The sequence below is a fragment of the Rattus norvegicus genome, chromosome 2 (genome assembly GCF_021556685.1).
Source record: "Rattus norvegicus strain SHRSP/BbbUtx chromosome 2, alternate assembly SHRSP_T2T, whole genome shotgun sequence".
Taxonomy (NCBI): Eukaryota; Metazoa; Chordata; class Mammalia; order Rodentia; family Muridae; genus Rattus; species Rattus norvegicus.
This window is the reverse complement of record NC_141535.1, coordinates 183,060,097-183,114,492: the sequence shown is the minus strand read 5'-3', so window position 1 is coordinate 183,114,492 and position 54,396 is coordinate 183,060,097. Positions and strand designations below refer to the sequence as shown.

The 54,396-nt window shown below is 40.1% G+C and overlaps 2 protein-coding genes and 1 pseudogene across 2 annotated transcripts; all 3 read left to right on the top strand.

Moving 5' to 3' along the window:
• The first annotated feature begins 19,445 nt into the window (after positions 1-19,445).
• Positions 19,446-20,540, top strand: Tdpoz1-ps14 (TD and POZ domain containing 1, pseudogene 14). Its single transcript, XM_087641339.1, has one exon. The coding sequence runs from the start codon at positions 19,446-19,448 to the stop codon at positions 20,538-20,540; it is 1,095 nt and encodes a 364-aa protein (XP_087497465.1).
• Positions 20,541-24,501: 3,961 nt separating this feature from the next.
• On the top strand, positions 24,502-25,678 carry Tdpoz1-ps15 (TD and POZ domain containing 1, pseudogene 15; annotated as a pseudogene).
• Positions 25,679-49,969: 24,291 nt separating this feature from the next.
• Positions 49,970-51,064, top strand: Tdpoz1-ps13 (TD and POZ domain containing 1, pseudogene 13). Its single transcript, XM_087643894.1, has one exon. The coding sequence runs from the start codon at positions 49,970-49,972 to the stop codon at positions 51,062-51,064; it is 1,095 nt and encodes a 364-aa protein (XP_087500020.1).
• Positions 51,065-54,396: the final 3,332 nt, after the last annotated feature.

Genomic DNA, 54,396 nt, shown 5'->3' with positions numbered 1-54,396 from the left:
TCATTTAACCTTTTTTCTGATAGCCATTATGTAGTCAGAGCTCTCCGAGTCTTGGAGACTGTCTCTACTATACAACCCTCAACACCTACCTTTAAACTATTTTCAGAAATACAAAAACACAAAAGGGACCGGCCAAACCCATTCTTTGTGGGCCATATCAGAGCTCACTTGAATCTGCCCGGTCCTTTAACCAAAGGTAATGATTTATCTGACAAAGCCACTAGGCTGACAATGATTGCTTCTCTTAGTGATTCCTTACAAGAAGCACAGATGGCACATTCACTCCATCACCTTAATGCTCAAACATTGCAGCTTAAGTACAAAATCACTAGAGAACAAGCCAGACAGATTGTCAAAAATTGTAAAAACTGCCTGACCCTACTTCCTGAGCCACACATTGGGGTTAATCCCAGGGGCCTTATTCCGGGAGAAATATGGCAAATGGATGTCACCCATGTCCCATCTTTTGGAAAACTAAAATTTGTACATGTTACCATTGATACCTTTAGTGGGTTCATATGTGCCTCTGCACACACAGGAGAGGCCACAAAAGATGTTATTGTTCATATGCTCTACACATTTTCTGTTATGGGACAACCTAAAATGCTAAAAACAGATAATGGGCCTGGCTATGTTAGTCACAAATTTAAACAATTTTGCTGCCAATTTCAAATAAAACATATTACAGGCATACCTTATAACCCTCAGGGACAAGGAATTGTGGAACGAGCACATCAAACCCTTAGGAATACACTGTTAAAGCTTACTGCCCAAGAAACTTTATTCTCTTAAAGGCAGTGCAAAATTTTTATTATCCCATGCCCTTTTTGTTTTGAATTTCTTAACTTTGGATAATCAAGGGCGTTCAGCCGCCGATAGCTTATGGCACCCCTCAACCAAGATGGATCACTCTCACATTCTTTGGAAGGACCCCCTAACTGGACAGTGGCAGGGTCCTGACCCTGTGACAGTCTTGGGAAAAGGGTCTGCCTGTATTTATAATTCTAAAGAGGGGGGAGACAGATGGCTCCCTGAAAGATTAATAAAGCTTTACAATAAATTTCAAACAAATTCCAAAATTGATAAAGCCTTATAACAAATTCCAGGGTGGCGCCTGAGAAAAATGCATGTTTTCTTTTTCAGAACAATGAAGCTCTACTGGATTCTACTGAAACTTCTCTTTCTAACTGTGCTGACATCCAGAACGTCAAGCCCCTATCAGATTTGGAATTACACCTGGGTAATTATAAATGAGGCCGGAGATACCGCCTTTACCACCTCCCACACTGGCCCTAACCCCACCTGGCCACAATTAACTCCAGATTTATGTAAACTAGCTGCGGGAGGAAATTCTTACTGGGGCCTCGAAGACAAATACTTACCCCTAATTGAAGCCCCTCATGGGTCTAGTTTTAATGAAAGATATGTCAGTTGTGACACTGTCCATCGATGCACCAACATTAGGGAAACTGACTTTTATGTCTGTCCCGGATCCCACAGAGATCGCTCCCTAAACTATAAGTGTGGATACAGGGATCAATTCTATTGTGCCTCCTGGGGGTGTGAAACCACAGGAGATGCATACTGGAAACCCACCTCCTCTTGGGATTATATCACAGTAAAAAAGGGGTGGCACAATTCTAACAGAAACAGTACTCTAACCCAGGAATGCCAGAACACTGAGCCTTCCAAGGGCTGGTGCAACCCTCTTACAATAACTTTTACTGATGCTGGGAAAAAATCACCCCAGAAAACTGGCATAGGGGGTTTGAGTGGGGTCTCCGGATGTATGTTGACAATAGAGACCCCGGAGTAACCTTCAAAATTAGATTATTTAAAACCACCCTCAACTTACATAAGGCCTCCATTGGGCCTAACCCTCAATTGCATAGCCAGGGTTCCTTGCCACCCAGGGTGGTGACTCAGCCCCCCTTTAACACCTCTAGTCCTCCAACTACCCTTTTTCAGCCCACCATACCTGTTGGGCCTATGTCCCCCACGAGCCTGATTTTATCTGTTCTTAACGCCTCAGCTCTTGCCTTGGTATATCATGAACAGGAGACAAATACCTCTATTTATGAGGAATGCTGGATGTGTTTTTCCGCTAACCCTCCTTTCTATGAGGGTATAGCCACTTTTGGCAACATCACATATACTAATAACACTGGTGGTCTCTCTTGGAACACCATAGAACTCACTACCACAGAAGTCTCAGGGATACGAAGCTGCCTCCTCGGGAAGAACATGCTCCTCCCTAAACAATTATTAGAAATATGTAATCATACCATAATCGTTGACAATCAAAGTACATATTTACAAGCCCCCAAGTATACTTATCTAGCATGTTCCACTGGTCTAACCACATATGTTATAACATCTCAATTTTTACAGACTAAAGATTACTGTGTGCTGGTTCAATTATTTCCCAGACTCAGCATACATGAGCCAGAGACTTTTCTTAAATCCTGGGAAAAGGGCTCAGATATGCCTCACAAGGTAAAAAGAGAACCAGTAACTGCCATCACTCTGGCGGTTCTTCTAGGACTAGGGGCCGCGGGTGCAAGCACTGGCATCGCTTCCCTCGATACTTCCCATTAATACTATAACCAGCTTAGTGAAGCCATAGATAAGGATATTGCTGAATTAAGAGATGGATTAGCTAACTTAAAAGACTCAGTTGCCTCATTGTCTGAAGTAGTCTTACAAAATAGAAGAGGCCTAGACTTAATCTTCCTACAACAAGGAGGACTTTGTGCAGCCTTAAAAGAGGAATGCTATGTTTATGTAGATAAGACTGGACTTGTAGAAGACAGTCTAAAAAAGGTGAGAGATAGCCTAGAAAAACGAAGGAGAGAGAGAGCAACAAGAGTCGTGGTACCAAAACTGGTTTTCTACATCCCCATGGCTCTCTGCTCTGTTGCCCTCAATTTTGGGACCCCTTGTGGGCCTACTTTTGTTGATTTCCTTTGGTCCTTGGGCCTTTCAGCGACTTACATGCTTCATTAAATCACAAATATATTCTGCTTTGTCTAGAAATTCTGTTTCAGTACATTATCATCGCTTGGAGACCGGAACAGCTGAGGAGAACCAGAGAGACAACGAACAAGATGAGGTGCCTATAACATATTGGGAGAGGCTCAACTTCCACAATCTCCTAAATTAATGCCATCTGGCCCCTGCTCTTTTGCCCCTGGGCTCAAGTGAGAGGAATGAGAAGATGGCCTGATGTAGCTTCTTCAGTGACGGGCAACTTCCTCTGACCCTTGACCAATCTAAGACATGGTGCCTTGCGGGCGACAAGGTGATCCTATGACGGATAAGGCTGGGGTTCGAGAGATCGATCCTAAGACAGAGGTGGCTACACCCCATTTAAAAGTGCGGGCTGGTCAAATGCTCCTCTGCCAAGTTTCTCCCCCAATAACACACACGTATAGCCCAGAACGGTGTGTTACAGCATAAGTTCATTCCTAGCCATTGGGGTGCAGTCCTAACTGCAAGAGTGGATCGCCATGGCCGAGCTGGGCACTCTGTGAGCCACGTCTGATCTCTCTCAGACCACTACTTCCACCTAATGGTCTTTTATAAAAGAAAAATGTGGGAGATGCATGGAGTCATATAGGATTTGGGCCTAGCCACTTTTTGAACTGCATGGTTCAAAGTGACTAGGTGACTCTGGGCTGTTTGGCCACAGAGACTCACCCCTAAGATGACTGCCATAAGCCTTAAGATTGTTGAATGAAAGCCTCTCCCATGAATTTATGGCACAGGAAGATAACATTCAAGGGATGCCTCAGCTCGAGCAGATACCAGTTATCTCCTCAGTCTACAGCCGGGTGTCTCCACCACCTGACCTCATCGCCTGCCTTCTTTGCCTCCAGCTATCACTGCCTATACCCTTATCTCCCCCTCCTTCATGTTTCACAAAGGACACTCCCCCTACCTGAAAGCCTTAAAAGCTGTAACGTTCATCCCAATAAATGAGACCTTGACAACAGAACTTTTGCTTGGTCTCCTTCTTCTCTTGCCTCCCCCATTTAGGCGCAAGGGTAGCACTCCTTCGGGACCCTGAATAACTGGGTCCCCACTGGCGGGGACATTGAACATAGTACTTTCCCCCAATATAACAAAGATATATGCGCCTCTATATTCCCAGCAGCCTTACTTATAAAAGCCAGAAGCTAGAAAGCACCCAAGTGTTCTTCAACAGATGAGTGGATTCAGAAACGGTGGTACATTTCCATAACTGAGTACTATTGCAGAGGCCAAGAAGTGCTTGCTGACAGGAGCCTGATATTGATGTCTCCTGAAGATGCTATTCCAGAGCTTTACAGATACAATGGGAATGCTTGCAGCTAATCATGGGGCCCCCTAGAGTTAGAGAAAGGACTGAAGGAGCTGAAGGGGTTTGGAACACCACAAGTAGAAAACAATATCATCTAATCAGAGAACTCAGAGCTGCTAGGGAGGAAACCTCCAACCAAAGAGTACACGGAGGGACCAAATGGCTCCAGCAGCATATGTAGCAGAGTATGGCCTTATCTGCCAACAATGGGACGAGAAGCCCTTGGTCCTGTGGAGGCTGGATTCCCTAGTGTAGAAGAATGCCAGGGCATGAAGGCAATAGAGAAATGTTGGTGTTAGGGGGCACATTCTTATATAAGCAGGAGGATGGGGATGGCAGTGGGGGTAACCAAAAAGGAGATGAAATTCGAAAAGTAAATACATAAAATATCCAATAATAAAATCAAAATTCTTAACCAGTTTTTCTAAAGAAAACTTGGTTCAAGAAGTACACAGAGCAAATAATAATGTGTTTCTGAGACTGGTGTTACTCATAATGTGTTGTATCAGTGCATGGGGGAGCTCAGGTCTCTATTTCCAGCACTGAAGAGTATAAGGCAGAGCAATCTTTATTAGTTAGATGTCGAAATCATCTATATCAAGAATTATAATGTAACAAAAAATATAGGTTTCTGTAAATCCAATAGAGGGGATTCAAAAAGTTCATTTATTGGGTTTTCTACTCTCATGGTCATTGGTTTCTCCTAAGACCAGTCCAGGCTCTGCTGCAAAGTGAGCATAGTACAAGGGTCCTTTAGCATTTCCGGAAACCCGTAAGTTTGTAATCAATATTCCAAGAAATGTGAAGCCCCACATGGGTTGTTATGTCTTCACAAAGATGGGTTAAAAAAACCTTCTATTTGAAAAGATAGGAGAATTCAGCCTGGATCAGCTGATTCAGTGTCCAGAACATGTATGAGAGGCTACCAGATTTTTAGTGTAAGTCATTCTGTCTGCAACCTACACACACACACACAATGCACTACCTGTCAAATCAAAAACCAAGGAGAACTTGATCATAGTCCATAGTGTTGGAGTGTAGTGCCAGGGAAATGTTCGCAATCTCCTAAAACACAGACAGAAGCTAATCTGAAACAAGTTAAATCAGGGTCTTTATTCTATTCTAGCTATCTCAGGCCCCTCCAACAAACCATGTTTACTGGCACAGAATGATTAAATCAAATTTGATATCAGGGCCTACAGGAGGACTCCTTTTCTGATGTTAAAGGGTAACCTTGCCAATCCCTGGTTGATCTGCATTCATCAGGCCAGTGTCAGACTTTGACACACTTTTTGCATTTTCCAGAAGGCTGAAGTTTTCTCTTTTTATTATTTCTAGGTTAAAAAAATTGTTTCTAGTCATGTCTTGCCTATAATTCGTTTTCAAATGTCCTTCCTTACCACAATTAGAATATCTCCCATTAGGCATGAAGATCCCGGGAGCCAAGCTAGGGGAAAAAGAGGCCTTTCACTGAAAAACAGGCCTTTGAGTGAAAAAGAGGCCCGGGTTCTGCTTGAGAAGATTGCAAAATACATTGGAGAGAATCTACAACTCCTCCTGGACAGACTGGATGGCACCTACTGTTTCCAGCTCCACAAAGACCAAGTGCATTATGTGAGTGAGATGAGCCCTAAACTGGATGCCAACATATCCAGAATAAGCTAGTGTCCCTGGGGACGTGTTTTGGAGAGTTTACTAAGACCCACACATTCCGGTTGTATGTTACAACATTGAATTACCTTGCACCCTATGCCAAGTATGGATAAAGCCTGGAGCAGAGAACTCCATCTTTTATGGAAACCCGGTGTGAAATCCTGTCTGAGTCGAATCACTGAGTACACGTCTCTGTACCAGGGAGTAGTATTTATATTGAATAAGTAGGGAGAGAGTGGGCAACCTTGTCTAGTCTCTGATTTTAGTGGGATTTCTTCAAGATTCTCTCCAGTTAGGCTAATGTTAGCTATTGTTTTACTGTATATGGTTTTACCAAGTTTAGGTATGGACCCTGAATTCCTGTTTATTTTTCTGGGACTCTTAGCATGAAGGGGTGTTGAATTTTATCAGATTCTTTCACAGCATGTAATGAAATGATTGTGTGGTTTTTTTCTTGGGGTTTGTTTTTATAGGGGATTATGTAGATGCTTTTCTGGATATTGAACCATCCCTGCATACCTGTAATGAAGACCATGATGGAGGATCGTTTTGATGTGTTCTTGGATTCTGTTTGCAATAATTTTATTGAGTATATTTGTGTACATATTCCTAAGGGAAATTGGTCTGAAGTCCTGTTTCTTTGTTGAGTCTTTGTGTGGTTAGGTATAAGAGTTATTGTGGTTTCATAGAAGGAATTTGGTACTGCTCCATCCATTTCATCTTTATGGAATAGATTGGACAGTATTGGACTGAGGTCTTCTATGAAGTTCTGATAGAATTCTGCACTAAATCCATCTGATCTGGGGCATTTTTTTTGTTGGGAGATGTTTAATGGCTGCTCTGATTTCCTTAGGAGCTATGGGGTTATTTAAATTGTTTGTCTGTTCCTCATTTAACTTTGGTACCTGGTATTTGTCTACAAAATTGACCATTTCCTTCAGATTTTCAAGTTTTGTTGAATACAGGCATTTGTAGTAGGATCTGATGTTTTTTTGAATTTCCTCTGATTCTTTTGTTATGTCTCCCTTTTCATTTCTGATTTTGTTAATTTGGACATCCTCTCTGTTCCCTCTGGTTAGTCTGGCTAAGGGTTTATCTATCTTGTTGATTTTCTCAATGAACCAGCTTTTGGTTCTGTTGATTCTTTTTATAGTTCTTATATTTCTACTTGGTTGATTTCAGCACTGAGTTTGTTTATTTCCTGCCTTCTACTGCTCCTGTGTGTATTTGCTTCTTTTTGTTCTAGAGCTTTTAGGTGTGCAATCAAGCTGCTGATATATGCCCTCTCCTATTTCTTTCTGCAGGCACTCAGAGCTATGAGTTTTCCTCTTAGCACAGCTTTCATTGTGTCCTATAAGTTTGGGTATGTTGTACCTCATTTTCATTAAATTCTAAGGAGCCTTTAATTTCTTTATTTCTTCCTTGACCAAGTTATCATTGAGTAGAGCATTGTTCAACCCCCATGTATAAGTGGGCCTTCTTTCCTTATTTTTGTTATTGAAGAACATTCTTAGTCCCTGGTGGTCTGATAGTATGCATGTGACTATTTCCATCTTTCTGTATCTGTTCCGTCCTGTTTTGTGAATGATTTTATGGTCAGTTTTGGAGAAGGCACCATGAGGTGGTGAGAAGAAGGTATATCCTTTTGTTTTAGGATGGAATGTTCTATAAACATCAGTTAAGTACATTTGGTTCATAACTTCTGTTAGTCTATGTCTCTGCTAAATATGTTTCCATGATCTGTCCATTGATGAGAGTGGGGTGTTGAAATCTCCTACTATTATTGTGTAGTGCAATGTGTGTTTTGAGCTTTAGTAAGCTTTTCTTTATGTATGTAGGTGTCCTTGTGTTTGGAGCATAGATATTTAGGATTGAGAGTTCATCTTGGTGGAATTCCCTTTGATGAATATGAAGTGCCCTTCCTTATCTTTTTCGATGACTTTTGTTTGAAAGTCGATTTTATTCTCTATTAGAGTGGCATCTCCAGCTTGCTTCTTCAGACAATTGGATCAGAAAGTGGTTTTCCAGGCTTTTACTCTGAGGTAGTGTCCTCTTTGTCTCTGAGGTGTGTTTCCTGTATGTAGCAAAATGCTGGGTCCTCTCCACATATCCAGTCTGTTAATCTTTGTCTTCAGTTCTTTTCGTGTTTGGAGGTGGGGTTATGGTTGTGTGCTCCTCTTATTTTGGTTTTGTTGCTAAAACATTACTTTTTGCTTTTTGTAGGGCGTAGCTTGCCTCTTTCTGTTGGGTTTCACCATTTATTATCCTTTGTAGGGTTGGATTTGTAGAAAGATATTGCATGAATTTGGTTTTGTCATGGAATGTCTTGGTTTCTCCCTCAATGCTAATTGATAGTTTTGCATGGATACTTCCACGCCTGGGCTGGCATGTATGTTCTCTTAGGCTTTGTATGACATCTGCTTGCATCTTCTGGCTTTCATAGTCTCTAGTGAGAAGTCTGGTGTAATTCTGATAGGTCTGCCTTTACATGTTCTTGACCTTTTCCCCTTACTGCTTTTAATATTCTTTCTTTGTTTTGTGCGTTTTGTGTTTTGATTATTATGTGACAGGTGGAGTTCCTTTTCTAGTCCAATCTATTTGGAATTCTGTAGGCATCTTGTATGTGTATGGCCATCCCTTTCTTTAGGTTAGCGAAGTTTTCTTCTATGATTTTGTTGAAGAAATTTACTGGTCCTTTAAGTTGGGAGTCTTCACTCGCTTTAATACTTATTATCCTTAGGTTTGATCTTCTCATTGTGTCCTGGATTTTCTGTATGTTTCAGGCTAGGAGCTTTTTCCATTTAAGATTATCTTTGACAGTTGTGTCGATGTTTTCTATGCTATCTTTTTCTTCTGAGTTTCTCTCTTCTATCTCTTGTATTCTGTTGGTGATGGTCGCAAATATGACTCCTGATCTCTTCCCCAGGTTTTCTATCTCCATGCTTATGTCCCTTTGTGCTTTATTTATTGCTTCTATTTACATTTTTAAATCCTGGATCATTTTGTTCATTTCCTTGTCCTGTTTTGTTGTTTTTTCAAGTGTTCTTTCAGAGATATTTCTGTTTCCATTTTAGGGACTTCTAGTTGTTTACCTGTGTTGTCCTGTATTTCCTTAGGGGAGTTATTTATGACCTTCTTAAAGTCCTTCATCATCATGATAAAATGTGATTTTAAGTCTAGAACTTGCTTTTCTGGTGTGTTTGGATATCCAGTGTTTACTTTGGTGGGGGAATTGGGCTCTCATGTTGCCAAGTAGTCTTGGTTTCTGCTGCTTTCTGTTGCACCTTTACCCATGTTTTTTATTTGAAATTAACCATAGTATTTGTTTCAAGACAGAATTTTGTGCCCCGTGTCCACCAAAATGTGTCTGGCTATCCATGGGAAACAAGGGGACAGAAAAGACAACTGTTGTTGGCAGCAGGATATAGCATGGACCATTTTTTATAATCACCAGGTATGTGTCTCTCACTGTTTTGCCTGCTTTTGGGACCCCTTTCATCCTACTGGTTTGCAGTGTCCCACCTCAGTATGATGGCATGTGCCAGGCTTAATGTAACCTGTCCTGCTTAGTTGACATCTTTGGGAGGCCTGCTCTCCTTTGGAAGGAACCAAAGTAGTTGATGTGTAAGAGGATGTATTGGGGTTGCAGGGCCTACATGGAGGAAGTGAGGGAGGAGAAACTCTTGCTAAGGTGTAATATATAAGAGAAAAATCAATAAATATGAAAATGCCATGGAATATGAATTCATGTTCAAGACTTCTCAGGAGACTCCAAAACAAGAATCCTGGAGGCTCCACAGTAATTCTAGAAACTATAGTTTGAGATGCTAGGGTCTAACCCCTTCAGAGCAAGGAAGAGAGGGCAGTGGTCAAGGGATTCCAAACTGTGCTCAACCTGAGATCCAGATTGGGACAATTTTGTTTGATCAATTTTTTTCCTAAAACACTTACAAGGAGCCTGACACTTCAACAAAAAAGGAAACTGTTTCAGCATACTTGATCATAATTGTGTTACCTCCTGAAAAAAAAAAACAAGCAAACAAACAAACAAAAGCTTTGACTAGTCGCCAAAAAGCTGGCTACCAGTCTGAACAAAATCAAATCTGCATAAAATCAAATCCTCACCAGCTTTTAATTTATTCGCCAGATTTATAACAGTAAATCCTAAACCCCAAAATGCCTACACAAAGAACTCAAAACTCAATTGATATAAATAAAATTTTTAGTTGTGAAGTGGCTCAGCTTTGGGAGATACCTTTAATCCCTCTGGTTGGAATACAGACAAACCGTTAGTATCCACAATAAATTCCACACACTGAAAGTAAAATAAATTTGTAGAAAGAAGCAACAGTGTGAAAGGAAAGTGAAAAATCAGAGAAGTATTAGACAGAAAAGGATGTGCCCAACTTTGACAAGAAGGTATAGGAATGGAAGCTATTCCATAGGTCAGTGAAGAGAGTAAAGGATAGAGAGGCCAGTTTTAATGGGACAATGGAACAGAGAGAGGTTGAAGAGACTACAAGAGAGAGACAGACAGAACAAGTCAGAGAGTGAGGTGGAGACAGAAGATTAGGACTGATTTCCAAAGTTAGTATGAGACCAAGTGAGCAATTCACAGGCAGCTGAGAAAAGCCAAAATAAAGCAGTTACAGTGGAGAGAAGTTTAGAGCCAGAACAAATGAAATCAGGCAGCCAGAGATCAGAAAGCACTACAAAGTGGTGAGCTTATTCAGCCATAAATATCAGAAGCTGAGAACATTCTAAACCTAGTTTGATTTGACATAGGCTAGAATCTTCCATGATTAGTCCTATGTCAGCAGAACAAGGCAAAAAACCTCAAGGATGACAATTAATATGTGCAAATAAATATGTCTTTTAGAGGAAAGTATTCGACTGCTGCCTGGACTGAAACCTCTGAGGTAAGTATGGTTAAGGCATCTTCAGTGTACATACCAGTTTCTAGAGACTGTGAAAGACATCACCAGATTCTCCTCTTTCTGGGAGCATGGATATGTGCCAGCCACAACTTGTTGTCTGTTTAGTGTCACTGTGTGTCTCTTTATCTCTCCGTGCATCTTTGTCTCTCTCTATCTCATTTCTCTCTCTCCTCTTTTCTCTCTCTCTCTCTCTCTCTCTCTCTCTCTCTCTCTCTCCTGCTCTATCCATCTCTCTCTTGAGCTTTCTATGTACATTTGTCTTTTTTTTAAATACCTTTCAATATTTTTATTTAGTTATTTATTTTTACATTCCAGATTTTATTCCAGTCCTGATCCACCCTCCCACACAGGGTTCCACATCCCAAACTCCCAGCCCCCATTAAACCACACCCTCCAATCTCCACAAGGATGTCCCCTTCTCATACACTCCACCAGAACTCTAACGTTCCTTGGGCCTCCAGTCTCTTGAGGGTTAGGTTTGTCTTCTCTGACTGAACCCAGACTCAGAGGTCTCCTGATGTACATATGTTGGAGGCCTCATCTCAGCTAGTGTTTACTGCCTGGTTGGTGGTACTGTTTCTACTAGATCTCAGGGGTAGAAGCTAAAAGAGTCTGCTGGTCCTCATACAATCAGTTTGGATTTTTATAATAACTAGGTGCAGTCTTTGGTATGAGGATAATTACTACCATTATCACCTGTCTTCCTACTGTGTGGTACAAAATCCTTTCGTTTCTGGCAGGTTTCTAGTAAATCACTCCTCCCATTCACCATCCTACAAATACTTTACCCCTATCTTATCCTGTGACAGAGATTTCATTAGCAAAGCCCAGGGGGTCACACTTCCACCCTACAGGAGCCTACTCCTGAGAGCTAAGAAAGGAACAATTTAGAGCATCTTTCCTGCAAAGGGGAGGTTGCACAGTGATCATCTACAAGCATCTCCAATGTTAGATATCTATCTGGGGATCCTCTTATTGAGGCCCCAAAACACCAGGGACAGAGTCACTGATATTCATACTTTTCAATAAGTCTAATGCAGGAATAAAAAGTAAAAATTAATTGATTGATTTATCTAGTATTGAGAGATAAAAAACTTGGAGCAAGTTATACAGGAGAGCGAGGAGCTGCAGAAGTGATTGAATCACTGAATATTTTTATGTGTCTTCTGTGCCATGGATTCTTCCTAAGACATGACAAACTAGAGAGATGAGAGACCTAGATAGAATTTTACATGTCACTTTACATCAATGCAAACATCACAAACTTCAATCTTTGATATCTATTCAATATATGCTGTAGCCCTTGGCAAACAGAATACTCTCTCCCTTCTCAGGACCAAGAGAACAAGCAGTTCAGTCCCAAGTCTAAAGAGGTGAGAACTCACCTGCACAGGATGTAGACTATGAAGTACTGATGAGATGAATCCTGCCAGTTAAAGTGATTGAATTGAAAAAGTACTTAGGATATTCTTAAACCACACCCTTAAGTAAAACTGGGAAATGATTTTTAAGGAGGAATACTTGAGAGGGAATTACAAGACCCCCCCCCAACCAAATTTGGGGTAGTCATCACAAGGTCTGTGGATCTGATTGGACAAATATACATGATAGAAAAAAGCCACCCTCAGAGGTTTGGGGCTCTGCTTTATGCCCACCATATAAGAGTTCTTCCACCTGCCCTCCATTTTGTGAACACTCATACTTCTGACAAGTTCACATCCCATCTCTGATGATGTTTGTGGAAGGAATTAAGGTAAGTCCAGCACAAGCTTAAATAGTAGCTTTGCAGAAAATTCCCTTCATTTATGGAAGATTCGCCACAGTTCACTGGTCATGGCTACTCATATTCCCATCTGGACTAACTCTGGAATTAATTTAATTAATTTAATTAATTTAAGTCCAAAACTAGTTGGCATACATAACCTTTAATTTTTTTCATAAGTTGAAGTAGATACAGCTGGTTCAAATAGTGTCTCACTAGAAAAACACGCCTTTAATCTGAGTGCTGAGTCAGAAACTTACCTACCTTTAATCCAAATTTTGGGAGTACAGCACTGGGCCACACCTTCTGATGGAGGCCTATATAAGCACTTGGAAGAAGGAAGCCTTCTGTCTTTGCCTGAGTGCTTTCATCTTACTAGCAGCCCATTCCCTCACCGGCATTAGAGCCTACTTCAGAATTCTATTATACATTGAAGAAGAAGACCTGATACTTCAAACCTTGTTGACTGCGTAAGTACTGGCTTTAGCCATTGTTAGGTAGCTGGACCTCACCCTTAGATTTTTCTCATATATATCCAGTTTCTATTCATACAGATAAACTTATTCTGTACATTCTATAGAGGCCTCTGACTAACATAACAAATTTGAAATCAGAACGTAGAACATTTTCTGAAACCCATTGATAGGTCGACATTACAACTGTTTTGTTTTATGAAAAGATCACCAGGATTTGTTTGTTAGAACTAGGTGTGGTATGGGTTGGAGGGTTGCACTTTCAGGCCCATCCTGAAGTATCCTTTCCCCCAGGGTTACCAGCCATTGTATAGAATATAGTTTATTATATGGTTTAGATGTAGTTTATTTTTAGTATAAATAGTATAGATAGATGATAGATCAGTAGATACATGGAGATATATATATATATATATATATATATGCACTTAGTATAGTTACAGTGTAGAATCAAGGTTATTTAGAGCATAGAAAGGGAAGTCGGGTAGGGAAGAGAAGAGAGTAGAGGCTGAAAAAGAAGACATACATACATATAGAGAGACTGTGTGAGTCAGAGAGGGAGGAAGACAAAAAGAGAGAGAAATGAAACTAATAGAAGAAAAACTAGGGAAGCACCTGGAACACATGGGCACTGGAAAAAATTTCCTGAACAAAACACCAATGGCTTATGCTCCATGATCAAGAATCGACAAATGGGATCTCATAAAACTGCAAAGCTTCTGTAAGGCAAAGGACACTGTGGTTAGGACAAAACGGCAACCAACAGATTGGGAAAAGATCTTTACCAATCCTACAACAGATTGAGGCCTTATATCCAAAATATACAAAGAACTCAAGAAGTTAGACCGCAGGGAGATAAATAACCCTATTAAAAAATGGGGTTCAGAGCTAAACAAAGAATTCACAGCTGAGGAATGCCGAATGGCTGAGAAACACCTAAAGAAATGTTCAACATCTTTAGTCATAAGGGAAATGCAAATCAAAACAACCCTGAGATTTCACCTCACACCAGTGAGAATGGCTAAGATCAAAAACTCAGGTGACAGCAGATGCTGGCGAGGATGTGGAGGAAGAGGAACACTCCTCCATTGTTGGTGCGATTGCAGACTGGTAAAACCATTCTGGAAATCAGTCTGGAGGTTCCTCAGAAAATTGGACATTGAACTGCCTGAGGATCCAGCTATACCTCTCTTGGGCATATACCCAAAAGATGCCTCAACATATAAAAGAAACACATGCTCCACTATGTTCATCGCAGCCTTATTTATAATAGCCAGAAACTGGAAAGAACCCAGATGCCCTTCAACAGAGGAATGGATACAGAAAATGTGGTACATCTACACAATGGAATATTACTCAGCTATCAAAAAAAATGAGTTTATGAAATTCGTAGGCAAATGGTTGGAACTGGAAAATATCATCCTGAGTGAGCTAACCCAATCACAGAAAGACATACATGGTATGCACTCATTGATAAGTGGCTATTAGCCCAAACACTTGAATTACCCGAGATCCCTAGAACAAACGAAACTCAAGACGGATGATCAAAATGTGAATGCTTCACTCCTTCTTTAAATGAGGAAAAAGAACACCCTTGGCAGGGAAGGGAGAGGCAAAGATTAAAACAGAGACTGAAGGAACACCCATTCAGAGCCTGCCCCACATGTGGCCCATACATATACAGCCACCCAATTAGACAAGATGGATGAAGCAAAGAAGTGCAGGCCGACAGGAGCCGGATGTAGATCGCTCCTGAGAGACACAGCCAGAATACAGCAAATACAGAGGCGAATGCCAGCAGCAAACCACTGAACTGAGAATAGGACCCCCGTTGAAGGAATCAGAGAAAGAACTGGAAGAGCTTGAAGGGGCTCGAGACCCCATATGTACAACAATGCCAAGCAACCAGAGCTTCCAGGGACTAAGCCACTACCTAAAGAGTATACATGGACTGACCCTGGACTCTGACCCCATAGGTAGCAATGAATATCCTAGTAAGAGCACCAGTGGAAGGGGAAGCCCTGGGTCCTGCTAAGACTGAACCCCCAGTGAACTAGACTATGGGGGGGAGGGCGGCAATGGGGGGAGGGCTGGGAGGGGAACACCCATAAGGAAGGGGAGGGAGGAGGGGGATATTTGCCCGGAAACCGGGAAAGGGAATAACACTCGAAATGTATATAAGAAATACTCAAGTTAATAGAAAAAAAAAAGGAAAGAAAAAACAAAAAAAAAAAAAGAGAGAGAGAAATGGAGATAGAGTTGCTGGCCAGGAACATATGGAGAAAGAGGGGGAATGGGGAAAGGGGGAGAGAGATAGAGAAAGGGGTTAAAGTATCAGGGAGATTAGGAGTAAGAGAATAAGAGAGTAGGAAGGAGCAAGCAGCCTTTTTTATAGTGAGTCATGCCTATCTCTCTTTTACCAGATAACTGTTCGATGATGCCTAGGAGGAATGCTAAAATTCCTTCATTATGGATTAACTTAAAATTAAAGGAAAAATTTGAGAGAGACTATGGTGGAACAGGAATAGGGCCATCATGATCTTTCACTAACTCTTGCTCACTTTGGGACAATGTGTATTTAGGAAACCAAGGAAAATTTGGTGTTGATATTGATCCAGTCTTAAGAGAGTTCACTGTTTCCTTGCTATTAAGGGTCTGTGGAACTATCTGTACGTACTAGGAGCAGGTCCATTTGAATAGTCTGTATCTGTTAGAGTAGATTGGAGCATGTAGCTTGCACGACTGGAACTGTCATGAATATTGATTATGAATAAATTCCTGAACCTGACAAGATTTTGAAACTTTATGTGTGGGTGGGTGGGGGGGTGGAGGTAGATTTAATAGTAATAGTAGTAGATTATATTTATTAGAGAATAAAGTTAAGTGTATTTGGGAGAAAATAATTTTTCTTAGGTGTACATTTGAAACCCTTAAGTCTTGGTGGTTTGAATGAAGAGCATTCCTATCCCAGGAACAGGAGAGGAACCTCACTCTCTGGAATAGGTCACAAGTAGGAATTAGGCTATTTATTGACAGGTTACTTATGCCGATGGAGTCTAAATCATTCTTGGAATGTAGGTCTTATTGTGTTTCTTGGAGCTTATATGCTTACAGAAGAGATAGATAAGCTTGTTAACAGAGTGAGCAATCTTTAAGATAAGTTTAGGGATGACAAAACCTTTCCGGGAACAGAAAGAAGCAAGAAGGGCTTTTACTTCTGTCTAGGACACTGAATGTATATAAATTTAGTATAATGGGAAACATTTTTAGGTATGTATTGAAAAGAAAATTAAAGGACCTTGAAAATTATACAACTTTTGAGGATAATCGATCATATAGTTTAGCATGAGTATATCTGAATATGCATATCCATTGTCCTGAAGCCTGTGACTCATGCAAGCCTTTCTGTTTTTGCTAAGAATCTGGTAGTCTTAAATAGTTAATGAATTGACTACTTAGGTAAGAAGATGGTAGATTACCTTGGCTAAGGAAGTAGAGGTATGTATTTTAGTTGTAGTTAGCTTAGTCACAATTGTACTCAGAAAGTTGAAAAACATGAATTATAATGTAGATATCATTAATTAAAATGTCAGAGGTTGGTCAATAGTCTACTACCTAGACAGTTTTCCCAGGTTCCTGTGGTCTCCATCATAACTCAGTCAGAGTCAGTGGGGTCATTAGGCCCAGAAGAGGAGAAGATATTTCCTGTGGAGTAGGAACTTTGGAAAAAATGATTCACCTTGTCCTAGGCAATATGAGACATTTAACTCTCTTGTATCTTCAGTTTGACAGCAGTGTAGGCTGATATATGGCAGCAGCAAGGCAATGGAGCACTCTTTCTCAGTGGTTATCATACCACAATCTAGGCAGTCTTGTCACTGTGTCTATTTCTTCTCAGAGATCTTGGTGGGTGGGGGTGGGGCAGTTGTAACATCTATGCACGGGATTCTCTGTCCTAATAACTTTAAACATGTAAGGTTACATTCAGCAGGTTTCTGAAAAGATTGATAGTGAATATCTATTAAGCATATGAGTTATGCAATCATTAATGCTCTTTAAATTTTTACTGCTGCAAATCATTAAATTAATATTGAAGATTTACCAAATCAGGATAGAAATTAGCGATTCAAAGACTGTTCTAATGTAAGGAGGCAATGTTTATGTAACTGCCTACAGTAAATATGGTAGATGGCCACAGGCCTGTCATTAACTAAGATGACACTGAAGCTACAACCAGTCATATGGTCTGCATTAGCTAAGATGGTGCTGAAACAATAGCATAGGAAAACCTTACCTGCCCACAACAAAGATGGCAGTCACTCAGCAGACTGCCCTCAGTGAAGATGGTGCTGAAGCTACACCCCTCTCTGAAGGAAAGTCATAGGTTTTTTTGTATCTTGAAATTGTCATAAATGGATGTGTATGTGCAAAAAAAAACATAAAAAGAGAAAAACACAGAGATAAATGGGCATGTGTTCTTTGAGGGACAAGTGGTCTTTCCTTTCCCTGTAGTCATTCATCCTCTATTGCTGAATGCAGAGGGTTTGACCTGTTCATGGAACAGCTCAGCTGTCACATCTGGTTTAGACCTGCTGAAGACTTTCTAGTGTTTTTATAGTAAAAATAACAACTATTATTTGTATTTATTGTCATTTCTGGAAGCTTCTAGACACTACGCCTATTCTAGGCCTAGAAAAAAATTTAGCCTGTGATACTTATAGGTGAATAAGTCACTCCTTTTTAGTTTTTTCTGAGGTCTGGATGGGTAGTTTAAAACTATTCTCAATTGTACCTGATTCAATCTGAATTATTTCAGTTTTTCCTGAGCTGCTCTTCCTTGCCTCATTCTAACTTTCACCAACTATTGTATTCTTCTGGCTCCTTTCTTATTCTCTGAATCATTCTGTCTTTCCCTGTGTCTCCATTTCTCTCTCTTTAACCTGTCTCCGAAAAACTCTCCTGGAAAAACTGCCTCCCATCTTACTTTGCTCTCTGTACTGGTTTCTTTTTCTTCATTATTTATTTTATTTACTTACATCCCAAATGTAAATAAATAAATTTGGGATGTAAATTCCAGTTTATCCTTGCAGAGTTCTTCATCACCCCCTTGCTCCAAATAACAGACAGGAGACTATCTGACAAAACTCATAGCAGGGTCTTTATTTTCTTTTCTAGCTCAGGAACCCCCACCCCTCCCAACACCCCAATGCACCACAATCATGAAACATCATTTTGCTTGTTAAGGAGTATCGAATGTCCTCCTTTTTAGACTTCCTGTGGACTTAAGTAACCTAAAAAACTGGAGAGGATGGTTTTTAACAGTTTTTGGCTTAAGTTGAAGTAGATATATCCAGTTCATCTACAGACTCTTTTGGTAGAAAAACACACCTTTAGTCTGAGTCTTGAGTCTGGAAAACATGTACCATTAATCCAAATCTTAAGTCTAGAAGACACACCATTAACTGGGCCCCACTTCTGTTGCAGGCCTATAAAAGTACGTAGAAGAAGGATGCTGTGAGTCTACCTGCTTGCTCTCACTTTACTAGCAAGCTCATTTCTACACTGGCATCCAAACCTATTTCTGCAGGATTCTGTTGAATTCTGAAGAGGATCTGAGACTTCAAATCTTGTGGAATAAGCAAGTATTGATATTAGCCAACTTTATATTAGTTTGACTTCTGCCTACAGATTTTTCTCATACATCCACTTTCTATTTATGTAGAGAAATTTATTCTTTATGTTTATTACACGCCCCTGATTAGTACAACACAGTTGAAATGGTAGTGTTTATACATTTCCAAACAGTTCAAAAGTTGGATAGAATAGTCAAACCTAGTTACTATTGAACTAAGAGTCAATAAAGATACACAGAGATATACAGAACCATGGTAGTTTTGGGTGGGGGTAGTGGAGACTGAGAGAGACATAAAAAAACAAAGACAGAGACATACAGTCACAATCAAATGAGGGGAGAGAGAGAGAGAGAGAGAGAGACAGAGAGAGAGAGAGAGAGAGAGAGAGAGAGAGAGAGGGAGAGAGAGAGAGAGAGAGAGAGATTTAACAGTCAGAGTGGGTCTGTTTTATGTTTGGTAGAACAAGTATGGAAACCTATAGTTCCTGCTTAGAAATAGACATTTTCAAGAATATGAAAGGGGCAATTTAGCAGAAAATTGAAAATAAAAACAAAAGGCTATCTATAATTGTATCTTGCAGAATAAAGAGTAAATTCTATTACTTCTTTCAGATCAACTTTAATCTCCAAACTACCTCCAGAAGATATGTCAGGGGACCTGGAAGCCAAGATCTGCGGCTATACACATATCAGTGTTCAGAAATTCTGCTACAAGTGGACCATTAGCAACTTTTCATTTTGGATGGAAGGAATTTGGGAAAATATTACAAGCCCAGTGTTCTCATTAGAGACCAATGAAGAAGTGCAATGGTGTTTGACAATATACCCAAACGGTGTTGATGAAGAAAGCAAAGATTACCTGTCTGTTTGCCTGGGTTTGCACAGTTGTCCAAAGAGCCCAGTTTTGGCAAAGTTCCAGTGCTGGATCTTAAATGCCCAAGGAGAGAAGCATCATATTACAAAGATCCCAAATGTTATAAGGTTTCTTCCAAACGAACAATGGGCATTGAGGAAGTTCATCCTTCGAGATTTCCTCCTCTCCCATAGGCATTGTCTTCTCCCTGAAGACCGGCTCATCCTGTGTTGCAAGGTGTCCATAGTAGGACCCTCCTTTAGCAGGCCTGGACATAACATGAGACCTGCAATCAAGGATGCAACACAGATGTTGGCTGATGATGTAGGAGAACTGTGGGAAAATTCCCTCTTCACAGACTGCACCCTTGTTGTAAGTGGGCAGGAATTCAGAGCTCACAAGGCCATTCTAGCAACTCGCTCTCCAGTTTTCAGAGCCATGTTTGAACATGAAATGCAGGAGCACCTAACAAACCACATTGAGATTCACGACATTCACCTGCAAGTCTTTAAGGAACTGATGGCCTTCATTTACACAGGGAAGGCACCACACCTTCACAGCCACTCAATGGCCACAGGTTTGTTGGCAGCTGCTGATAAGTATGATCTGCAGGACTTGAAGGTCATTTGTGAGGATTCCCTGTGCAGGAACCTCTCTGTGAAGAATGCTGTACCAACTCTCATCCTGGCTGACCTCCACAGCACAGAGCACCTGAAGACTAGGGCCATGGATTTCATTATACTTCATGCTTCTGAAGTCTCTGAGACCTTGGAGTGGAAGTCAATGGTGGAGTCTCATCCCCACTTGGTGGATGAAGCATTTCGCACCCTGGCTTCTGTACATTGTTTTTCCTTGGAGCCCTCACTCAAACGCCAAAAGATAGTTTAGGAGCTTGTCAGTTATGGCCTGCACCTGGCTGCTAACAGCTATAACCAGTGTTTTTAACAATGACTTCTGTTTAGATTACAGTTTGACTGGAACACTTACAGTGAATCTGGGGCAGGGCAGCATGGTGGCTATGGATTTCACAGAGCTGTAATATTTCAAAATGGTGTGTAGGGTAAGTGCAGCACTAGGGTCTTGGACACTATACCTGACACCTATCCTATTGATTTTGTTTTCTTCTTGTCTGATGTCTTGTACCTGGAATTCATCTGGCCTGAAGCAGATCCTAACTGACTTTCTTTGGAGAAACCTGTTTGCATTGGACTGAGCAGAATTGGTGACCTAACTTAAATGTATTAACTGACGTGTAAAGTTTTCCACCTAATTCATGTGTAGTATCTATCTGCAAATAAAAATTCTTTCAACTTTACTGTATTTATCCTCTTTATTGCCAGTTGCCTTATTGTTTCAATTAAGATTTCAACTCTTGCATTCAATCTATTTAAGAGAATGAGAAACCTTGACTGACCTTTGCTTTTGTACAGGGGCTTTGAGTTTCTCCCCATTTAAGTTGATCTTGATATGGGATTCTTCTATATTACCATTATTATATCTAGCCACATAATCTCTGTGACCATCTCTGGAGAACTTTTATCATTAAGAGATTGCTTCTTAAAGTCCATGTCCTGATCCAGTTTAATGATCATGTTTTTTATTTTTTATTTTATTTTATTTTTTTTTTTTCGGAGCTGGGGACCGAACCCAGGGCCTTGCGCTTCCTAGGCAAGTGCTCTACCGCTGAGCTAAATCCCCAACCCCCATGATCATGTTTTTTGATTTTGTTTGTTCACTTTTGTTTTGCTTTTTTTTCTTTCAGTTAATCTATGTGGTCAATTAAATTTTATAGATTTCTGTATATTGAACCACCATTACTCACCTTGAGACAAACCCTAATTTTGTGAATGATATTTTTCATGTATTCCTGCAATTATTTAATGATTATGTTTGCATGAGTCCCTAAGGGAAATTGATGTGTGTTTTAGATATCACTGTAACTGTAGTCTCTCATAAAATAAAGTGGGAAATATTCCTTCTCTTTTTATTTTGTGAAATGATTTGAGGAGTATATGCCATAACGCCTCTTAGTATAGCAGATGAAAATTATGGACCTGGGCATTTTCTGATGGGGAGACTCTTAATGGCTGCTGCTATACTTTGATGCCTTTGATTTGGTGCACAGATAGTGAGAATTGAAATGGCAGCTTAGGCGTTTTTACTTTGATGAGTTTTAGTGCCCTTACCTAATATGAGTTCAACACACATTCATGCTATACTGCCCAAAGGGATTGACTGTACTATGACCTTACTCCTCTTAGTCTTCTGAACACACAGATGTACAGGGGAGACAGTTTGTGTCCTATGTACCATTAACCAGTACTGACCTTTATAATTGTAAGTCATAGATCCCCTCCCTCCATTTTCGAAAAGACCCTCAGATCCCCCTAGGTCTTTTAGATTCAATCATGTTGACTCATAATCCAACCAGGGATGACTGTCAACAATAGTTCCAGGTTCTTTTCACAACTGAAGAAAGTGAGAGAATTGTTGGAGAAGCTTGGAAATTGGTTCCAGAGGTAAATGGTCTGCCCACATAAGTCCAGGCAAATCTTGATACAGCCTTAACTTTGACCATACCCAACTGGGATTTTAAGGCTGTTGAACGTAGGGAGAGTATATGTGTCTACTACCAGATTCTGTTGGCTGAGCCTCAGGGAAGCTTCAATCAAGTTGGCCTATAAATTTGCCTATGGTAACCAGGTGAAATAATGAGAGCTCTACAGAATATTTAAAAAGAATACTCAAGTTAATGAAAAAAAAACAGAAAAAAAGAATTGTTTGAATCCCATAAGATTTATATTCTCTCAGACCCAGAAATGAGAGAAAATTGTCAGTGGGAAGCTTGCCTTAAGCTAAGATGATGCTGAAGCAATAGCATAGGCAACCTTATCTGCCCATAACAAAAATGGCAGTCACTCAGAAAACTACCCCAACCAAGATGGTGCTGAAGCTACAGCTCTGTCTGAAGGAAAGTCAAATGTATGTTAGATTTTGCAATGGCAGAAATGGCTGTGTATCAGCAGAAAAAAGACATAGAAAGAGAAATTATATCTGTCTAGGTAGAAATTATTTAGTGAGATAAGTGGGCAGGTTTTGTCTGAGGGACAAGTGTTCCTTGCTTCCCTGAAGTCATTCACCCTCTGTTCCTAAATGCAGGAGCAGGTCTGAACTGTGCATGGAGCAGCTCAGCTGTCTACCTGGTATAGAGCTACTGCAGACTTTGTAGTTTTCTTATTGTAAAAATAACTATTATTCATCTGTATTTATTGTCATCACTGAGGCTTTCTGCCTCCACTTCTTAACCTAGGCCTAGTCCTGGAAGCGTCTAGCCTCTTAAAATCTATTCTAGGCCTAGAATCATTTTAGCCTCTGGCACTTTTAGGTGCATGATTCACTCCTACCTACTTCTTTCTGAGGTCTGACTGGGTGGTTTAAAAACCCTCTCCATTGTAACTGATTCAATCTGTGTTCTTTCAGTTTTTCCTGAACTGCTCTGCCTTGCCTCAAACTAACTTAACCAACTAGTGTACTCTCCTGGCTCCTTTCTTGTTCTCTGAATCATTCTGTTTTCCCCCCATATCTCCATTTCTCTCTTTTCAACCTATCTCTGAAAAACTCTCCTGGAAAAACTGCATCCTCTCTTACTTTTCTCTCCGTACTTGCTTCTTTTTCTTCATCACTTATTTGTTTATTTACAACCCAAATGTTGCCCCACTCCAGTTTATTCTTGCAGAGCTCCCCCCCCAAATAACAGTTAGGAGCCTATCTGACAAATCTCACAGAAGGGTCTTTAATTTCTTTTCTAGATCAGGCACCCCCCACCCCTCCTGACAGCCCAATGCACCACAGTCATGAAACATCACTTTGGTGGTGAAGGAGTACTGAATTTCTTCATGTTTAGACTATCTGTCGACTGAAGTAACCTAAAATACTGGAGGGGATGCCTTTTAACATTTTGTGACTTATGTTGAAGTAGATAGATCCAGTTCAACTACAGACTGTTTGGGTAGAAAAACACACTTTTAATCTGAGTCTTGAGACAGTAAAACACACACCATTAATTCAGATCTTAAGACTAGAAGACATTCACTTAACTGGGCCCCACTTCTATTGCAGGCCTATGTAAGTATATAGGAGAAGTCAATTGTGAGTCTTTGCTTGCTTGCTCTCATCTTACTAACAAACTCATTTCTTCACTGGCATCTGAATCTAATTCTTCAGGATTCTGTTCAATACTGAAGAAGACCTGAGAGTTCAAACCTTGTGGAATAAGTAAGTATTGACTTTAGCCATCTTTATATTAGCTCGACCTCTGCCTACAGATTTTTTTCATACATCCACTTTGTATGTATATAGAGAAATTCATTCTTTATGTTTGCTACAGGACCCCAATTAATACTACACAATTGAAATGAGATTGTTTATACACTTCCAAACTCTTCCAACATTGGATAGAATAGTCAAAATAGTTACCATAGACATAAGATTCAATAAAACACACAAAGACAGACCCATGGCTGGGGTGAGTGAGGATAATGGAGACTGAGAGAGACACAAACACAGAGAGACAGACAGACAGAGAGAGAGAGATAGAGAGAGAGATAGAGAGAGAGATAGAGAGAGAGATTTATCAGTCGTAGTGAGTCTGTTTTATCTTCAGTAGAACAAATATGGAAACCTACAGAAACTGAATAGAAATACAAGTTTCCAAGAATATAAAGGGACAATTTAGCAGACAAAGAAAATAAAATCTAAAGGGTATCTATAATTGTATCCTACAGAGTGAATAGTAACTTCTATTACTTCTTTCAGATCAACTTTAACCTCCAAACTACCTCCAGAAGACATGTCAAGGGACCTGGAAGTCAAGAGCTGTGGCTACACACACATCAGTGTTCAGAATTTCTGCTATGAGTGGACCATTAGAAACTTTTCATTTTGCATGGATGGAATTCGGGAAAATATTACAAGCCCAGGGTTCTCATTAGAGGCCAGTGAAGAAGTACAATGGTGTTTGAGAATATACCCAAACGGTGTTGATGAAGAAAGCACAGATTACCTGTCTCTTTACCTGGGTTTGCTCAGTTGTCCAAAGAGCCCATTTTGGGCAAAGGTACAGTTCTGGATCATAAATGCCCAAGGAGAGAAGTATCTTTTTACAAAGATCTCAGATGTTTTAAGGTTTCTGCCAAATCAATACTGAGGATGCAAAAAGTTCATCCTTCGAGATTTCCTCCTCTACCATAGTCGTTGGCTTCTCCCTGAAGACAAGCTTACCCTGGGTTTCAAGGTGAGCATAATAGGAACCTTCTTTAGCAGGCCTGGACAGAACATGACACCTGCAATCTGGGATCCAATGCAGATGTTGGCAGAAGACCTAGGAGAGCTGTGGGAAAATTCCCTCTTCACAGACTGTAGCCTGGTGGTAGCTGGCCAGGAATTCAGAGCTAACAAGGCCATTCTAGCAGCTCGCTCTCCAGTTTTCAGAGCCATGTTTGAACATGAAATGCTAGAGAGCTTAACAAACTGCATTGAGATCCATGACATTCATTTGCAAGTCTTTAAGGAAATGATGCATTTCATTTACACAGGGAAGGCACCACACCTCCACAGCCACTCAATGGCCACTGGTTTGTTGGCAGCTACTGATAAGTATGCCCTGCAGGGCTTGAAGGTCATGTGTGAGGATGCCCTATGCAGCAACATCTCTGTGAAAAATGCTGTACCCACTCTCATCCTGGCTTACCTCTACAGAGCAGAGCACCTGAAGACTAAAGCTATGGATTTCATTATAGTTCATGCTTCTGAAGTCTCTGAGACTGTGGGGTGGAAGTCAATGGTGGAGTCACATCCCTACTTGGTGGAGGAAACATTTCGCTCCCTGGCTTCTATACATTGTCCTTGCTTGGAGCCCTCACTCAAATGCTGAAAGATATTTTAGGAGCTTGACAGCTATGACCTACACCTGTCTTCCAACAGCAACAACCACTCATTTTACCAATGACTTCTGTTTAGACTACAGTATTGCTGGAGCATTTACAGTGAATGTGGGCAAAGGCAGCCTGGATTTACAAGAGCTGTAATGTGTCAAAATGGTGTGGCAGCACTAGGGTCTTGGACACTCTACCTGATATCTACCCTGCTGTTTTATTCTTGTCTGATGTCTTGAACCTGGGATTCAACTGGCCTGAAACACAGCTCAACTGACTCTTTGGAAAAACCTGTCTGCATTATACTGAGCAGAATAGATGACCTAACTCAACTGGCATGTAAAATTTTTCACCTAATTTATGTGTATTATATATCTGCAAATAAAAATCTTTCAACCTTAATGTATTTATCCTGTTAATTACCAGTTGCCTTATTGTTCTAATTAAGACTTCAACTGCTGTATTGAGTAGATTTAAGAGAATGAGAAACCACTACTTGCCTTTGCTTTTGTACAGTGGCTTTGAGTTTCTCCCCATTTAAGTTGATGTTGACATGGGCTTCTTCTATATTACCATTATTATATTTAGCTCTATCATCTGTGTGGCAATCTCTGAAGAACTTTTATCATTAACGGTTCGCTTCTTAAAGACCTTTCCTGGATCCAGTTTAATGAGCATGTTTTTTGCTTTTTTTGTTTGCATTTGATTTGCTGTTTTTTCTGTCAGTTGGTTTATATGGTCAATTAAAGTTTGATTTTTGTATATCGAAGCACCCCTATTCACCTGAGACAAAGCCTCCTTTGGTTTTGTACATGATATTTTTAATGTGTTCTTGGAATATGTTTTTAATTATTTAATGATTATGTTTGTATCAGAGTCCATAAGGGAAATTGATGTTTGTTTTAGATATCAGGGTAACTGTAATCTCTCATAAAATAGAGTGGGAAATATTCCTTCTATTTTTGTTTCATGGAATGATTTGAGGAGTATAGGCCATAACTCCTCTTAGAATGGTAGAATTTTGTGTGAAAACTATCTGGTTCTGGGCATTTTTTTTTTGATGGCGAGACTTTTTTTTTTTTTTTTTATTAACTCGAGTGTTTCTTATTTACATTTCGAGTGTTATTCCCTTTTCCGGTTTCCGGGCAAACATCCCCCTAATCCCTCCACCTCCCCTTCTTTATGGGTGTTCCCCTCCCCATCCTCCCCCCATTGCCGCCCACCCCCAACAATCTAGTTCACTGGGGGTTCAGTCTTAGCAGGACCCAAGGCTTCCCCTTCCACTGGTGCTCTTACTAGGATATTCATTGCTACCTATGAGGTCAGAGTCCAGGGTCAGTCCATGTATAGTCTTTAGGTAGTGGCCTAGTCCCTGGAAGCTCTGGTTGCTTGGCATTGTTGTTCATAAGGGGTCTCCAGCCCCTTCGAGCTCTTCCAGTTCTTTCTCTGATTCCTTCAACGGGGGTCCTATTCTCAATTCAGTGGTTTGCTGCTGGCATTCGCCTCTGTATTTGCTGTATTCTGGCTGTGTCTCTCAGGAGAGATCTACATCCGGCTCCTGTCGTCCTGCACTTCTTTGCTTCGTGACGGTGAGACTTTTAATGGCTGCTGCTATACTTACATGCCTTTGATTTGGTGCACACATAGTAAGATTGAAATGGCATCTTGGGCCTTTTTCCTTTGATGAGTATTGTTGCCCTCACCTAATCTGAGTCCAACTGACATTCAGACTATTTTGCACAGAGGTATTGACTCTATTATGACCATACTCCTCTCCTCTTCTGAACACCCAGATGTAGAGGGGAGACAGTTATGTCCTATGTACCATTGGCCAGTAATGACCTTTATAATTGGAAGTTATAGACCCCTCCCTCCATTTTCAAAAAGACCCTCAGATCTCCTAGGTCTTTTAGATTCAATCATGTTGACTCATAAACCCGTCTGTGATGACTGTCAACAACTGCTTCATGTTCTTTTTCACAACTGAAGAATGTAAGAGAATTGTGGGAGAAGCTTAGAAATTGGTTCTAGGGGTAATGGAGTGCTCACACAGGTACAGCCTTTACTTTGAACATTCCCAACTGGTATTGTAAGGCTGTTGAAGATAGGGAGAGGATATGTGTCTACCTTCAGATTCTGTTGGGTGAGCCTCAGAGAAGCTTCTATCAATTTGGCCTATAAATTTATCTAAGGTAGATAGGTGAAATAATGAGAGTCCTAGAGAATATCTAAAAAGAATTTTTTGAAGACTATAAAACCTACATTCTTTTGGACCCAGAAACAAGAGAACATTGTCAGTGGGAAGTATGGCATTTTAAAAAAAAACTGCACCTGATATCTGTCAGGAACTTCAGTGCCTGGATGGTTTTGTTGGTAAGCAACTTCCTACAACTTTAAATAGGAAGAATATATGACTGAGAGCCTTGTGGTTCAGCTACATTCCATGCCCTGGTTAAACCTAAAGGAGGAGGGGAAAGCCAGACAGTTTTGGTGGACATAGGCCACAAAATTCTTGAAACAAGCACTGGGGCCAATTTCAAATAAAAAACATGGGTACAGGGGCAACAGAAAGCAACAGAAACCAAGATTACTTGGCATCATCAGAGCCCAATTCTCCAATCAAAGCAAATACTGGATATTCAAACACACCAGAAAAGCAAGATCTAGATTTAAAATAACATTCTATCATGGTGATGGAGGACTTAAGAAGGTCATAAATAACTCCTTAAAGGAAATACAGGACAACGCAAACAACTAGAAGCCCTTAAAGAGGAAACACAAAAATCCCTTAAAGATACTGGGGAAAAAAAACGAAACAGGACAAGGAATTGACCAAAAACATCCAGGATTTAAAAATGGAAATAGAAGCAATAAAGAAAGTATAAAGGCAGACAACCATGGAGATAGAAAACCTAGGGAAGAGATTAGGAGTCATAGATGAGAACATCACAAGCAGAATACAAGAGATTGAAGAGAGATCTCAGGAACAGAAGATACCATAGAAAACATCGACACAACTGTCGAAGATAATGTAAAATGGAAAAAGCTCCTAGCCCAAAAACATACAGGAAATCCAGGACAGAATGAGAAGATCAACCCTAAGGATAATAGGTATAGAAGAGAGTGAAGACTCCCAACTTAAAGGGCTATTAAATATCTTCAACAAAATCATAGAAGAAAATTTCCCTAACCTAAAAAGAAAGATGCCCATAAACGTACAAGAAGCCTACAGAAGTCCAAATAGATTGGACCCGAATAGAAACTCCTCACACCACATAATAGTCAAAACACCAAATGCGCAAAACAAAGAAAGAATATTAAAAGCAGTAAAGGAAAAAGGTCAAGTAACATAAAGGCAGACCTATCAGAATTACACCAGATTTCTCACCAGAGACTATGAAAGCCAGAGGATCCTGGACAGGTGTCACACAGACCCTAATAGAACACAAATGCTAGCCCAGGCTATTTTATCCAGCAAAACTCTCAAATTAGTATATATGGAGAAACCAAGATACTATATGAGAAAACCAAATTTACACAATATCTTTCTACAAATACAGCGCTACAAAGGATAATAAATGGCAAAGCCCAAAAGAGGGAGGCAAGCTATGCCATAGAAAAAGCAAGAAAGTAATCTTTTAGGAACCAAACCAAAAGGAGAGGAACACACAAACATAATCCTACCTCCAAATTTCAAAATAACAGAAGCAACAGTCACCATTCCTTTATATCTCTCAAAACAATGGACTCAATTCCCCAATAAAAAGACACGGATTAACAGACTGGATATGTAGAGAGGGCCCAGCATTTTGCTGCCTACAAGAAACACACCTCAGAGAAAAAGACAGATACTACCTCAGAGTAAAAGCCTGGAAAACCACTTTCCAATCAATTGGTCTGAAGGAGCAAGCTGGAGTATCCATTCTAATATAGAATAAAATCGACTTTTGAAAAAAGAAAGTTTCATAGATATGAGAAACAAAATTATAAAAACAAGGTTTTGAGAAATACATCTGGTGGTCAGGATGCCTATGACAAACTTGTGACTTTTCTGAGAGATACATCTGACATCAGGATATCCAAGTGATATGAAATAAGTTTTGGTGATCAAGATTCTGATTACGTTAATTAAGACAAAACAAAACAAAACAAAAAAAACTGTTCTCAGAAAGAGCCTCCCACCCCTTCCTGTGGTGAATCCGGAGAACAATAAGAACTTCAAGTCTCTGAAGAAAGAAATTGAAGAAGACCTCAGAAGATGGAAAGATCTCCCATGCTCATGGATTGGCAGGATTAATATAGTAAAAATGGCCATTTTACCAAGAGCAAGCTACAGATTCAATGCAATCCTCAGCAAAATACCAATCCAATTCTTCAGAGAGTTAGAGAGAATGCTTTGCAAATTCATCTGGAATAACAAAAAACCCAGGATAGCTAAAACTATCCTCAAGAAGAAAAGGACTTCAGGGGAAATCTCTATCCCTGAACTCAAGCAGTATTACAGAGCAATAGTGATAAAAACTGCATGGTATTGGAACAGAGACAGACAGATAGACCAGTGGAATAGAATTGAAGACCCAGAAATGAACCCATCCACCTATGGTCACTTAATTTTGACAAAGGAGCCAAAACCATCCAATGGAAAAAAGATAGCATTTTCAGCAAATGGTGCTGGTTGAACTGGAGGTCAACATGTAGAAGAATGCAGATCGATCCATGCTTATCACCCTGTACAAAGTTTAAGTCCAAGTAGATCAAGGACGTCCACATCAAACCAGATACACTCAATCTAATAGAGGAAAAAGTGGGGAAGCATCTTGAACACATGGGCACTGGAAAAAATTTCCTGAACAAAACACCAATGGCTTATGCTCTAAGATCAAGAATGGACAAATGGGATCTCATAAAACTGCAAAGCTTCTGTAGGGCAAGCGACACTGTGGTTAGGACAAAACGGCAACCAACAGATTGGGAAAAGATCTTTACCAATCCTACAATAGATAGAGGGCTTATATCCAAATATTCAAAGAACTCAAGAAGGTAGACTGCAGGGAGACAAATAACCCTATTAAAAATGGGGTTCAGAGCTAAACAAAGTATTCACAGCTGAGGAATACTGAATGGCTGAGAAACATCTAAAGAAATGTTCAACATCTTTAGTCATAAGGGAAATGCAAATCAAAACAACCCTGAGATTTCACCTGACACCACTGAGAATGGCTAAGATCAAAAACTCAGGTGACAGCAAATGCTGGTGAGGATGTGGAGAACGAGGAACACTCCTCCATTGTTGGTGGGATTGCAGACTGGTACACCATTCTGGAAATCAGTCTGGAGGTTCCTCAAAAAATTGGACATTGAACTACCTGAGGACCCAGCTATACCTCTCTTGGGCATCCAAAAGAGGCCCCAACATGTAACAAAGACACATGCTCCACTCTGTTCATAGCAGCCTTATTTATAATAGCCAGAAGCTGGAAAGAACCCAGATGCCCTTCAACAGAAGAATGGATACAGAATATGTGGATTTCTACACAATGGAATATTACTCAGCTATCAAAAACAATGACTTTATGAAATTCATAGGCAAATGGATGGAATTGGAAAATATCTTCCTGAGTGAGGTAACCCAATCACAGAAAAACACACATGGTATGCACTCATTGACGAGTGGCCATTAGCCCTAATCCTCGAATTACCCTAGATGCACCGAACACATGAAGCTCAAGAAGGATGTCCAAAATGGGAATGTTTCACTCATTCCTTAAAAGGGGAACAAGAGTACCCTTAGCATGGAATAGGTAGGCAAATTTAGAACAGAGGCAGAAGGAACACCCTTTCAGAGCCTGCCCTACAAGGCCCATACATATACAGCCATCCAATTCGATAAGATGGATGAAGTAAAGAAGTTCAGGCCAACAGGAACCGCATGTAGATCTCTCCTGAGAGACACAGCCAGAATGCAGCAAATTTTAGTGAGATTGCTTTAATTTTCTCTCCATTTTATTTAATGTTGCCTACTGATTTGCTGTACACTGCTTTTAAAAGAAATCATAAGAGTAATAACGTTATGAAGTGTGAGAATTTAGTTCAATGTTAGGGAACTTGCCCAGCATGTTGAGGTCCCCGATTCTACCTCCTGCTAAACACACAGATGCAACTATCCTGCCTGTATATGTGGATCGATTACAGAAAAAAATTGCCTGGAGACCAAGCAGAGGATGCCAGAGGCACACTGAACATTTGCATTGATTGTTCTCTGGGGCATTCTTTAATGGGGTCACTGAGTCAGGGTGTGTGGTATTCATGACTAATCCTTCCTGGGAGACAGAGATAGGATAGGAGGATGAAGGCTAGCCTGGAGTGCAGAAAGATGTTACAACAGTAACAAACTGAGAATGTATACATATAAGGAGATGAAGGGAGCATGAGAAAGATCTCCTTCTGCATTTGCCAGAGGAAATAATCATATCAAACAAATTTTGGGGTGGGAAGATATGCATTGATTTTCCTTCCATCTCTTACTGTTGTGGTTGAGCTCTGTGTACAGCCCAGGCTACAGGACACCTATTCCTCTTCCTCTGTCTCTGCACTGATAGTGCCCACTTGCTGCACGACATCTATGTACATTCCATACATATAACATACTTTTACATTATATATTTTTCATTTTTCATACCCTTTCCCATTCTTAATATTGTGCCTAATGAATTAAGAAGTTAAACATTTAAATTCCAGACCTCAGGGGGAGTGGTAGGAACATCTCTGTGTTATTTTTAAATCAGCATGCTCTATAGAGTGAGTTCAAAACAGCCCAGGCTATATAAAGATACTATGTTTCAAATGAGAGAGAGAGAGAGAGAGAGAGAGAGAGAGAGAGAGAGAGAGAGAATATCAACCTGAAATTAGTCTGTGGTTATATGTGGAGTGATTAATGTTTTAGTTCACAATTGTCTTGTGATTGTCAGAGGAAATTGCTTGTATACAAGAAGGTCATTGTGAACAATGATTCAAAATTCTGCCTAGAAGTGATGAAAATCTCTGTTTTCTCTATATGCAGAAAAGGTGTATATTCTGAGGGGCCTGCATTGGAAAATTCATAAAGTCGGCTCCTGGGTATTTGATAGATGTGTCTGTCACATATATGTTGATTCTCTCTCTCCAAAACAAAAACAAACTCACAAATTCCACATGAATATCCGCACCCTTATATATAACTCCCCAAAAGATCAACTCTGAATCTGAAGTTAGAGGTGTCTTCTGAAAATTATAGTCAAGAGGTAGAAGCAGAAGGACCTAAACTGAAGTGGTGGCATGGAATACACGGTGAGTAAGGCTGCCATGGGAAACTAGTTTATTTGAATTGGTGTCATTCTTCTTAAGCAAATTAATATCTAAAAAACAAAACAAAAACAGCCAACCAAATATTAAATAAGAGAAACAACAAAAACAGATTGATCAATTATTACAACTGTTGAGCAGGCCCATCATCATCAAGGAGAATGTGCACATGATTCATAGTAAAGTCAAGGGATCTCCAGCTTTACTACACATGCTGGCCTGTCTTATATTAACTAAGAACACAAACTAGAGGTATCTGATTGAAGGGAACCTTAATTGAGAAAATGCCTCCAGGAAATCCAGCTGCAAGGCATTTTCTATATTGACTGATGGGGGAGGGCCAGACCATTGTGCATGGTATGTTCCCTGTTCTGGAAGTCTTGGGTTCCATAAGAGAGCAAGCTGAGCATGCGAGGAGAAGCAAGGCAATAAGTAACATTTCTCCATGTCTTCTGCATCAGTTCCTGCTTCCTGCATGAATTCTAGTCCTGATTTCCTTCAGGGATTAACAGCAATGTGAACGTGTAGGCTGATTAAATTCTTTCAGGTCATAGTGTTTCTCACAGCAATACAAGTCCTTTCAGTGACACAAAACAACAGGGAAATGAAAATCACAAGTTAATCATCTATCAAAATTATCCTTAAAATCTGTCAGAACCAGTCACTGGTGACCCTGTGGAGAAATGAAGTTTTCCGTTGTCTGGTCTGGAAAAAGTCTGAGTTGACAAAATTACTTTTTTGGAAGTCCCTCCAACTTGAATAATTCAGGATGCTCTGGCCCTAATGTTTCCAGTCCTAGGATATCTGCAACATAAATGAGTAAATGAAAAAGCAAGGAGGACCCTCCCCTGCGTGTCCCTCACACTTACCACACCACTGAAGTACAATCAAGCCAGGTGCCTGTGAGCAGAAGCCTCTATTTGCTGCCAACTTAATGAATGTGTTCCTTACTTCAAGGATGGAGAAAGGCCCTCCCCACAACTCAGCCTGTGTGAATCTCACACCCCAGTGTAGAGAAGAATCCCAACATACAGGAGTCCATTGATGTTTCATTTATATATTATTCAAACACCGGACAAAAATAATAAATGTGTTGGCAATGAAAACAGTGTTTGCTACAGTTGTGGGTGTCAACCAGCAAGACCCCAGAATCCTACAGGACACAAGCTTATTTCCCTTCAAATACAAACTGTTGAAAGGTCAGGAATTTTTTATAAAGTCATAGAGCTGTACCCTTAGGAAGACACTTAGTTCCTCATCTTGTTTACATGTTCATATATTACAGCCTACAATTACATCTTCTAGGTTAAAAGCTAGAAGATTAGAATATGGGCCCATGTTTACTGTTTTAAAAATTATATCAATGTTGGCTAGATCAAATGTTAATTCTATTTCGTTAAACTTAGTTTAACTTGAGAGTTTTTAAACCTGGCAGGCTGCTTACCAATATTCATTTCTGCCTCAGTTCCCATAGATGCTATACCACAGTCTCGCCTCCTAGTATGCATCAAACCCCTGTGGCTTTCTACCTGCCCCATCCTTTCCTATCATCAGTGGATCCTAAAGAGCTTCCCTTTGTGTTCTCCCTCTCCCATCTTGTTGCTTTGTCCCACCATACAACCACAGCTCCCATTCCTGCTTATTTCAAAGGTCACTACTGCCAGGGCTACATGTAGGGCAATGTTGGATCCATAGAATTTTTTCTACTTCTCCAAACACAAACCATGAGTCCCATCCCCAGCTCTGTAGAATAAAACCCACTGCAGTCTCCATTTCCCTGCTATGTTAGATGGGTTCACATGGATCACAAAGATCTCCAACCTTACCTCCTCCTACTGACCCCATGATCACAGTCTCTGATGCCAGCAGGCATAGGCTGGAAACATTCAAGCAGCGCAGGCCATGAGAACAGGTGCATACAAAGTTCTCTACAATGCACCAGAAAGCCACCACATCCTCCTAAAATCCAGGAAGTAGAGAGGAAGAACAAAATACTCATCCTGGAGATACAAAATCAGATCTCATCACCCAGACCTATAATCTTCACAGCCTCAGGTGCATCGATGTCAGCGTCAAGAGCACAACCAATAACATCCAGGACAGCATGTACCCATTGGAACCCAGCAACCCTACCATAGCTGACACTGAATATTCCAACATAGCTAAAGAATGGGACAAGACCTTAGACCAGCCTTATGAAAATGATAGAGGCCCTTAAAGAAAAATCAGATCTTTCTAGAATTAAGAGAAAATGGATATACATCATTCCCAAATTTATGTGACACAGTGAGTGTAGATATAAGTGGAAAGTTCATAGCAATAAGTGACTAATTAAAAAGTGGAGAGATATCATACTAGAAACATAAGAGCACTCCGGAAAGCTCTAGATAGAAATGTGAAAAAAACTAAAACAAACAAACAAACAAAAAAAAGGAAACAAATCCAAAGGAGTAGGCAGAAAGAAGTAGTCAAACTTAAGGTTGAAGTCAATAAAGTCGAAACAGTACAAATTATCAATAAAACAACTGTCTCTGAGGAAGAAATCCACTCCCCAAAGAGTACAAAGGACAGACCCATGGCTCCAGCTGCATATGGAGCAGAGGATGGTCTTGTTGGTTACCAATCAGAGAAGAAGCCCTTGGTTCTGTCAAGGCTGGACTCCAACAGGACAGGGGAATGTAAGGAGCAGGTCGGACAGGGGCATGATTGGGGAAGGAAACACCCTCATAGAAGAAAGAGAAGGGGGATTGGAGAGGGGGGCCTACAGCTGGGAAACTGGGAAAGGGAATAACATAAATAAAAATATTCAATAAAAATAAGTGTAATTTAAAAAAACAAGTAGAGAGGCTGAGATTACAAATGTTAGAAATTAAAAATATAGGAATCCGAGTTACCATGAATTGGTCATTACACATTATGCACTCTGCATACCGCCCCCCCACACACATACATACTGAACAATCGGGGAGACATTAGGAAGGGAACCGTTACAGGGAGAATGAAGGGGGATAAGAGAGGGGTACGGAGGCTGAATATTGTGAAAACACATCACAGACATATAAAAAAGAAAAATAAAACAAAGACTTGGTTCTTTGAGAAAATCAGTAAGATCAGCAATTCCTAATCCAAATTAACTAAACGTTGGAGAAATCCAGAGAATCCCTTGGACATATTTAAAAGCCTGTACTCCACTAAAGTGAAATGTCTAAAAGATAGGATTAAATTCCTCAATAGGTCCCACTTACCACAGTAAAATCAGGATCGTGGGGGAGGGGTAGGGGGAGGGGGACAGGAAACCAGGAAGGTGAATAACATTTGAAATGTAAGTAAAGAAATATAACTAATACAAAATTTTTAAGAAGGAAAAACAAGAGACTTATATCCCCTAGTGAAATAGAACCTGCCATTATAAATCACTTCTCCACAAGAAAAAAAAAGTCTCAGGTTAAGATGACTTTAGGACAGAATTCTACCAGAATATCAAAGAGGAGCTAACATCAGTACTCCTCAAATGAGTTCACAAAATGGAAGTAGAGGAAACAATTGACAATGCATTCTAGAGGGCCACAGTTACCTAGATACTCAAATCACACAATGACCCAGAAAAGCAAGATTACAAACCTATTTCCTTTATGAACACAGATGCAAAAACAAGCAGTAGAGTATTTGCAAACCAAATCCAAAACCACATCAAGATAATTATTTACGAGGATAAAGAAAATTTCATCCCGGAGATGCAGGGATGGTTCTACAGACAAAATTCAATACATGCAATCTACCATATAAAAGAACTGAAAGAAATAGCCACATGACGATCTAATTACATGTGGACAAGCCTTTGACAAAAATCAGCACCCCGTGATAACTAACACAAGTCCTAGAGAGATTAGGGATACAAGGGACATAGCTAAAAATAAGAGCACAGTTTAGACCATAACCATAAACAGCATCAGGTTAAATGGTGAGATTCAAAACAATTACAGTAAAATCAAAATGAAGTCAAGATTTTCGACTTTCTCCATATTTATTTAATATAATACTTGATGTCTTATGTAGAACAGTAAGAAAAGTGAAGGAGACTAAGGGGACACAATTCAGAAAGGAAGAAATTAAAACGTTGTTTGCAGATGATACAAGAGTAGCAATGAATAGCCTAGTAAGAGCACCAGTGGAAGGGGAAGCCCTTGGTCCTGCCAGGACTGAACCCCCAGTGAATGTGATTGTTGGGGGGAGGGTGGTAATGGGGGGAGAATGGGGAGGGGAACACCCATAAAAAAGGGGAGGGGAAGGTGTTAGGTGGATGTTGGCCCTGAAAACAGGAAGGGGAATAACAATCGAAATGTAAATAAGCAATACTCAAGTTAATAAAGATGGGGGGGGGGAGGAAAAGAAACATCTCTGACCCTAAAACTCTACTGGAGAATTCCTACAGCTAAAATACAGTTTCAGAAAAGGAGCTGGATACAACGTTAACTACAAATAAAGAAACTTAGCAGTCCCCTTTTAGAGAAAGGGCAAACAGCCTGAGAAAGAAATAGCCTCAGACACAATAGAATATCTCTAACTAACTGTGACCAAACAAATGAAGGACTTACATGGTCAAAGCTTCAAGTCTTTGAAGAGACAAATTGAAGAACATCTCAGATGAAAAGATCTCCCACATTCATGAATCAGTAGGATTAACACAGCAAAACTGGCCACCTTGCCACAACAATCTACAGATTCCATGCAATTTCTCACTAAATACAATGTTATAGTTCAAATAAGTTGAAAGCACAGTTCTCACCTTCCTAAGAAAACAGGAGAAAACCCAGGGAAGATAAAACAAATGTGAACAATAAAGAACTACAGGAGCTCTCACCTTCCATATTTTGAGGTACAGAGCTATAGTAATAGAAACAGCATGGCAAAGTCGTTTATTGTAATTTCATAGTAGCCTTTCCTCTTCTGAGAGACAGAAAGGGAGGATCCATGTGAGAGGGAAATTAAGAAGGAAGTAAAAGTAGGGAAGTGGAGCTGTATTCTTATTACATAGATCATCTATGTCTAATTAAAATGAAAAAAGAAGTATGGGCCAATGAGGATTTGAGAACGTTCATAATGAGACAATAATGTTTCTAAGTAGCACCCTCTGGTTTAGTTTTAGTGTAATATGACTAGGGACAGTCATATTCATTAATATTAGCAGTAACTATATATAAGGACACATTTAAAAATACCTGACAAAATTAAAGTACAGAAGCTGGCTCCTGATTTTCTTGGCTGTTTCTTCCAACTGTGATGAAAACCTAGTCTCCCTCCTTTCAATATTCATTGTCTCAGTCACTGTTTTGGAAAATTAGTTCATTTCATATTTAGGGTGTTGATTCTGCATATGTATGTGTGCAATACGTGGATGTGTGTTACCTGTAGAAATAAGAAGGGAGTGATAGATTCCATGAGGCTGGCATCTAGATGGAATTCAGGAGCTTTTTTTTTTTAATTTTACTAGAAAGAAAACCTGTGTTCTCCTGAATAGCATCAAATATTCCTAACTACAGCAACATATGTGCTTAGTTCTGATTCCACATCTTCTGTTACTCTCAGCAGAAGCTCATTTGGCATGGAAACATGACAAATGAATTCTGAGAGTTCTGAAGCACCCCAAAGAGGGAGCACAATTTCCTCTTTTAGATGCATATCTAAACACTTGGTGTTTCTGATACAGAAGTCTCTTCTCCTGCCCCATCTTTTCTTCGTTTACCCACACTCAGTTGTACCAATGCACTCCTGTAACGTTTAGTAATATTGACCTGTTTGGGTGTCAAGAGAAGTATGTTTTCAGTTCCTCTATTGAAATGTTTACAGGAATAACCATGAGAGCATTGGAACTTGCTTAGATAGCTTGCTTAGCACAACAACAAAAGCCCAGGCACCGAGAGCAAGAATTAATAAGTGGGACTTCATGGAACTGAAATGCTTCTATGAGAGATTTTCACAGTGTTAATAGGACAAGATGCCAGCTTATTGAAATGCAAACGTTTCACCAACCGAACGTCTGAGAGCAGACTAATTTACAAAATATATAAACATCTCAAGAATAGACACTATCAAACCAAATAAACCAACTAAATATAAGGTACAGATATGAATAGAAAATTCTGAACAGAGGAATCTGAAATATCTAATAAGCATTTAAGCAAATGTTTAACATCCTTGGTTCTCAGAAAAATGCAAATCAGAATGACTCTAAAAATCCATCTGATACTTCTCCGAATGGCTAAGTTCAAAAACACAAGTGAGAGCTCATGCAGTTAAGGTTATGGAGTAAGTGCTGGTAGAAATGGTAACATGCACAGACACTATGACAATCACTATGACCGTTTGTCAGATAACTGGGAATCCATCTCCAGGACATATAGCCAAATGACATTCTATCCTATCACAAGGTCATTTGCTTAAATATGTTCATAGCTGTTTTAATCATAATACCTAGAAACTGGAAACCTACATGACACTCAAAAGAAGGATGGATAGGGAAAATTGCACATTTACTCAATAGAGCATTACAAGGTTGATATAAAAAATAACATCATGAATTTTGCAGGCAAATGGATTGAAATATACTTTTGCCTTAGTGAGGTAATCCAGTCCCAGAAATTCACACAGAAATGAATTCACTTGAAATTGGTTATTAGCTGTAATGCACAGAACAATCATACAACAGACCCATGGGATCAATACCAAGAGAGCTCAAGTGTGGAATGCAGGGACCTCTCCAGGGAGGGACAACAGCATAGATTCCCTGGGGACAGTGGGCAGGTGGGGATGGATAAAGCAAAGATGAGGGAACATTATGGAAGCAGAGAGTACTGGGAGACATCGGTAGAATTTAGAATCATTTCAGGGGTGAGGAAAGAAATCCAGTGCAATAGAAACTCCCTGGAATCTACAAGAGCAATCCTAGCAAAGACCCTTAGTAGGGATTTGAAGCCTGAACTGGCCATTTTCTGTAACCAGGCCTGGCATCTAGTGGACGGAATTGGAACACCAATGCAGCTACTCAAACTTCAACCTAGAGTCTATTCCATATAGATGGTGTCCCAGGATAATGATCACACAGAAATTGTGAGTGTGGATACCAAGTGACTGGTACAACCTGAGCCCATGCCTCAAGCAGGAGCCCATACCTACCTGGCAGTGCCTGGAGGGCCAGGACCCAGAGGATGGATAATCCAGAGATGTTAGGTAGAGTCAAATACAACTGGGGAAAAAGTCAATGGAGCTGTGCCTAATGACCCTCTGCTATACTTGTAGAAAGGAGTCTAGCATAACTGTCACCAGAGAGTTTTCATCCAGCAATAGATTGGAGTAAAGGAAGAAACCTAAAACCAACTATTTTTTTTTTATTAACTTGAGTATTTCTTATATACATTTCAAGTGTTATTCCCTTTCCCGTTTTCCGGGCAAATCCCCCTCCCCCCTCCCCTTCCTTATGGGTGTTCCCCTCCCAACCCTCCCCCCATTGCCGCCCTCCCCCCATAGTCTAGTTCACTGGGGGTTCAGTCTTAGCAGGACCCAGGGCTTCCCCTTCCACTGGTGCTCTTACTAGGATATTCATTGCTACCTATGGGGTCAGAGTCCAGGGTCAGTCCATATATAGTCTTTAGGTAGTGGCTTAGTCCCTGGAAGCTCTGGTTTCTTGGCATTGTTGTTCATAGCATAACTGTTACCAGAGAGTTTTCATCCACCAATAGATTGGAGTAAAGGAAGAAACCTAAAACCAACTATTATGCAGAAGTCAGAGAATCCTGCAAAAGAGGGGGAAGAAGGAGTGCAGAAGGCAGAAGTGTCAAGGACACCACAAGCTCAGGACTCAAACAATCAACTGATGTAACCTAGTCCCATGGAGCTCATAAAGCCTTAACATAAAATCAGGGAGCCTCAATGGGTTCAGACATGCCCTGTGTATATATTTTATAGTTGAGTAGCTTGGTGTTCTGTTGGGATTCATAACAATGGGAAGACAGCCTGTCTCTATTGTGGATTGCTGTGTATATGTTCTGATTTCTCAAGAGTGCCTCTATTCAGGTGTAGTCAGGTAAAATCTTAATTAGTCAGAAAAGGCTACAGGCTGTGATTTGGGAGTGGGAGGAGGGAGCAGAGCTGAAGTTTCAGAGAAGGGAGAGACAGAGGTAGATAGAGGGGGAGATGAGACAGGATATTGACAGAAATGTTTAACCAGAACCGCATGGCCTGAAAGAACCCCAAGTTGCTTTCGAAGAGCAGTAGAGCAATGTAGGGTACATTTGCCCCATCTGGGTATGCAGCTTGTATTTATATTTATTGAGTTTTCAGTTCTTTGTTTGGGCTTTATCGGAGTTGAGGATTTACTGAAATAAATCTGGCTGATAAATTACAAGACTCTGTATATTTGATTCTTTGGGGTTATGAGGACTTATTCCAGCAACAGCCCTCTTTCTCCAGGGTGGCCTGAGAAGATCTGCGCATTTCTGAACCCTTCTAGCCATGGGAACCAAGGGGGCAGAAAAGATCACTGTTGTTGGCAGCAGGATATAGCATGGACTGTTTTTTTTATAATCACCAGGTATGTGTCTCTCACTGTTTTGCCTGCTTTTGGGACCTCTTTCATCCTACTGATTTGCAGTGTCCCACCTCAGTATGATGGCATGTGCCAGGCTTAATGTAACCTGTCCTGTTTGGTTGACATCCTTGGGAGGCCTGCTCTCTTTTGGAAGGAACCAAAGGAGTTGATGTGAAAGAGGGAATATTGGGGTTGGGGTTCTATATGGAGGAAATGAGGGAGGAGAAACTCTTGCTAAGGTGTAATATATAAGAGAAAACAATCAATAAATATGAAAATACCATAGAAAATGAATTCATGTTCAAGACTCAGGAGACTCCTAAACAAGATTTGTGGAGGCTCCACAGTAATTCTAGAAACTTCACTTTGTGATGCTAGGATCTAACCCCTTCAGAGCAAGGAAGAGAGGGCAGTGAACAAGGGATTCGAGAGTGTGCTCAACCTGAGTTCCAGATTGGGAAGATTTTGTTTGATCCATTTTTTTCCTAAAACACTTACAAGGAGCCTGGCACCTCTACCACAAAAAAGGAAACTGTTACAGCATACTTGATCATAATTGTCTTACTTCCTGAAAAAAAAAAAAAAACAACAAGCGAACAAACAAACAAAAGCTTTGACTAGCCACCAGAAAGCCGGTTGCCAGTCTGTACAAGTACCTGTGACCCCATATAATCAAATCTTCACCAGCTTGTAATTTATTAGTCAGATTTATAACAGTAAATCCTCAACCCCAAAATGCCTACACAAAGAACTCAAAACTCCATTGATATAAATAAAATTTTTAGTTGTGAAGTGGCTCAGCTTTGGGAGACAACTTTCATCCCTCTGGTTGTAATACAGACAAACCCTTAGTAACCACCATTAGTTCCAAACACTGAAGGTAAAGTTAGTTTGTAGAAAGAAGCACCAGTGTGAATGGAAAGTGAAAAATCAGAGAGGTATTAGACAGAAAAGGATGTGCCCAACTTTGACAAGAAGATATAGGAAGGGAAGCTATTCAAGAAGTCAGTGCTATGAGTAAAGGATAGAGAGTCCAGTTTTAATGGGACAATGGTACAGAGAGAGGTTGAAGAGAGTACAAGAGAGACACAGGTAAAGACAGAACAAATCAGAGAGTGAGGTGGAGACAAAAGATTAGAACTGATTTCCAAAGTTAGTATGAGACCAAATGAGCAATTCACAGGAAGCTGAGAAAAGCCAAAATGAATCAGTTACAGTGGAGGGAAGTTTGAAGCCAGAACAAATGAAATCAGGCAGCCAGAGATCAGAAATCACTAGAAAGTGGTGAGCTTATTCAGCCATAAATATCAGAAGCTGAGAACATTCTCAGCCTAGTTTCATTGGACAGAGGCTAGAACCTTCCAGGACCAGTCCTATGTCAGCAGACCAAGGCAAAAAGTCTCAAAGATGACAAATAATATGTGCAAATAAAAGTGACTTTTACAGGATAGTATTTGACTGCTGCCTGGTCTGAAACCTCTAGAGGTAAGTATGGTTAAAGCCTATTCAGTTTAGATACCAGTTTCTAGAGACTGTGAAAGACATCACCAGATTCTCCTCTTTCTAGGAGTGTGGACGTGTGCCAGCCACAACTCGTGTCTGTGTAGTGTCACTGTGTCTCTCTTTATCTCTCTGTGCATCTTTGTTTCTCTCTTCCTCATTCTCTCTCTCTCTCTCTCTCTCTTTCTCTCTCTCTCTGTCTCTCTCTCTACTGCTTTGTCTACCTCTCACTTGAGCTTTCTATGTACATTTTCTGTTTTTTAAATATTTCCCAATATTCTTATTTAGTTATTTATTTTTAATTTCCAGATTTTATTCCAGTCCTGATCCACCCTCCTATCCAGGGTTCCACATCCCATAACTCCCAGCCCTCCATTATTCCACACCCTCCAATCTCCACAAAGTTGTCCCCATCTCATCCACTCTACCAGAACTCTAACCTTCCTGGGGCCTCCAGTCTCTTGAGGGTTATGTTTGTTTTCTGTGAATGAACCCAGACTCAGGAGTCCCGTACTGTACATGAGTTGGAGGCCTCATCTCAGCTACTGTTTACTGCCTGGTTGTTGATCCAGTGTCTACTAGATCTCAGGGGTAGAAGCTAATTGAGTGTGCTGGTCCTCATACAATCAGTTTGGATTTTTATATTAACTAGTTGCATTCTTTGGTATGAGGATAATTACTACCATTATAACCTGTCTTCCTACTGTGTGGTACAAAATCCTTTTGTTTCTGGCAGATCTCTAGTAAATCACTCCTCCCATTCACTGCCCTACAAATACATTACCCCTATCTTACCCTTTGACAGAGATTTCATTAGCAAAGCCCATGATTCATGCCCAGGGGGTCACACTTCCACCCTACAGGAGCCTACTCCTGAGAGCTAAGAAAGGAACAATTTAGAGCATCTTTCCTGCAAAGGGGAGGTTGCACAGTGATCATCTACCATCATCTCCAATGTTAGATATCTATCTGGGTATCCTCTTATTGAGGCCCCCAAAACACCAGATACAGAGTCGCTGATGTTCATAGTTTTCAATAAGTCTAATGTAGGAATAACTACTGAAAATCAATTGATTGATTTATCTAGTATTGAGAGATAAAGAAACTTGGAGCAAGATATACAGGAGATCGAGGAGCTGCAGAAGTGATTGAATCACTGAATATTTTTCTGTGTCTTCTCTGCCATGGATTCTTCCTAAGACATGACAAAGTAGATAGATGAGAGACTTAGATAGAATTTAACATGTCACTTTACATAAATGCAAACATCACAAACTTCAATATTTGATATCTGTTCAATATGCGCTGCAGCCCTTGGCAAACAGAATACTCTCTCCCTTCTCAGGACCAACAAAGCAAGCACTGCAGTCCAAGTCTGAAGAAGTCAGAACTCACCTGTAGAGGATGTAGACTATGAAGTACTAATGAGGTGAATCCTGATAGTTAAAGTGATTGAACTGAAAACCAATTAGGATATTCCTAATGACACCCTTAAGTAAATCTTGGAAAGGATTTTTAAGTAGGAATTCTTCAGAGGGAATTACAACCCCCACAAACAAATTTGGGGGAGTCACCACAAGGTCTGTGGGTCTTATTGGACTACATGATAGAAGAAAGCCACTATCAGAGGTTTGAGGGTCTGCTTTATGCCCACCATAGAAGAGTTCTTCCACCTGCTCTCCCTTTTGTGAACACTCAGACTTCTAACAAGTTCAGATCCTGTCTCTGATGATGTTTGTGGAAGGAATTATTGTAATACCAGCACAAGTGTACATAGTAGCTCTGCAGAAAATTCCATTCATTTATGGAAGATTGACCACAGTTCCCGAAGTACACTGGTCATGGCTACTCATATTCCAATCTGGAATAACTCTGGAATTAATTCAAGTCAAAAACTAGTTTGCATACATAACTTTTAATTTTTTTCATAAGTTCAAATACATATAGATGGTTCAAATAGAGACTCGCTAGAAAAACACGCCTTTAATCTGAAAGCTGAGTCAGAAACTTACCCACCTTTAATCCAGATTTTGGGACTACAGGACTGGGCCACACCTTAGCTGGAAGCCTATATAAGCACTTGGAAGAAGGAAGCCTTCTGTCTTTGCCTGAGTGCTTTCATCTTACTAGCAGTCCATTTCCTCACCAGCATTAGAGCCCACTTCTTCAGAATTCTATTATATATTGAAGAAGAAGACCTGATACTTCAAACCTTGTTGACTAGGTAAGTACTGGCTTTAGCCATTGTTGGGTAGCTGGACCTCACCCTTAAATTTTTCTCATATATCCAGTTTCTATTCATACAGACAAACTTATTCTGTACATCCTCTAGAGGCCTCTGACTAACATAACAAATTTGAAATCAGAATGTAGAACATTTTTGAAACCCATTGATAGGTCGGCATTACAACTGTTTTGTTTTATGAAAATAGAGCCAGGGTAGATTTGTTAGAACTAGGTATTGTGTGGGTTGGAGGGTTGCACTTTCAGGCCCATCCTGAAGTATCCTTTCCCCCAAGGTTACCAGCCATTGTATAGAATATAGTTTATTATATGGTTTAGATGTCGTTTATTTTTAATATAGATAGTACAGATAGATGATAGATCAGTAGGTAGATGGATACACAAATACTTTTATATACATACATATGAGGAGACTGTGTGAGTCAGAGAGGGAGGAAGACAAAAAGAGAGAGAAAAAGAAACAGAGTTTCCAGCCAGGAACACATGGAGAAAGAGGGGGAATGGGGAAAGGGGGAAAAAGAAAGAGAAAGGGGTTAAAGAATCAGGGAGATTAGGAGTAGGAGAATGCGAGAGTAGGAAGGGGGCTAGCAGCCTTTTTATAGTGAGTCATGTGTATCTGTCTTTTGCCAGGTTATTGTTAGGTGGAGCCTAGGAGGAATGCTAAAATTCCATCATTATGAATTAATTTAAAATTAGAGGAATAATTTGATAGAGACTATGGTGGAACAGGAATAGGTTCATCACGATCTTTAACTACTTCTTGCTGACTTTGGGATGATATGTGTCTGGGAAACCAAAGAAAATGTGGATGTTGTTGATCCAGTCTTAGGAGAGTTGAGTGTTTCCTTGCTATCAAGGGTCTGTGGAACCATCTATAGGTACTAGGAGCAGGTCCATTTGAAGAGTCTGTATCTGTGAAAGTAGATTGGAGCATGTAGCTTGCTCCTCTAGAACTGTCATGAATATTGATTATGAGTAAATTCTTGAACCTGACAAGATTTTGAAACATGATGTGTGGGAGGCTGGGGTGTGGAGGTGGATTCAATAGTAATAGTAGTAGATTATATATAGTATAGACTAAAGTTAAGTGTATTTGGGAGAAAAGAATTTTTCTTAGCTGTACATTTGAAACCCTTAGTTCTTGTTGGTTTGGATGAGGAACATACCAATCCCAGGGAACAGGAGAGGAATCTCACCCTCTGGAATAGGTTACAATGGGAATTAGGCTCTGATTGACAGGTTACTTATGCAGATGCAGTCTAATTGGTTTGTGGGATATAGGTCTTATTGTGTTTCTTGGAGCTTATATGATTACAGAAGAGATAGATAGATTCGTTAACAGAGTGAGTAGTCTTTAAGATGAACTTAGGGATGACAAAACCTTTCCAGGAACAGAAAGAAGCAAGAAGGGCTTTTACTTCTGTCTGGGAGACTGAATGTATATAAATTTAGTATAATGGGAAATATTTTTAGGTATGTATTGAAAAGAAAATTAAAGGACCTTGAATATTTGACAACATTTTGAAGATAATTGATCATATAGTTTAGCATGAGTATATCTGAATATGCGTATCCGTTGTCCTGAAGCCTGTGACTCATGCAAGCCTTTCTGAAATCTGGTAGTCTTAACTAGTTAATGAATGACTACTGAGGTAATAAGGTGGTAGATTACCTTGGCTAAGGAAGTAGACGTATGTTTTCTAGTCGTAGTTAGCTTAGCTACAAATGCAGTCAGAAAGTTGAAAAACATGAATTTTAGATGGCAGGCAAGCAGATGCTGATCCCAGAGCCCAGCTGGAGCAAGCGTGCTTTTTTTTTTTTTTTTCCTTTTCTTTTTTTTTTTTCTTAACTTGAGTATTTCTTATATACATTTCAAGTGTTATTCCCTTTCCCGGTTTCCGGGCAAACATCCCTCTCCCCCCTCCCCTTCCTTATGGGTGTAAAACATGAATTTTAATCTAGATGTCATTAATTAAAATGTCAGAGGTTGGTCAATAGTCTACTACATAGACAGTTTTCCCAGGTCCCTGTGGTCTCCATCACAACTCTGCCAGAGTTAGTGCGGTCATTAGGCCCAGAAGATGAGAAGATTTTTCCTGTGGAGCAGGAACTTTGGAAAAAATGACTCATCCTGTCCTAGGCAATATGAGACATTTAACTCTCTTGTATCCTCAGTTTGACAGCAGCGTAGGCTAATATCTGGCAGCAGCAAGGCAACTGAGCACTGTTTCTCAGTGGTTCTCATACCACAATCTAGGCAGTCTTGTGAGGATGCCTATTTCTTCTCAGAGCCCTTGGTGGTTGCGGGTGGGGCAGCTGTAACTGCTATGCATGGGCTTCTCTGTCCTAATAACTTTAAACATGTAAGGTTACATTTAGCAGATTTCTGAAAAGATTGATAGTGAATATCTATTAAACATATGAGTTATGCAATCATTAATGCTGTGATCTTTAAGTTTTTACTGCTGTAAATCTTTAAATTAATATTAAATAAAGATTTCCCAAGTCAGGATAGAAATTAGAGATTCTAAGGCTGTTCTAATGTAAGGAAGCAGTGTTTAAGTAAGTGCGTATAGCAAATATGGTAGATGGCCATTGTCATTAACTAAGATGGCACTGAAGCTACAACCAGTCATATGATCTGCCTTAGCTAAGATGGTGCTGAAACAATAGCATAGGAAAACTTTACCTGCCCGCAACAAAGATGGCAGTCACTCAGTGGACTGCCCTTAATGAAGATAGTGCTGTAGCTACACCTCTGTCTGAAGGAAAGTCACAGCTTTGTTATATCTTGAAATTGGCAGAAATGGCTGTGTATCAGCAAAAAAAAAATAAATAGATAAATAAAAATAAATAAATAAATGAAAAGAGAAAAACACAAAGAGATAAATGGACATGTGTTCTTTGAAGGATAAGTGGTCTTTCCTTTCCCTGTGGTCATTCATCCTCTATTGCTGAATGCAGAGCAGACTGTTTGACCTGTTCTCAGAGCAGCTCAGCTGTCACATCTGGTTTAGAGCTGCTAAAGACTTTCTAGTGTTTTTATAGTAAAAATACCAATTATTATCTGTATTTATTGTCATCTCTGAGGCTTTCTCCCTCTACCTGTCGACCTAGGCTTAGAGCTTGAAGCTTCTAGACTCTTAGTCTATTCTAGGCCTAGAGAAAATTTAGCCTCTGAAACTTATAGGTGAATAAGTCACTCCTATTTAGTTTTTTTCTGAGGTCTGGATGGGTAGTTTAAAACTCTTCTCCATTGTACCTGATTCAATCTGAATTATTTCAGTTTTTCCTGAGCTGCTCTTCTTTGCCTCATACTAACTTTCACCAACTGTTGTAGTCTTCTGACTCCTTTCTTGTTCTCTGAATCATTCTGTCTTTCCCTGTGTCTCCATTTCTCTCTCTTCAACCTGCCTCCGAAAAACTCTCCTGGAAAAACTGCATCCCCTCTCACTTTTCTCTCTGTACAGGTTTCTTTTCCTTCATTATTTATTTAATTTTTTACATCCCAAATGTTACCCCATTCCAGTTTATCCTTGCAGAGTCCTTCACCACTCCCTTCCCCCAAATAACAGACAGGAGCCTATCTGACAAAACTCATAGCAGGGTCTTTATTTTCTTTTCTAGCTCAGGCACCCCCACCCCTCTCACCACCCCAATGCACCACAGTCATGAAACATCATTTTGGTGGTGAAGGAGTACCAAATGTCTTCCTGTTTAGACTAACTGTGGACTTAAATAACCTATAAAGCTGGAGGGGATGCCTTTTAACAGGTTTTGGCTTAAGTTGAAGTAGATAAATCCAGTTCATCTACAGACTCTTTTGGTAGAAAAACACACCTTTAATCTGAGTCTAGAAGATACACCATTAACTGGGCCCTACTTCTATTGCAGGCCCATAAAAGTACATAGAAGGAGGAAGCTGTGAGTCTGCCTGCTTGCTCTCATTTTACTAGCAAGCTCATTTCTTCACTGGCATCTGAACCTGCTTCTGCAGGATTCTTTTTAATTCTGAAGAGGACCTGAGACTTCAAACCTTGTGGAATAAGTAAGTATTGACATTAGCCAATTTTATATTAGTTTGACTTCTGCCTACAGATTTTTCTCATACAACCACTTTCTATTTATATAGAGAAATTTATCCCTTATGTTTAGTAGAGGACCCTGATTAGTACAACACAGTTGAAATGATAGTGTTTACACATTTCCAAACAGTTCCAAAGTTGGATACAATAGTCAAAACCAGTTAACATTGACCTAAGATTCAATAAACATACACAGAGATATTCAGAACCACAGTAGGTTTGGGTGGGGGTAGTGTAGACTGAGAGAGACAGGAACACAGAAAGGAAGAGACATACAGACACAAACAAACAAGGAGAGACAGAGAGAGAGGGTGGGGGAGGGAGAGGGTGAGGGAGAGGGAGAGAGAGAGAGAGAGAGAGAGAGAGAGAGAGAGAGAGAGAGATATTTAACAGTCATAGTGGTCTGTTTTATCTTTGGTAGAACAAATATGAAAACCTACAGAACCTACATAGAAATAGACATTTCCAAGTGTATAACAGGGGAAATTTAGCAGAAAATGAAAATAAAATCTAAATCTATCTATCTAAATCTGTCTAAATTATATCTATAATTGTATCTTACAGAGGAAAGAGTAAATTCTATTACTTTCTTTCAGATCAACTTTAACCTCCAAACTACCTCCAGAAGACATGTCAGGGGACCTGGAAGCCAAGATCTGTGGCTACACACATATCAGTGTTCAGAGATTCTGCTACAAGTGGACCATTAGCAACTTTTCATTTTGCATGGATGGAATTCGGGAAAATATTACAAGCCCAGTGTTCTCATTAGAGGGCAATGAAGAAGTACAATGGTTTTTGAGAATATTCCCAAATGGTGTTGATGAAGAAAGCAAAGATTACTTGTCTGTTTCCGTGGGTTTGTACAGTTGTCCAAAGAGCCCAGTTTTGGCAAAGGTGCAGTTCTGGATCATAAATGCCCAAGGAGAGAAACATCAAATCAAAGAGATCCCAAATATTTTAAGCTTTAGTCCAAAACAACAATGGGGATTGAGAAAGTTCATCCTTCGAGATTTCCTCCTCTCCCTTAGGCATTGGCTTCTCCCTGAAGACCAGCTCATCCTGTGTTGTAAGGTGTCCATAGTAGGACCCTCCTTTAGCACGCCTGGACATAACATGACACCTGCAAACAAGGATCCAAGGCAGAAGTTGGCTGATGACATAGGAGAGCTGTGGGAAAATTCCCTCTTCACAGACTGCAGCCTGGTGGTAGCTGGCCAGGAATTCAGGGCTCACAAGGCCATTCTAGCAGCTCGCTCTCCAGTTTTCAGAGCCATGTTTGAACATGAAATGCTGGAGAGCCTAAAAAACCGCGTTGAGATCCATGACATTCACCTGCAAGTCTTTAAGGAAATGATGGCCTTCATTTACACAGGGAAGGCACCACACCTCCACAGCCACTCAATGGCCACTGATTTGTTGGCAGCTGCTGACATGTATGACCTGCAGGACTTGAAGGTCATGTGTGAGGATTCCCTGTGCAGGAACCTCAGTGTGAAGAATGCTGTACCAACTCTGATCCTGGCTGACCTCCACAGCACAGAGCACCTGAAGACTAGGGTCATGGATTTCATTATACTTCATGCTTCTGAAGTCTCTAAGACCTTGGAGTGGAAGTCAATGGTGGAGTCACATCCCCACTTGGTGGAGGAAGCATTTCTCTCCCTGGCTTCTATACAGTGTTTTTCCTCGGAGCCTTCACTCAAACACCTAAAGATATTTTAGGAGCTTGACAGATATGACCGACACCTGGCTTCTAACAGCTACAACTAGTGTTTTTAACAATGACTTCTGTTTAGATTACAGTTTTGCTGGAACATTTACAGTGAATCTGGGGCAAGGTAGCATGATGGCTATGGATTTCATACAGCTGTAATATTTCAAAATGGTGTGTAGGGAAAGGGCAGCACTAGGGTCTTGGACATTCTACCTGACATCTATCCTGTTGATGTTGTCTTATTCTTGTCTGATGTCTTGGAACTGGCATTCAACTGGCCTGAAGCAGAGCCTACCTGACTTTCTTTGGAGAAACCTGTTTGCATTGGACTGAACAGAATAGCTGACCTAACATATGCATTAACTGACATGTAAAGTTTTCCACCTAATTCATGTGTATTATCTATCTGCAAATAAAAATTCTTTCAACTTTACTGTATTTGCCCTCTTAATTGCCAGTTGCCTTATTGTTCTAATTAAGACTTCAATTCTTGTATTGCGTCTACTTAAGAGAATGAGAAACCTTGACTTACCTTTGCTTTTGTATACTGGCTTTGAGTTTCTCCCCATTTAAGTTGATCTTGATGCGGGATTCTTCTATATTACCATTATTATATTTAGCCATATAATCTCTATGCCAATCTCTGGAGAAGTTTTATCATTAAGGGATTGCTTCTTAAAGTCCATATCCTGATCCAGTTTAATGATCATGTTTTTTGCTTTTTCTTTGTTTCCTTTTGTTTTGCTTTTTTTCTTTCAGTTAGTTTATGTGGTCAATTGAATTTTATTGATTTTTGCATATTGAACCACCCTTACTCACCTTGAGACAAAGCCTACTTTGGTTTTGTTAATGATATTTTTTAATGTGTTCTTGTAATTATTTAATGATTATGTTTGCATGAGTCCATAAGTTAAATTGATTTGTGTTTTAGATATCAGTGTAAATGTAGTCTCTCATAAAATAGAGTGGGAAATATTCCTTCTCTTTTTATTTTGTGAAATGATTTGAGGAGTATATGCCATAACACCTCTTAGATTAACAGGTGAAAATTATGGTCCTGGGCATTTTTTGATGGGGAGATTTTGATGGCTGCTGCTATGCTTTGATGCCTTTGATTTGGTGCACACATAGTGAGAATTGAAATGGCAGCTTAGGCATTTTTAATTTGATGAGTATTAGTGTCCTTACCTAATATGAGTTCAACGCACATTCATGCTATACTGCCCAGAGGGATTGACTCTACTCTGACCTTACTCCTCTAGTCTTCTGAACACCCAGATGTACAGGGGATACAGTTTGTGTCCTATGTACCATTGACCAGTACTGACCTTTATAATTGCAAGGCATAAATCCCCTCCCTCCATTTTCCAAAAGACCCTCAGATCCCCTAGGTCTTTTAGATTCAATCAGGTTGACTCATAAACCCACCTGGCATGACTGTCAACAACAGTTCCAGGTTCTTTTCACAACTGAAGAAAGTGAGAGAATTGTTGGAAAAGCTTGGAAATTGGTTCCAGAGGTAAATGGTCTGCCCACACAAGTCCAGGCAAATATTGATACAGCCTTAACTTTGACCATACCCAACTGGGATTTTAAGGCTGTTGAAGGTAGGGCGAGTATATGTGTCTACTACCAGATTCTGTTGGATGAGCCTCAGGGAAGCTTCAATCAAGTTGGCCTATAAATTTGCCTATGGTAACCAGGTGAAATAATGAGAACTCTACAGAATATTTAAAAAGAATTGTTTGAATCCCATAAGATTTACATTCTCTCAGAACCAGAAATGAGAGAAAATTGTCAGTGGGAAGCTTGGCTTTTTTTTTTTCAACAAACAGACCCTGATATCTGTCAGGAACTTCAGTGCCTTGATTGTTTTGCTGGTAAGCAACGTCCTACAACTTTATATAAGAAGAGCCATATGACTGAGAGCCTTGTGGCTCAGCTCCATTCCATGCCCTGGGTAAACTTAAAGAAGGAGGGGAAAGCCAGATAGTTTTTGGTGGGCACAGGGCACAAAATTCTGTCTTTTAACAAGCACTGGGACCAATTTCGAGTAAAAAAAAATATGGGTACAGGGGGAACAGCCACCACAACCTATCCAGGTCTAGCCAAAGAAAGTTTGATTTTGTAATAAATCAGATTCATTCATGGTTATTTCTGAATGCCCATACTCCCAGATGGAAAACATTTCTTCACCAAAAAGGAGCACAGTTCCATTTTGACCCAGAGGGTGTGAAAGTGCTGGATAAAATATTTCCATTTGTGATGATTTGCATATGCTTGGCTCAGGGACTCTCACTATTAGAAGGCATGGCCTTGTTGGAGGAAGTGTGTCATCATGGGGTTGGGCTTGGATGACCTCCTACTAGTTACCTGAGGATGCTGAGTGTGTTCCTGGCTTCCTTTGGGTAAAGATGTAGAACTCAGCTCCTACTGCACCATGCCTGCCTGGATATTGTGACACTGCCATGCTCCCTCATTGATGATAATGGACTGAACCTTGGAAACTGTTAGCCAGCTCCAAATAATTGTTGTCATTTATAAAGCTTACATTGGTCATGGTGTCTGTTTACACAATATGACCCTAACTAGGAGAGAGGTTGGTACCAGGAGCTGGGTATTGTGATAGACCTGACCAAGCTTTTGTTAGGGGGAATATAGATGTGGAGAATTTGGATTTGGAAAGCCATATAATGTTTTAAATGGGGCTTAATGGATCATTTTGGTACAAATGGGGAAGGTTTTGTTACTGAGAGTAATTTGAATTGTGCAGGCCTGGCCCAAGAGGTTTTAGAGGAGAATTTCTGTATCTGCTATAAAGGCTGCTTGTGTGGTATTTTGGTGAAGAATGTGGCCACTTTTTGCCCTTGTCTGAAGTGTCTGCCTGAGGTTAAGGTGAAGAGATTTAGATTAATTTCCTTGAAAAAGAAAGACTCAAAACAGCCTAGTGTAACTTCTCTTGTACAGTTACTAAAATTCACTGTTATGAAGAGCATTTTAATGAGAAAAGGAAGTTGAAAAAGGACGAAACAAATTATGTGATTCGAGTATTAAAGGAATACCAGGAAGTGAAATGCAGCTGAATCCTGTGTTCAAGGATATTAAGTTTAACTAAGGAAGTAATGACCTTGGAGAAAGATCCCACCCAACTAAATTAGCTCAAGGCAACCTACTACAAACCTTTAATCCTAGTAGGCAAAGACAAGCAGAACTCTGATTTCAAGGCTAGACTAGAGCAGAGCAAGTTCTAGGTGAGGCCAAGCTTAAATACAAGTGTGGTGGTACACACTTTTAATCCCAGGAGAGTGGCATGTAGATGTCTAAATTCATGGTCATCTAC

Bases quoted from the DNA above. Each gene is read 5' to 3' on its own strand.
- Tdpoz1-ps13 (XM_087643894.1), top strand. From the start codon at position 49,970: ATGTCAGGGGACCTGGAAGCCAAGATCTGTGGCTACACACATATCAGT.
- Tdpoz1-ps14 (XM_087641339.1), top strand. From the start codon at position 19,446: ATGTCAGGGGACCTGGAAGCCAAGATCTGCGGCTATACACATATCAGT.